Genomic DNA, 72,089 nt, shown 5'->3' on the forward strand with positions numbered 1-72,089 from the left:
CCAATAACTGGCTTTCAAAGCTGAAGCTCCTTAACGGCTACCCAGAGTCTCATCTGGCCAAATCACACGAACATTCTTCCAATGAGTGAGCCCCAAAGCAAATTGCTAACCTCAGAGTATATATACTGTTTCCAATCAAGGACTCTTGATTCAATCAAAGACTTGATTCAAACATAGGCAAGACTCAATCAAAGGCACTTGATTGCCTTAGCGCTGAGAAGCATTCCAAAAGAAAAAAACATCAAAAAGTCCCACTTTGCTTGCCATTACAGTCATAAAAACTTAAATTCTGAAATGTGGAAACCTGGATATGGGGACCTGTTAAAAACCATAACTTAGGTACTGAATCACAATTTAGACACTGAGTCAAAACTTATATACTATGACCTATGAAAGCCATAATAAGAATATCATGACCCAAATGTGATTAGTACTTGATCAATATACAAACTTACATTTGGACATAACATTAGCTTAAGGCCCACGCTCATTATTAGGCAGAAAACCAAAAATATCCACCAATCAGTAGTGATACACACTCTAGTTCCTCTTCCCTTTGTCTGTTTTCCATAATTATCACAGGGACTTTGGGGGTTCTTGGTCTGGGATCCATTGAACTGTCTGGCAGCTACCCCAGATCGCCCTTGTTTTGTAAGTAATTATAATGATTGATCAAACTCCTATAATTAAACTGGAACTCCTCGACCTCTTCCTTTGGTATCAAAAACACAGTTATGGGGGAGACACAGGGTTCCCTAGCCAGGGGAATTCTGGATCTTACAGTCTCCTTTGCTGGTTCATCATCCAGATCTTCTCCACTCCTCTACCCCCTCATCCCAACTTTGGATATATTCTAAGACTCTGCTCTGAGTCTTTTCTTTTCTCTACACTTTCTCACTTGACCTTATCAGCTTCCTTGGGCTTAACCATCATCTCTTTGCAGATTACTCCCAGATCTCTATATCTTTTCCCAGTCTTTTTATTGAGCTCTGCTCCCAAATCACCACATGCATACTGGACATTTCAAACTGGATGTCAGCAACTTCCTTGTTTCTGATAAATGTATCACTATCTTTTTAGTTTCCATGGTTCACAATATCAGAGTTATCCTTGACACTTTACTTTTCTTGATCTTACGTTTTCAATCAGTTACCAAACTTTGCCATTTCTATTTCTACAACATCTCTTGCACCATATTTTATCTCACTACTACTATAGCTACCATCTTAGCTTGGGCTCTAATTACCTCTTTCCTTGACTATTGCAATTTTCTCGTAATTGGTCTCTTTTCCTGAAGCCTCTCCCTTCTCCAATCCATTTTCTAGCTAGTGGTCAAAGTGATTTCCCCTAAATGCAAATCTGACCATGTTATTTCAAACTCCAGTGACTTGCTGTTGCCTCTAGACTAAGATATAATCTTTATTTTACTTTTAAAGCCATTTACAACCTGGGTCCAGTTTATATTTCTAGCTTATTATAAGCTTCCTTTCCTTTTCAAATTCTTTGGTCTCTATGTACTTACTACACGGGTCCTCTTGTCATTCCTCATGTGAAGCACCCCATCACCAGTCTCCATGCCTTTATACTGACCACTACAACATGCCTGGAATGTATTTCCTTCAGATCTCTGCCTCATAGATTCCCTTACTTTCTTCAAGACTGAACTTAGGCACTTCCTTCTGTAAAAAGCTTTTCCCTCACCCCTTCACTCCAGCTTCTAGAGATCTCCCTCCTTAAACTAACTCATATTCATTTTCTATAACTTCTGTATGTGCATACACACACACATATATAATATATATATATATTATATATGTGTGTGTGTGCATATACATATCTATATCCACACATATGTCTTCCCCAATAGAAAGTAAGCTCCTTGGAAGTAGGGACTTTTTCTTTTTGGGGGCTTTGTATGAAATGTGTCTGGCATACATTAGGTACCTAATAAATGTTTATTTATTGATGTTACAGGCAAGCCATTCTATTAGCTGCTTTACAAAGAAATAGAAAAGGCCCTCTAAAGGCCCTACCATACAGGAGCATATAATCCAGGGAATTAAGATTTTCCTGGGAAAATTTAAGTGGACAATGAGTGAGATGGACAATGAGTAAATAAATATTCTAGTACAGAAGAGAGAAACATCTTGGAGAAAGGAGGGCTTGAACTGGATCTTTTTTTTAATAATAAATTGATTTTTTATTTTTAGTTTATAACACTCAGTTCCACAAGTTTTTGGGTTCCAAATTCTCTCTCCCTCCCTCTCCCCACCAAGATGGCATGTAATCCAATGTAAGTTCTACATATACCTTCATATTGAACTTATTTACATAATAGTCCAGTTGTAAGGAAGAATTATAACCAATGGAATGAGTCATGAGAAAGGAGACATGAAACCAAAATAGAAGGGGAAAAAAAGAGAGCAAAAAGTTTGCCTCAATCTGCAATCAGACTCCATAATTTTTTCTCCGTATGTGCATGGCTTTTTCCATCATGAGTCTTTTGGAGCTGTCTTTGAACTTTGCATTGGTGAGAAGAGCCAAGTCTATGAAAGTTAGTCCTTACAGATATCGTGTGTCTGTAATTGTGTATAATGATCTCCTGGTTCTGCTTCCCTCACTCAGCATCAGATCATGTAAGTCTTTCCAGGTTGTAATGAAGTCCATCTGCTCCTCATTTCTTATAGCACAATAGTATTCCATTACATTCATATACCATAATTTGTTTAGCCATTCTCCAATTGATGGGCATCCCCTTGATTTCCAATTCTTTGCCAACGCAAAAAGAGCTACTATAAATATTTTTATACATATGGGTCCCTTTCCCACTTGTGTGATCTGTTTGGGATATAGCCCTAGAAGCGGTATTGCTGAGTCAAAGGGTATACACATTTTTACAGCTCTTTGGGCATATTGAATGGGATCATTAAACACTAGGTATATATACAGTCAGAGGGAAAGCTCTGGAGATGGGTAAGTAATCTAAGCCAGTGATGTGACACTCAAATAGAAGAGGATCCCTGCCAGTGGCATCTTAACTTAGAAAACCACACATTAGCATTATCTGTGTTGTACTATATTTTTATTAATTTTGTTAAACATTTCCCAATTACATTTTAATCTGGTCCTGGAGCTTTGTGGGCCTCCGGAGGCCCTTGGGTCCTTGGCTTGAGACCTCTGGTCTAAGCAAAGGCTTGGAGTATATTTAAAGGACAATGAACAGACTAAATCAGGAGTGTAATGATGAAATCTAAAATGGCTAAGAAAATTCCTTCTTAGAAAATATTATAAATAGCAATGAAACCACAGACAAATGGTATAATTTTGTTACTGCCTTCTTAAGGTTACTTTATTAAAATCTATGCATAATAGAAGTTTAAGGTCATGGGTACCGTTGTAATCATTTGTCACCCATGGGCTCACACAGATTAGGTTAAATCCTCAGGGCCTAACTCAAAGTGGGTCTTTTTCTCACTTTTTTTTCATTCTCTGGCCCCTCAGACATACATACACTCTGGAGTTCTATTCTAGGGAAATCTCCAAAATAAAACGTAGCTATAGCTCGTGCCTAGGATTTAACAAATATGGTTAACATCATCTGCAAGCTCAAAATGATTTTAGGTCTCCCTGCAAAGGACTCGGTGCTTTGTGAGCTGAGGAAAAGTTCATTACCAGAAGGCTATCTAATAGGTAGCTATTTTTCCCCTGTAGCCATCAAAACTAAAAGAAATAAGCTGAGATGTAAAGGATTTTTATTTGCAAAGATAAAGAATACTAGAATCAGTGGCACCCCGGGTCTTCGAAATACCGGTGTATTCCTAATCTACACGGTACAGTCGATTGTAATTTATTAACTTTGTGGTATGTATTTGGGGGAGGGGGGTGATACAATGTAGCGTTGGAAGGATGGGTCAGTATCAAGACTACTGGATCTGGAATCGAAAGACTTGAGTTCTAATTTCAGAACTGGATCACTTCATCTTGGTGAACCTCAGGTTTCCCCACTTGTAAAATTAAAAGAGTGGGTTAGACGACCTTAAAAAAACTACAGTGAAGTGGCTGCTGGGCAGAGAGGGGCTTCAGCACAAAACGCTCATTTTTGTAAATACAGATTCCCCCTCCCCCCGCCCTCCCCCCCCCCCCCGCACCGCGGCTCCCCTCTCCTCCCCTCCCCTCCCCCGCTTCCCAATGTGTATTTCCTGAATCTGCTGGGGAAAGTCGAAGAGCCTTTCATGGGGCTTTCAGTGAGGTTTTGTGGTTTTAGTCAGTTCTCGAGCAATGTGATGCTCTCTTACACTGGGCAGTACTAGGGGTAGTACTACTATTTCAGCTCGCAGATACATATAATAGGTTCTGGGGCTTCAGGGGCCAGGGAATTAAGTTTGGTTTTGGAGAAAAACCCTACTTCGACCCTTCCCCCAAGGCTGCTGGAACTCCCACAGCCTCAACTAGCTAGGCCCTGTGCGCATGCGTCGTCGGGGCAAGCGGCCTTTCCAGCTGTGGCCCTCCCCCACCATCCGGGTCCTCGCCGACCGCCGGGCCGGGATCGGGCGCAGTGTCTCCCGCAGCTGGGATCCTAATAAAGTTGCACTGAGCGGAAACCGGCCCGCGCCCGGCAAGAGCGCACGGAACACCGGCGGGGACACCCTCAGCCGCTCCCCTCCCCCCTCCCGCCTCACTCGGCTTGTAAGTGTATTCTACTAATGCGGGCTGGGGTGGGGAGCGGGGCGCGAGGGTATTCTCCGGAGGTCTGTGAAGGGTAGGCGGTGGCGGCTCCTTCCCAGGCCGCGGCAGCCCTCCCCACCTCCCCTGGTTCTGTCGCGTCGGCTTCCGGGACCCGCGGGGGTCGGGCCGTTAACGGGTGCAGGCGGCGGGAACGCGCGCGGGCCGAGCCCTTGTGCGGCCCGGCCTCAGCCCGATAGCCCAATTTACTCTTGTGCCACAGCGGAAAAAGTGCCTACTATGTGCGAGGCTCCTAGCGGGCCGCTTCAGTCCCGGCCGTCGGGGCAGCTCGGGGGCGGGGGAAATGGGACGGGTCCCTCGCCACCAAGGAGAAAGGGGGACTAGGTGGAGGACTTAGAGGTCAGCCGGAGTGGGGCCTGGAGGGGGTGTCGGATCAGGCCCCTCCGAGTGACCGAGGATAATAACGGCGCCCGGCCCGAAGGCGCCTGCCTCGCCCCCAGCCCGGAGAGAGGCAGGGCAGACAGTAGTATCCCCATCCCCAAGAAGAGGACGCGGGAGAGCCCTGTGATTGAGAAACTTGGGGAGATCCTGGAGCGGCCTACCAGGCCCATAGCCTCCCACGGCCCTTGGAAATCGTGGGTCCAGTGGCCGGTGCACACCGGGCCGTGGCGAGGGCGGGGAAGTCCCCGGCCTTGGGAATATTGCTGGGGGAGGGAGGGCAGGCTCGCAGCCTTTTCCGGTGTGAATAGGTGGACCTATAAAAACCCTGCTGCTTCGGGGTGCAAGGCCCAGAGGGGTGTTTTTGGATCGTACGGATCCGATGTTTAAAGCCGGTTCTCGTTTTCCCCCTTTTTGGAATCAGAGAATTAAAAAATAAATAAATAAAAGCTATCGACTTTATAGAGATGAACTAGTTAACCTTTATTTTACAGTTTGCTTTACCTACTTTGAGAGTGCTAAAATGACTTATACAATGTCATAGCTAATAATATATCTCTCCCCTTATAATTCTCCTCTCCTCCCCACAACTGATTGAGTTGTAGATTCTCTGGTGTCTTATATCCATTCAAAAGAATTTACATGGGTCGTTCTTTCAGTTAATGAAGTGTGATGAACTTACTCAGTTCATTTAACGTCTCAAAAATAGATATCAATCAATACTTAATAGTTTCACTTAACCAACTTGGGATTGATCCTCAAAAATTCTGAGATATGGTTCCTTCCCGTTCTACTGACATTTTTCTCTTAATTTCAGTTCCATCAGGAGCTTTTATTTCCAATCTCACCTTTTAAATCTAGGACATGCTTTAGCAAACCTCTTTGCTGGTTGTGATTCGGTGGATTTTTGGAGTGTAAACTTTGAAACTCCCATGTTGGTCCAGTTTTGGATTTGAGCATGCTCCATAGCCAAAAGAGGTTTTTGATTGCAGTTAATGAGGTGCAGTAAGTATAGCCAGGTATTTGGACATCACAAAATTTAGAGTTGTGAAGAGCTATCAAGTCTAACGTCTAACACAATATTGAATTTCACCATAGGAAAACATAAATGGAGACTGAAATAAAGTCTATTATTGAAAATACATCTCTTTTAAAGCAATATATAGGAGATAACTTTGGGGAGGGGAGTTGGGAAAACTAATCTGCTTCAACTGAAGGATAAGTTCCAATTCTGGACACATTGCAATAGTTGGACCAGGAGGTGAGGAATGCCTGGATAACTCTGGGCAAGATCTCTATCTTGATTGTTGAGGCTGTTTCCTGACCAGCTGGGGATCTGAAGGAAAAAAAAAAAGCATTCTTGGCTGCTTGTGCATATAAATGGGCGTGGTGCTAACTATATCTTGTTTACCATATCTTTCTTTGGAAAAAGTTTTGGAAATCAGTTTGGGGTGTCACATCTTGCCTGTTCCCCAGCGCTGAAGAGTGTTGTTATCTTGTAGCAAACACTAGCACACTCTTATCAATATGAGGCTGACAACATCCTTCACCTCACAGTACCTGGTTTATGACTATTTGAATGTTAGTTTTTCAGTTTATCCTTTAGAAAAAGTTATCTTTTGGCAAGTTCAGAAGTATTGTCCTTACTAAACTTGCTGCTGAGGAAGGTTTTAAATTCGTATCAGAATTTTCAGCAACAGATTTGGGAAGATCGGAATTTTTTTCCACATAAATTTGTCCAAACATGATTATAAAATTTAGAGAGGTAGTTGTATGTTTCAAGTTCATGAACTTAAAGGAAACTGTTTAAAAACTCAAAAGTGCCAGTGAATTTTTTTCCTTATAAGATCTCAAAGCATATGTTAATTCAAAGTTAAAGACTGCTGGTTAATTTTATTTGACACCAGTGCATAAAGGTGGCTTCATTAAAATGACTATATTTAGATTTGACTTATTTTTATCATTGGTTAATGACAACCTTTACCACTTCTGCTTGTATGCTATGTCTGCTCTCCATTCTTTTCCCCCCAAACATCATCTCTTTATGCACTTGACTCATTGTATGAAAAATCCTATTTAAATCTTCCTTCCCACAGCGTTGCAGGGCCATCTTCCCATTACTGCAAAGTGTATCCCACTTCTTCAACCTGTATCAGTCATAGTTGTTAGGTGATAAAGCCAGATGAGCACATAGAACTGACCTACTGATACATTAGGTAGATTCATTTAACATGATGTAGTCATTAGTGGGGAAAGTGGAGGCATGAATAAGAACATGGACAGGGGTTGTTTTTTTTTTGTGTGTGTTGGATAAGTATCCTATCTGATCTCCTCCTGCTCTTGTAGGCGCCATAGAAATGGGTAGATAGATACATGTTTCATTTCTTTTCCCTCTGGCAAAGTAAGCTATTAATTTGAGTGGGAGACAGTGGTAGAATGTGTTACTAATGATACTTGAGTCAGATTTTTTTTATCATTAGTTATGCAACACATTGCTGGGAAAATTATCAAAAGCTTCATTCTATAGTAAAGTAGAGACAAGTAAATTCTGCTTCCCTTCCTCCTGAATTTTAATTCTTGGCTAAACCTGAAGACATATTAAAGAAGGACCATAATTCTACCTAGGGAGCCCTATTTCCTATTTTTATTATGAACTCAAACCTCATAGTTTGTAGTAATCTTTTTTCCTTGCCATGGACAGTCTGTTGCTTTCTGTAACTTTATGTAGTCCAAGCTGCTGTTTTCTGGAGTTTTGAAAGTATTAATATTATATATGTTGTATATAATAAGTATTAAATGAAATATGATACAAAAATTAGTATTTGACTCTTAAATGGCTTGGTATTCAGAACTGCAATGAAACTTGAACTCTAATGTTTTAAAACATCTGATAAGTTTTACATAAGCTTTTAGTTTTCTAAAAGTGAACATTTTCACTATTGAAAGAGGAAAAAAATCCTGTGTTCATCATTAATAGTACTTGTTAGAACTTTCCCTGGCTTAAAGTTCAGTGGATTTGGGTATATTTCATATTGGGTTTGTATAATTGATCATATCAATAGGAAATTACAAAAATATTATACCCAATAGAAAATTATGAAGCCTGAGATAAATGTTAGAGCTAAGACTGAAACCCAGTTCTCTTGACTTCTAGGCCAGTGCTCTTAACTTTTAACACTGATGGCAGTTGGTACCTTTTTCTATAGAATCCCTTATGGTAGTTAATTGTTATACTTGATATTTACTGTACTTTATAGCTGCTGACATATTATTAAAGCAGAGAAATGGCATTTTCATGTCTGTGTAAGAAAGATTATTATGGATGAACTAAATTTGGAATAATTTATATTCAAAGGCCTCCACTGACTGGTGCTACCCAAATGTTAACTACTGTTAGGTATTTCGCGCCAGTAACATTGGACGCTATATTTTCTTGCCTCTACACCTTTGCTTATTTTGCGTGGGCCCTATGCCTTGAATGACTTCCTCTTCTTTCCAGTAGGCTTCTCCTGTTCACCTTTAGTATTGATCTTCTGTTTGTATTGATCTCACTTTGTACATTGTTTTGCAGTTTCATAATACTGTTCTGTAATTGTGTATTACAGCTGTCTATTGGTGTCTTATCCCTGCTGCCCACCCCCAAACTTTGGGTAAGTGAAGGTCTCTTCCTTCCTGAAATTTAAAGTCTGTTTCTTCTTGGAGTCCAGCATGTTACGTAGCACACACAATAGTTTACATTTGTATAGTTTTTTGAGGTTTGCTAAGATGCTTTATATATATTTTCTCATTTGATCTTCACAACGTTTGCTGCTTGATTGTTGCTTATCCTACGCTTTTACCTTATCTCTAACAATTAAGTTTCTATATCTGTGTTTAATAAAATAGAAGACTTAGACCTAAAAGTACTGATGAAGGATTATTGAAATTAGTGATTTCTTAAAAAGACTGGCTTGGTTTCTGATGTCAAAGCAGAGATTCAATTTTTCTTTGGCTGCTCCTGGGGTGCTCTTCCAGTTCTAAAAGAATGGATACCTAGAGTTCAATTTTTTTTTTCATGAGAGCAGACAGTTCTTGAATTTTACATTAGTTTTAACATTGCTTTGGATAGCTAAGTGGACTAAACTAAAATTGAGCCCTTGTTCTTATAGAGAGTTTCATTTTTTTTCCTATTTTGTTCAGCCTCATCTTGATGATGAAGAAAAACATTTTAATAAAATAACTTTTGTATCCAATATTGTAAATTGTAAGCAAATTTTATAAACTAGAGTATTTTCTCTCAGCAGGTTATTGACTTTGACTCTTTTTATACTGTTTTCTGTCCATCTCATTTTATATAATATTTTAAAATGATAAACTGATATGTTAACTTTTACCTTCCACTTTACCCCTGATACTATAACTTGGTTAGTGGAGGAGGGTTTATAATTTTCACATTTTGTTATGACTTCAGAATGTAGTTAGTTCTTTGTGCCATCTGCCTAGTAGCCTCTAATGCATACAAAGAGTTTTGCAAACCTCAAAGGGCTAGCTAGATATTTTGTTAGCTGTATTTGAGGAACAATTAAAAGTAAAATCTTGTATGAGGATCAATTGAAGGAAATAGTGTGATGCTTAGCCTGGAAAAGAAAAGATAAATAATTGTCTTCAGGTATTTGTAGAGTTGTCACCTGGAGGAGGAATTGGGTTTGTTTTCTTTGGATCCAAAACGCAAAGCTAGAAGCATTGGGTAAAAGTTGCAAAGAGACAAACATACATATTTAAGGGTTTCTTAAACTTTTTTGTGTCATGGACGTCTTTGGCATTATAGAGCCTATGAACTCTTTAGAATAATGTTTTTAAGTAAACTAAATAAAATATACATAATCACAAAGGAAACAAATTCTATTAAGATACAACTATCAAAATATATTTTTTTAAAAAATTCTTGAACCCCAGTTTAAAATCCTTTGCGTTAGAGAAATCCAGAAGTGGAATGGTTTGCCTCAGGAGGGTGGTGCATTTTCCCTTACTGGAGGCCTTCAAGCAGAGATTGAATGAGTACCTTTTGAGTATATTGTAGGAGGGAGACTTCTTTATTCTTTTCTTTTTTTGGAGGGTTTTTGTCATCATCATCACCATCATCATCATCATTATTATCATTATTATTTTGCTTAACACATGTAAAAAGAATGCAGATGCAAAAATGATACATGAGAAAAGTATTGGTTCAACATGAATGAATATGAGAATTAGAATTTTGGGAAGAACAAGATTCTCTAGATATTAAAAGAAATTGGAAACTGCAGATCAAGTTTTATGAGAAAATCCTTCTTAACCCTGGAGTCTTAAAATTATTTCCATGATTTTCATTAATATGAAAAGCCTCATCCTCTGGCTCTTGGGTTTCTCAGATGCAAAATACAGATAAAGGGGATTCCCCTAGCTGGTCCCTATTGTATCACATGTCACCCTTCCCCAAACTTCATAATGAAGTTGATTCTCTCTCCCGAGCTCTCTTGAAAGATAATCTGAATTATTCCATAGACCTTTTTTTTCTGCCAGCAACACTTCCCTCATCATTCTTAGAAATACGTGAGGTTTATCAGCTATGTTCTATGAACATAATATGGTATTAAAATGTGCATCTTGGCTCATCTCTTAGACTGGCCAGAAAATTAAAATGAGATTTTCTTTTTAAATTAAAAACTAAATAAACCCATCTAGTATGGTTCCAAAAGTACAGTGCTTTTCTTCACTTACTAGTGAATGAGACTTGAAGCTTGACCTCAAAAGTAATAATTTGCAAATGAATGAATGGAGAAAAGCATATATTAAGTGTTTACTGTTTTCAAAGCACTGTGCCAAGCATGCAGATGCAGAAGAAAGGTAAAATAGCCCCTGCTGTCAAGGAGCTTGTGTTCTAGGGGGTGAAAAGCATAGAGAAGCTTTTAGGTACAAGTCACATGGAAAGATCCCATGTCTGTAAGGTGCAGTGGCAAAGCAGATGATATTGCCTCTTCTTTCTTCTACTTATAAAATCTTCTATCAGTCTGATATTGGACCATTTGACAATGCCAAAGATTTTGGTGGCAAGGGCTTTGTTTTCTGGGTCTTGTAACTTCTGACTGTAGCACCAGACTGTAGGAACATTTGCTAGGATGCATCTCCACAGGGATTGCTCTTGTCCTAGGATGATGGCTGTGGGCACTGTGAGAGAAGCATTGCTATTCCCAAAAGTCTTAGGTTCAAAGTCCTGGGCAGTCTCCAGTGAGCTCTGAGTATAAATGATGGTCAAGGTGGTGGTGATGATTTGACTACTAAGAGGAAGCACATGCTTCCTACTCTTTCTCCCAAGGTTCCTCACTGTCTCATCTAGCCTAGCTTGCCTGACTTGCTGTGAGTAGCAGTTATTGGGAATGGCCAGCCCCCTCTCTACAGGAACTGCTTCCCTGAATGATGACTGTTAGGGCTGGGCTGGAAGTAGGACTAGTGATCTTGGTGGTGCAACTGCAGGGCTCCTGTTCTCGTCTGCCAGCTAGTGGTCATTGATCAACAGCTACTTTTCATGATGAGAAAAGTGGACCCCTTCTCTACAGTGATTTCTTCCCTCATTGATAACTGTGGAGCCTGGCCTGGAAGCAGGGCCAGTATTCTTGAGGAACATTGCTATTCCTAAGGCTCTTGGCCCCAGGGTTCTGGGCTATCTCCACCTGGATGTGAGGAGAAATGGTGATCAAGGTGTTGTGGTATTGGTTTGACTTGTCTGGCACATGAACCTCCTCAAAGTCATAGTCAAGATTATACTGCAACCCACAAGAGAAAAAAGGAGAGGGCAAGACATGTTTCACTCACTTATGGTAATTTCAGTCAACACTAGACCTACTTGATGTGGAAGAAAACGTTCAAAAAGGAGTGTAGGTTACTGAAGGGAGAAATTCACTATACTCCTTTCAAAAGAATACTAATAGGGAATATCTATTTTTCTGAACCAGATCTGGAAAGTAGAATACATTCTCTTCCTCCACCTTCCTCTACCTCTCACCCTCCAATTCCTCCCAGGATTGTCCAATTTAAAAAAAAAAATCCCTCCGCGCCCCCCCCGCTCCGCAATTGAAATTCCAGATTACTTGCTAGCTTAGCTACATGGAGCACCTTCAATAATTTGTGCCTAGAATTAGTCTGAGTCACCACAAACATGCCCTGTTTTTTGTTTTTGTTTTTTTAAACAAAAAAATTAGAAACTATAAATAAAAATAAACTAGTTCTGGTTACTTTTCTGGCATTAGGTAATTGCTCAAAATTAATTAGAATTTAAAACAAATTGAGAGGGAAACTGGAGGCTTCATTGAACCTTATGCTAGGAGTATGTGAACCTAGGGCTTTTTTTTGTTATTGTTATTGCAAAAAGTTTAATTTTTCATTAGTTTGATTGAAATGTTTCTTTTAGTATGATGCAGCCACAAGCTTTGCCGCTCTTTGGTTTTGGAAGCTCCAGTGCAGCCAGTCTCTCCCTGTCGGATACATTCTTGAAACCTTTATAGATGAGTACAGAATGCTCACATATTTGACACCCTTTAGGTCTTAGGCTAACTTTTCAATAACCCTTTTTGTTCTTCTCATGTCCTACTTTATAGCATCATGGTATTAGAGCTTCAGGGCACCTCAGAGGTCGTCTGGTCTATCCCCCTCGTTTTACGGACAAGGAAACAGTCCTAATGCATTAAAATTTTCTAGATGGGGTTTTAAAAGTTTCTTTTATCTTTATTGGGGAAAATTGTTTATGTACAGTTGTTGACTGGTATGGACTGAAACTGTTGTAAGTGGGTGGAACATTGGGAGAAATCAATGTCAACTGGAAAGACTCATAAAAAGGTTGCTTTTGAGTTTTTAAGTGGCTTTGTAGTATCTGTCACATATCTCCTGTCTCTCTCGTTCCCACCACCCTACTTTAAACTCTTGTTATTTCACGGATGTACTTGGCAAATCTTGTGATTGTTTCTCACCTTTCTGCTTTCCAACCGTAGATGCTGTTGCAGCCGCAGTGTTTGGCACAGTGCTTTGCACATAATCAGCGCTTTATAATGTTTATTGGTTGACTTAACCCAACTTTGAACAGAGTATAGACTTAGCAAATTTTGATAGCTGTTTCAATATAATTTGCTTTCTTTGTATTCCTAAGTATTTTATGCATTTAACAACATTATTCTAAGGAGTCCATAGGCTGCACCAGACTACCAAAAGAACCCCTGATCTATGAGATCCCTTCTAGTGCTAGTGATCTGTGGTCTTAAATGGGGAAAAAGAAAATGAGCATGGATGATACAGTTCTAAATATTGCATATTAGGGGATATCCTGTAGGCCCAGAGCAACTTGGTTGCATTAGGTTTTTCAGCATTGAGGATTTTCAAGCACAGGCTAGATGACTATTTGTCTCAGATGTTGTAGAGAGAATTTTTCTAGGTACATGTTAAAATAGTTGGCCATTTAACTTTGAAAAAATTCTGTCCTTCTTCTGGAAAAGTGTGTGCTTTGGTAGTTTTGTGATTATATTAATATTGGTACTTCTTCCTAGGTGTGTAGTGTGTTTCTGGTTTTTTTGTTGTTGAATTTTTATTTAAGTAATATTCTTTAATATTAATAGTTTATTGATCAGTAGAGGCTTAGGGGCTGGATATATCTAGGTTCAAATCCAGACTATTTGTAATATCCTGTCACATTATCCTGTGTGTGTATGGGCAAGTCATTTAATTCAGCAAACATTTATTAAGAGTAACATACTATAAAATGGAGCCAAGATGGTGGAGTAAAGGCAGGGATTTTCTAGAGCTTTCCCAAATTCCCTTCCAAACAACATTAATATAATGCCTCAAAATGAATTCTGACGTGGCAGAACCCAAAAAAGGATAGAATGAGACAATTTCACAGCCCAAGACAGTTTGGAAAGTTGACAGGAAATGCCTATCTCACTGGGGTGAAAGTGGAGCACACTGTGCCAGCATGGGCCTTGGGGGTGACTGAATTGATGTTGGTGGCTTCTGGGGCTTTCAGTTACATATGGTAAGGGGGTTGACCAACTGTTGGTCAGAAGGTGATTACAGGGGACCCTTTGCTGATACTGGGAGCTGGACTCTGTTGCATTCCATAAGTAGTTCAGGATCATAATTGAGGAGGATCACTATCAGGAGTGGGGACCTGGAAACAGTTCCAGGGTAGAAAAGAGTGCTTGTGGTCATTCACAGACAAGAGCACAGGCCAAGCCAGCAGTGACCACAGATTTCCTTATACCATACCATATTGTAAGAACTAAAAACTTACAGACCCCCTACAACTAGCTCTGAAAACAGGAGCATGAAAAACTTGAAGCTTGGGATTAGTGCCCCCTACACCCTGGAAGCAAGTCCAATATTAGCATAAAGTTAAAAGTCAAGAAAAAGACTGGAAAAAATGAACAAACCAAAAAAGAACCTGACTGTAGAAAGTTACTGTTGAGACTGGGAAAAGCAAAACATTCAGAAAACACAGAAGACAACGATGTCAAAACACCTGCATGTAAAACCTCAGAAAAAACGTAAATTGGTCTCGGGCTCCCCCAAAAAAGAATTACTAGAAGAGCTCAAACAGGATTTTAAAAATCAGAGAGGTAGAGGAAAAATTGGGAAAAGAAATGAGAATGAAACAAGAAAATCAGGAAAAAAGAGTCAACAGGTTGGTAAAGGAGGCACAAAAAAATACTGAAGAATGTAATACCTTAAAAAAAAAAAACAGGCCAAATGATAAGAGGCAGAAAAATCTACTAAAGAGAACTCCTTAAAAAGCAGAATTGGCCAAATGGAAAGAAAGGTACAAAAATATGCTGAAGAGAAGAACTCCTTAAAAAACAGAATTGGCCAAGTGGGAAAAGATATACAAAAATTCACTGAAGGGCAGAACTTAAAAAGTAGAATTGGCCAAATCAAAAAGAAGGTACAAAAACTCACTGAAGAAAATAATTCCTTAAAAATTAGAATTGGGCATATAGAAGCTAACGGCCCCGTGAGATATCAAGAAACAAAAGTGAAAAAATAGAAGAAATGTGAAATATCTCATTGGAAAAGCAACTGACATGGAAAATAGATTGAGGAGCGATAATTTAAGAATTATTGGACTACCTGAAAGCCATGATCAAAGAGCCTACACATCATATTTTAAGAAATTGCCAAGAAAAATTGACATCCTAGAGCCAGAGGGTTTGAAATTGAAAGAAGTTGAAAGAATCCACTGATTACCTCCTGAAAGAGATCTCCAAATGAAAATTCCCAGGAATATTATTAGCCAAATTCCAGAGGTCTCAAGTCAAGGAGAAAATATTGCAAGTATCCAGAAAGAAACAATTCAGATATTGTGGAGCCACAGTTAAGCTAACACAAGATTTAGCAGCTTCCACGTTAAAGAATCAGAGTTTGGCATGTGATTTTCCAGAAGGCAAAGGAGCTTGCATTACAACCAAGAATCATCTACCCTGCAAACCTGAGTATAATTTAAGGGGGAAAGTGGCTATTCATGAAATAGAGGACTTTCGAGTATTCCGTATGGAAAAAAGAATTTTTTTTTAACTTTTGGTCTGTTTCTTTCACAATGTAACTAATATGGAAATAGGTTTTACATGATTGCACATACATAGCCTATTTAATTTTTTTTACTTTGGGGGAAGTGGAGGGGAGGGAGTGAGAAAATTTGGAACTCAAAAATTTTTAAAAATGAATGTTAAAAATTATTTACATGTAATTGGGAAAAATATTGTTTTTAAAAGAAGTTTTTGCACAAACAAAACCAATACAGTTAAGATAGAAGGAAAGCTGAAACCTGGAACAATTTTTATAGCAGGTTTCTTTGACACAGGCCTCATTTCTCAAGCATATAGAGAACTAAGTCAAATTTATAAGAATATAAGTCCTTCCCCAGTTGCTAAATGGTCAGAGGATACAAACAAGTAGTTTTAAGATGAAGAAATCAAAGCTATATACAGTCATATGAAAAAATGGTCTCAATCACTGTAAATTAGAGAAATGCAAATGAAAACAACTCTAACAACTCTGTTGAAAACAACTACCTCACACCTAGCAGATGACTAATATGATAGAAAGGGAAAATGACAAATATTGGAGGGAATGTGGGAAGATTGGGACACTAATGCACTGTTGGTGGAATCGTGAACTTATCCATCCATTCTGGGAAACAACTTGGACTATGTACAAAGGGCTAGAATTGTGCATACCCTTTGATCCAGGAGTACTGCTATTAGATCTATATTCCCAAGAGGTTTTTTAGGAAAAAAAAAAAGGGAAAAAGACCTATATATACAAAAATACTTATAGCAGCTCTTTTTGTGGTAGCAAAGAATTGGTAATTGAAGGGCTGCCCATCAGTTGAGGAATTGCTGAATAAGTTGTGGTATATGATTGTGATACTTTTCAGAAAAACCCGGAAAAACTTACATGAAGTGATGCAAAGTGACGTAGCAGAACCAGAACAACATTGTACACAGTAACAGCAACATTATACAATGAGCAACTGTGAATGACTTAGCTCTGTTTTCAGCAGTACAATGACCTGAGTAGTTCTGAAGGAGTTATGATGAAAAATGCTATCAACCTCCGGAAAGAACTGATGGCATCTGAATGTAGATTGAAGTCTACTTTTTAAAAATTTTCTTTATTTTCACTTATTTATTTGTTTTGGGTCTGTATTTTCTTTTGCGACATAACTAATTGGAGATCCTGCCCTTAACAGTGCCAGTGTCTTTGGGTATTAATGATTTCTATTAAACAAATTCTTTATAACTTAAGAACTGGTTGGGAATTTGGGAAAAAAATAAAACTTCCTCACTTTTTTCATTTTGTGAATTGCAGAAGAAAAAAAATGAGATTTTGTTAAAATTATTATGATTATTAGAAAAAAATCCAGAATATGTAAATTTGCATTTTTTTAAAAAAGTTAAGCAAAACAATTTAAACGTATTTTTGTGTATGTACTGTGATTAATTTGCTAGTGTAACATAGTAAAAATATCATACAAATATCCATTGTACCTCTATGGAATTGTAGATTCATTTTGCTATTTTATTTTGTATATTTGTATTTTGGTTCTAGTTAAGATACAAAAGTGAGCATGGTTTGATTGTCTTTTTTAAAAAATAATTTTGTAGATGAAGAAAGATATTTATTGAGATGGAAAAGGGAAGATACAAAAATAAAAGACTAGTTGTTGGACCTCTTTCTAGAATTTCTCACTTTTACCTTTACAATTCAATCTGCCTACAGTTCTGCCTCACAATTCTGACCTGGTTTATCCCTCATCTCTTTCCCTTCCCTCCACCACCCTCCCTCCCTCCCTCCCCTCCCCCCCGCTCTCATTTATCCACATACCAGTACACAAATGGCATATATAAGATCAAATTTATGATCTGTGTGGGTTCAAGCTTTAAAATGTTACTAAGCATGCATTCTGCCAACTATACTTTGGCCAGGTTTTACTTTTTTCCCCTTGTTACCTCCTCTTCTCCCACTACTCCACCCCTAGGTAGTGCCGTTGGCGTCTGATGATTGACACTGATTTTAAAGCCAGTGGGACACCAGTCTACAAATTGGTTCACTTGTTCCTAAATGTGGCAGTTGTCATATTGACATCTCTTGATAACCAAGCCGCCACCATTTAGGTGGTGTGCCACAGGCTGTGTACTTGCCGTGATATGGGTCACATTTCATAGTATAATTGAAAGGATCAGAGCAGCTATTGGGAATCTCAGCCCAGGGAATTGTTTATGATGAGTCTTCTTGGCAGGCATTATAGGTGAATAGGTGTCTGCTGAGCCAGTTGAGGTTGGCTCAAGTCGGGCAATTGATGTCCATGTTTTATTTGCAGATGGCATGATTGGAAGGCTGGAAGGTAGATTACCAAACAACTCCCAAAGCCTTCCTTCATAGAGGGAGAAATTGGACTTTGAGTTCACTCCACTTTGCATCTGCTGTTCTGCCTGGTTTCAGCCCCATGCAAGCCTATTGGTGTCCTCACTTTCTTGCCTCCTTTTTGTATTGTTTTCCCCCATTAAGATTGTAAGCTCCTTGAAAACAGGGACTGTCTTTTTCTTATTTGTATCTTCAACACTCAGCACAGTCATTGGCACATAGTGGGTGCTTAATAAATATTTATTGAATTCCTTGCCAGTGCTAATGGAGCAACTCTCCATTGATTTGATTATGATGTGAATCCTGCATCTGTGCCTTCCTAAAGGTGTGAAATGTTAGGAAGCTTTAGAGCCCTGTGCACTGTTCTGGCTTATGGATATGTTCCAACACCAGATCAATGCTCTCTTTCCCAATACTGTAATGCCTCGGGCCTAATTACTGGCTGCATCATTCTTGCCTGAGATCAACTGCTCAGCCTCTAGATAAGGTCCTAATCTTATCCATTACAACAGACTGCTGATCTACAAAGACTATTCTGACCATATGTTTCTTGGCCTCTGTTTCACCATCTCATAAGGTCCTATCTCTGAACCACTGTGTCACTGGATATACTACCGCTGGGTTGGATACCATGCTTCAGGCAATATAGTTCCTTCAGGCAATCACCCATCTCACTCTGGCATGGCTGAAGTGCGTTAGAGTCCAATTCCTTATACATGGTTGCTCTAATATGTGAAGGTGGGAGACTTGTTGACTCAAACAGGTTATGTAATCTTTGTCGACACTGCAAATCCCTTGTTTGATAATTGTAAAACATATCTGTCTCAGTGTGGTATAATGAGGTCTCTGGGTTCTCAAAACTAGAACAGGATGAGCTCTGTTAGTTCTTATTACACTGGAGAAACTTTGAGCAGTCACCTAGCTATAGACATCGAAAAGTTACATATGCTTTCATGGAGGTGTAATGCAAATAAAGTTGACTACAATGTTTAGAGAATATAAGATCTCACTGTTGTCACTATTAAAAACGATTTTATTTAAGAGATCTGTCACCAAGTATTGTCGATTCATAATATTCATGATATCATATATAGGACCTCTTCTCTCCTCTGACCCTGCCAGCACCCAGGTGCAGACCCTTATCACTTCATCACCTTATTGTTGGTCTCCCACTTCAGTCTGTCCTCTACTCAACTATGAAATTGATCTGACCATTTCAGTCTTCTATTCAAAAATGACTGTCACTTCTAAGGTCAAATATAGAGTCTTCTGTTTGCCATTCAAAGCCATTCATAACTTGGTCCCTTCCTGCTTTTCTAGACTTTACTCTACCCCTCCATCTCTTTACCCTACCCCCATCATACTCTATAGTCCATTAACACTGGCTTCCTCATTGTTCCTCAAGCAAGATATTCTTTCTCCTGACTTGGGGCGTTTTCACTTGCTGTCCTCCATGTCTGGAATTATCTCCTTCCTCATCTTTGTCTCCTGATTTTTCTAGCTTCCTTCAAGTCCCACCTAAAGATCCTTAGTGAATTCCCTCAGAAATTGTCTCCAGTTTGTCCCTTGATAGATCTTGTTTGTACTCAGTTGTTTGTACATTGTCTCCCTCCTTAGACTGTCAGTTTGAGAGCACTGTTTTTTTTGTCTTTCTTTGTATCCTTATTGCTTAGCCCAGTGCTTGGCGCGTAGTAGCTGCTTAATAAATATTATTTGACTTGACGAGTGTTCTCTGATTTTATAAGAGTGAGAAAGTAGGTTCAATCATAGATTGTTCTCTAGATTGCCTTCTCCCCCCATTCTTTGGGGTAACCCTTTGGATATCTTGTAAAGCAGTACCACAGTAAATTTGTCACGTCCATCACAGATTTCTTTGGTGTATGCCTGGCCTTGTCCCTAAGTACCATTTCTACTTCCTATAGCTCATCGGGATCTGTGATGTTAGATTTCAGATATCTAGGGAGGTAGTTGATGATACATTATTGGAATTCAAGAGAGAGGATGTGCTGGTCGCACTAGAGTCAGAATTAGTTGTAGAGATGAAAGCTGAATCTAAATGTGATGATGCAATTTTCAAGAGAGGTGAGAAGAAAACCCAGGATTGTGCCCTAGGGAATAGCCATGAATGATAGTTCAGCAAAGAAAAAAAATGAAGAGATTGCTCAGAGAAGTAGAAGGAGAACCATGTGAGAACAGTGTTGGCCGTGGGAGGAGTGATTGATTGTCCAGGAGAAGGGAGAGGTATGATCAGTAGTACCCCAAAATACAGATAGTTCAAAGAGGGTATATTCTCAGAATAGTTAATAAGATTTAGCAGTTAGAAAAGTGGCTATTAGGGACCTTAGAGGCCATTTAGTTTAGCAGCTTCAGAGGTGGGGAACCTGTGGTCTTGAGGCCACACTTGACTTTATAGGTCCTCAAGTGCAGTCCTTTGACTGAATCCAGACTTCACAGAGCAAATCTCCTCAATAAAAGGATTTGTTCTGTAAAACTTGGATTAAGTCAAAAGGCTGTACCCTGGGGCCACATGTTGCCCTGAGGCTGCAGGTTCCCCATCCCTGGTTTAGCTTCCTTTCACAGGTGAGGACACTGAAACTCAGATTGAACTAAGATTAGACCAACAACTATAGATGGTTAATGGCAGAGCCAGGATTTAAACTCTGGGGACTCTTAGTCCACCTCTCTTTCTACCATACCATGATTCCTCCTTATTTAAGAGAACAGCTTCAGTTGGGTGGTAGGGTTGGAAGCCAGGTTGCAAGGGATCACAAGAAATTGGCTGGCAAACATCTTAGATATACTGTTCTTTCTAAGAGTACAGGAATGGTAGTTAATGGGAGAAGATGATGACTTGAGGGAGTGGCGGGGTCAAGTAAGGGTTTTTAAAGATGAATTAAACCGGGGGCACTAGTGCTTATACCAAGGCTCTAGTCCCTAGCATCCCCTCTGTTTTAGAATGTTTGCAAACACCTGACTTGAAAACTACAGAGCCTAGGGCCTCAGACTTGTATAGTTCTGATGGCTTGGACTGAATTCACTAACTCAGTAATTATATCCCAAGATTCTGGGGAATGAGGCATATCTGGAAGACATGAGGCACGTGCACTTGTTTTCTTTCTGTGTCAGCCCTGAGACCCAGATCTTTTGGGTGCTCAGTGTGTTGTATAAGGTCCTTTTTGAGCCGCTGTTAGGTCTTTGCCTGTGGTTCCAGTCTGTCTTGCTTCTGTTGAGTTGTCTGAGGTTCAGTTGGGGCAACACTTACTTGCTGTTTGAAATCCTTAGGTCATCAGATGCCCAGTGGTATATTGAGGTCTGGTCCCTCTTATAATTTATAAAATAGAAATTCATTCAGAATGGCTGAATGCATAATAGTATTTCTCATTATATTTTTCTCATCTATTGTATACTAATGAAAGAGCTTTTATCATGTGGAAGGGGTCCTTGTTGTTCCTTGTCCTTTTTCTTAGAGGACTAGTGACATCAACGGGTGATGTCTTGACTGGTGTGTGAATTGGATTTAAGTGAGGCAGGCTTGCACAAAGCCATCAGCCTCACTCTCTCTTCCAGAGTCATCGGGAGTCCAGTGGCAGGACGAAAGTCAGGATGACTGGAAAGTTGAATAATTTCAGATGTCATTGGAAAAGTAGATAGACTAATCATATGTCACAAATGAGAAAATTAGTGGACCTTTTGGATGCTGCAGTAGTAACTAAAAATTGTTAGAAGATAACAAACAGGGGTTCTTAACCACTATATTTCAGTATAATTGGTTTCCTTTGTAATCTTATGTATTTTATTTTATTCATTTAAAGGTGTCATTCTGAGAAGAGAGGTGCATAAGTTTCACCATATTAACAAAAGGGTCCATGAAATGCATAAAAAAGTTAAGAAACCCCAGTCTAGAGAAAGACCCTTCTAGCCTGTTTGTAGATCCTTTGCAGGAGAGTTAAAGGATGACTTTCATGTACTATTAAAGTATAAATTCTATGATTGTCATAAAACAGGATTTTTCTTTATTCTCTGTTGGTGTCCCCATTCTAAACTTGGTTTTTATAGTGTTTGTGTAGGCTACTTTTTCCTATGTTATTAGTTAATGATTTACTAGACTGATTATTAAACATGGAAAATGGCATATTGTAAATCATTTTAACTAGGGCAAAATGGCCTAATAAGAAAAGTGTAAAAGAGCCTGTTATCTAAAATCTGTGCATTGAATATTTCCCAGAATGCCTAATCTGTAGTAGTTCAACATTTTTCATTGTGCTATAAAGAATAAAATGGGAGGGTATAAAATTACAGGCAGTTTAAAAATTGGATTTCTTGGGATTTGTATCCGAGATAGCAAAATGCTGTTTTTTGGAGGAACATGAGTTAAAGCATTTGTATCTTTTGATACTAAAATGTGGGGTATGCATGGAGAAGCAACAAAACTGATCGAGTATAATGGTCAGAGTTAGTACTAGTGGCATACTATTTGTTAGGGGTGTTTGGATATGGAACAGTCTGTTGTGTTAAAACATTGAATTAAAAAATTAAAAGATTATAGCTTAAATGTATGTAATTTATGGTCTGAAGACCACTCTTTGCCTTAAAAAAAAATCCATCCATTTTGTCCTGAAGAAATTAAAAAAGTTTCAGAACATTTTAAGATTATGGTGACCCTAAGGAAGATGTAGATTTCCCTCATAGTATGTATTCTGACTAGCAGTTGGATGTGGCTCTTAATGTCAAGAATGCATATACAGCCAGTAAACCTGAGGAATCATGCTTAAGAACAAATGTAGAGGTGCTATCCACCTCCAGAGAAAGAATTGATGGAGTTTTGACTGCAAATTGAAGCATAATTTTTTAGCTTTATTTTTCTGGCTTTATTTTTCATGACTTATTTGGAAATATGTTTTACAGAATTTCACATGTATAATTGATATCACATTTCTTACCTTCACAATGGGTGGAGGAAGGATGGGAAGGAGCAAGAAAATTTGGAACTCAATTTTTTTAAAAAAATGAATGTTAAAAATAATTTTTAAGAGTAAAAAAATTGTATGGAATTAGGAAACTTCTTGGAGTTTTTAAAAAAATTTTAAAGAAAACCAATTATGGTTTCTGTGTTTTCACTCACCAAAAATAACATGTACTTGCAGATTTTTAAAGAAATTCTTTAAATATTTATCCTTTTTATTTTTTTCTTTAGGATACACCTGATGCAAGAAATGCTGAATCTTCCTGAAGATAAATCAGTGTTTTCCCATTATTGGTTAAGTGGTTCTTCTGTAGAAAGATAGTACATTGTTTATCACCTGTGATAATCTCTTCAAATATACATTGACATTTAGTAGTAAGAAAGTTTCTTGAAGATTCATATCAAATGACGTCAATGGCCAGTTTGTTCTCTTTTACTAGCCCAGCTGTAAAGCGATTATTGGGCTGGAAACAAGGTGATGAAGAGGAAAAATGGGCAGAAAAAGCAGTTGATGCTTTGGTAAAAAAATTAAAAAAGAAAAAAGGTGCTATGGAAGAACTAGAAAAAGCACTGAGTAGCCCTGGACAGCCCAGCAAGTGTGTTACTATTCCTAGATCTTTAGATGGAAGACTGCAGGTTTCTCACAGAAAAGGCCTCCCCCATGTTATTTACTGCCGAGTCTGGCGTTGGCCCGATTTACAGAGTCATCATGAACTGAAGCCATTGGATATTTGTGAATTTCCCTTTGGATCTAAGCAAAAGGAAGTTTGTATCAATCCATACCACTATAAGAGAGTGGAAAGTCCAGGTATGTTTTAGACTTTTTTTTCCTAAGGGGGGGAAATTAGCACAGAGGTACACTCGATTTTATTTAATGTAGTAAGGTCGTTAGAGATGCAGTGACTAATTAGTCCAGTATTATTTCTTTTATTTCTAGTTGTAAACCATCTCTTACTCTGTCTAGTTAATTATTTTCTAGTATTTTTCACTTAGCGTACTGTTAAATTCCTAATTTTCCATGATTCACATGGGGTAGGCAGGACCTTTAATGCTAAGATGAAGTCACGTCTTTGAAAAGAATAAGGTTAAAAATGGCAGATAGCAACAGTAAGTTAATAATAGCTGAAATGTATAGCCCTTACTTATAGTTTCCAAAGAACTGTTTCTGCCTTATCTCATTTGACTTTGACAACTCAGTCAGAGAGATATGATAGCTAAATATCATCTCCATTTTTAAAATAAGAAACTGAGCCTTAGATAAAGGGACTTATTATAGCCACTTAGATGATAATTGTTGGATGCTGGATTTGGCCCGGACTTGAATTAATTCTGTAAGGCATACCTTCTCAAAAGACGAGTTTTTAATGTACATATTTCTAAATTCTTAACCTTTAACTATATTTAATTAGTCACAATGTTAATGTGTTGAGTATTTTAGCATTTTTGACAACTGTCTTTTGTTCTATTCTAGTCTTACCTCCAGTATTAGTGCCTCGACATAGTGAATTCAATCCACAACACAGCCTTCTGGTTCAGTTCAGGAATCTAAGCCACAATGAACCACATATGCCACAGAATGCTACATTTCCAGATTCTTTCCCACAGCCCAACAACACTCCTTTCCCCTTATCACCAAATAGCCCTTATCCTCCTTCTCCCGCCAGTAGCACATACCCCAACTCTCCTGCCAGTTCTGGACCAGGAAGTCCATTTCAACTTCCAGGTAAGAATTTTATTTGATCTCTCCAAATCCCAAATCACCCTGCAAATAGAGTAGTTTGTTTTCTAGCCACTTGCCATTATGAGTACTTTAACCTAACTTAACCTAAGAATTAACTTTATTTTGTGAAATGATTTGTTTTCATTTAAGATTAAATTTGGCTCTTGCCTTTAAAAAAAAATCTGAATTAAAAAAACTCCTGGGGGGAGAGGAGAGGGTAGGGGTGTCTCAGAGAGAAATAGGCAGAATATTTCCAAAAACAAAGTAGAATAGAAAAAGAGTTTCATATGAAACTATGAATCTCTTACACCTTTCTTTTTCTTTAAGAATATTCCAGTATACATAATAAATTTAACATGCTATGCCTTTTAAGAAGTGGTCATAAAAATATTTGATCTTTTGTATCTCTATTAGGGGTTCTGAAGTACTTACGTTTTTATAATAGGCATTATCATAGAGTTCAATTTAGCAGCAATTTTTTTTTAGATAATTTGTAAGATAATTTGCTTTGAATAGTGAGACAATAATTAGTAGATTATTCGAAAGGTCATTTGCTTGTCGTTTGCTAGTTATAAGTTAATAGGCAGGTATATATTGACAGCAAAGTCAAATGACTAGAACGGGATGGGGAACCCTGCAGCCTTGAGGCCACATGTGGCCTGTTAGGTCCTCAAGTGTGGCCCTTTGACTGAATCCAAACTTCACAGAACAAATTCCCTTAATAAAAGGATTTGTTCTCTGAAACTTGGATTCAATCAAAAGGCTGCACCCGAGGACCTACAAGGTCACATGTTGCCTTGAGGCTATAGACTCCCCTCCCTGGACTAGAACCTTCATTTAGGTGAATTTTTTTGTCACTGCCTTCCATTCATGGGAGAAAACAGCGACAAACAAGAACAAACTCTCAAGTTGTTTTTTTTAATATAAATCCCTGATTATCTGTTTGAGTCAGGGTTGGTTAACCCTGTTTACATTTTGATCTGGTAAATAATATTTAAGAGGTTGGGCCTATGGGCAACAAGATAATTGACATAGCTCATATTTAGTATATACTCTAGTTGTCAAAGCAGGAAAGCAGAATAATAATGTATTATGAGAGGTTTTAGCAGCAAGAGTTGAAACTCAATATTCAATTAAGCATGACATCTTCATTTGTAAAGTGGAGATGATAGTGCTTAGCACAGTGCCTGGCACATTGTGTGTGTGAATATTATTATCATCCCATTACTCTAGGATTTCAGGAATTATACTGAACTTTCTACTTATGCTATAATGCTTCAATAATGAATTTATACCTTTTACTTAAAAGGTTTCAACAAGATATTAAGAGTTGGTAATAAATAATATATAAATTATTGTTTCACATTTTTTCTTTACGTAATTTAATATCTTGTAGCTTCTGAGGTGTTTCGCTTCTGATGTTCCCAGTATTCTTTTCTGTAGGGTCAGATTATGTTTAATGCCTGTGACATCTTAAACATTTGAGTACATATTAATAAAAATGACAAATTTAAAATCCATAGCCAGTTTTATGTATTGATATGGATAAACAGTGAGGAAAGTGTTGGAAATGTATTTTTGTGGCCCTAGGGAGATGTAGGATATACCAGGCAGAACTGTGACCTTAAAATTAAGAACAAGTATCATTTGGTTTCACATATTACGAATGTATGGGCAACTGTGTGGCTCAGTGGATAGAGCACCAGGACTGGAGTCAGGAAGATTTATCTTCCTGAGCTCAAACCTGGCCTCAGAGACTAGCTGTGTGACCCTGGGCAAGTCACTTAACCCTGTTTGTCCCAGTTTCCTCTTCTGTAAAATAAGCTAGAGAAGGAAATAGCAAACCACCCCAGTATCTCTCTGCCAAGAAAAGACCCAAATGGGGTTACAGAGAATTGGACACAACTGAAAAAATGATAGAAATAATTAAAACTGTGACCAAGAGACATTAAACAGAGGGAAGTAGGACATAACATTTTGAATTAGAGAAAGTAAAGAACAGCCGTGGGCTGGACCTAGCTCATGTGATTTGTCCAAAGTTATACAAGTAGTAAGTAAAAAAAAAAGCCTGTCTCATCTGACTGAGTCTGGTGTTTTTTCCAATTACTCCAAACTGTTTTGAATTCTGCAATGAGTATGAATACTATGTTCTAATTGAGAATACCATAGATAACAGAATGGTGGTAGTGTATCTGCAAAGCACTACACTTAAAGGGTATTTCTTGGCATGTAAAAGTTGGAGGAGGCTAGTTATAAATTTTGTTGTAGACAGGGTACAGTGGAGATACCAGTAACATAATAGCCAAAAAAGTAAAAAAGATTTTGGAAATAGAAAAAATTAAGATGCGGCCATCTCCCTGTCGCTGGCTAACGGCTGAGGTTTGTTTCCTTTAATTGTTAACATCTAACATATGCCTTCTCTTGAGATGAAAGATCTTTACCTTTCAGCATGAATACAGTGCTTGGATATTGAATCTGAATCATTTGTGAGAACTACTAACATTTTTCAAAGGAAGGTAAATGTTGGTTTAGTAAATATGACTAGTGTCTTCTATAGAGTAGGTGTGTGATAAATACTTCTGCTTGTTGCTTTTATAGCTATCATCCAAACCTTATCTTTTACTCTATACCTGAACCACCGTGAAAAGTGAGCCTTTCATCATTTCTGTAGATATTTTCTTAATTCTCTGTCACTCTAGGAGGAGTAAATCCTTTTTTACTTTGAGGATTATGTTATGTGGCTGTTCTCCTTAAAAACGTAAACCCCTCTACTTATGCCCTTGATCCTATCCCTCCTACCAGGAATTTGTCCATCAGTCATTTCTCTGTCCCTGAATTTCATGCTCTTTTATTTACTATCCCAAGGGTCTGCCTACAAATATGACTAGATCTCTCCCATTCTTCAAAAACCTTTGCTTGACCCTACCTATGGTGACTTTATCTCTCTTAAATGCTCCTTGATTGATAATGACTGACTTGATTCTAATCTCATAAGTCAGAAGGTATATATGTTGTATAGGTGGTCTTACATTTAAACTAAAATAATGGCACATCAAAATTACTGTGTTGTAATAAAATATCTTTAAAGTGTATACTTATTTTTGTGTTGCATAGAGGAGGATCCTAAATTCTTTTTCAACTTTTCATTACATAAATCCAAGTAGTTAGTGACCTTTATTTCTAAATTGGGGGAAGGTGGGGTGAGCAATTGAAGAATGAATGAATGATAACGTATTTATTGAGTACTTACTGTGTGGTAGGCACAATGCTAAGAGAGAACGGTTTGATGGTTCCAAAGCATTTTGAGATGTGAGTGAATAGCTTTTGATATTAATACAGAGATGGTAGCTGGGATGAGATTGTGGTCGTCAGATCCAAAGTGACAGATTTTATCTAAGAGCTTATGCCTTGTCATTGTAATGAGATATCAGATATGTAAGGGTTTGGTATGGGAAGCTAAGTGGTGCAGTGAATATAGTGTTGGGCCTGGAATCAGGAAGACTTATCTTCCTGAGCTCAAACCTGGCCTCAGACACTTAATATTTGTGTGACCCTGGGCAAGTCACTTAACCATGCCTGCCTCAGTTTTCTCATCTGTAAAATAAGCTGGAGAAGGAAATGGCAAACTACTCTAGTATCTTTGCCAAGAAAACCCCAGATGGGGCCATGAAGAGTTGGACATGAGAATGAAACGACTGAATAATAGCAAAAGTATGGATAAAGTGAAGGTAGGTATCGTGTCACTGAAATTAGGTATAAAGGATAATGTTCCTTGGCACAAGTCTAATCAATAGTTGAGCCCTGAAGTGATTCTTCTCCTATCCCTCAAATTATCTGTGCCTTTTGTGGTTGTGAGGGATATGTGTTAGGAATATTTAACATGTACAGGTTTTAAAATAAATTATTTTGCATGTAAACATAAAATTTTTGTTAAATTCCTAAATGGATTATGCTATTTGAAAACATTTAGTACAGTTTCTTCATCACATGAGCAAACTTGGTTTAAGATGCCATTGGTGTTAAATAGCTTTATTATGCTGATTTTCTCTAAACTGACTAACTTTAAAACTGAGATCTTTTACATTTTGACAACGATTTGGTTATTACTATAGGGAAGAAGTGAACCGTAACTGAACTTCCTTAGCATTGCTTCAGCTTTCTTACAGTGAAACATTTGAACTCCTGAGGGAATTGTGTTGGTAGCACAGTTTTATGGGCAAATTTGAATAATGCAAGTTTTAGTTGTTGAATGCTTTTTGATAGTCATTTTTAACATTTCAGCCTGTCTCTGCAGAAGTATATTTACAGTGGGGTGATCTCTATTCTTCAGATTAACTTGCAAAAGACTGTAGTTTTAAGTATTATGAATAAATAATTAGGAGAAGAACTTGCAAAATAAAAGAATCCTTTGCCCATGATCTTGTCTACGGCAAAGATTGTTATTGTTCAGTCATTCAGTTGTGCCTCACTCTTCATGACCCCACGGACCATTCGTTATCTCTTGAAGTCTGTTCAAATTCATGTTTATTGTTTCCGTGACATAATCTATCCATCTCATCCTCTGCTGTCCCCTTTTCCTTTTGTCTTCAGTCTTTCCCAACACTAGGGTTTTTTCCAGTGAATCCTGTCTTATAACGTGGCCAAAGTATTTAAGCTTCAGCTTCAGTATTTGACCTTCCAGTGAATACTCTGAACTAATTTTGATTTCCTTTTTTGTTTGTTTTCTTGTTTTGTTTTGTTTTTGGAGGGCAATTGGGGTTAAATGACTTGGCCAAGGTCACACAGCTAGTAAGTGTGTCAGGTGTCTGAGGCTGAATTTGAACTCAGGTCCTCCTGACTCCAGGGCTGCCCCCAATTTTAATTTCTTTAAGTATTGATTGATTGAATTTCCTTGTTGCTCAAGGGACTCTGAAAAGTCGTCTTCAGCACCCCGACTCGAAAGCATCAATTTTGCAGCGCTCAGCTTTCCTTATAGTCCAGATCTCACAGTCATATTTTGCCACTGGAAAAACCATATCTTTGACGATAGACCTTTGTTGACTAATTTTAAGTACACTGTCCAGGTTTCCCATAATTTTCCGTTCGAGGAGCAAGCATCTTTAAATTTCATGGCTACAGTTACTGTCTGCAGTAATCTTTGAGCCTAAGAATATACAGTCTTGATGCTGCTTCCATTTCTTCTCCCTCTGTTTGCCAGGAAATGATAGGATCAGTTGCCAAGATCTTAGTTTTTTGATGTTAAGTCTCAAGCCAGCTTTCACATTGTCCTCTTTCACCCTCAAGAGCCTTCTCGATTCCTCTTCACTTTCTGCCATCAAAGTGCTGTCAGCTGCACATCTGAGATTGTTGGTGTTTCTCCTGGCAACCTTAATTCTAGCCTGGCATTTCACCTGCTGCACTCTGTGTAGAAATTAAGTAAATAAGGTGACAGTATGCAGCCTCGTGCTCCTTTTCCAGCCTTGAAACAATCAGTTGTTCCATGTTCGATTCTAATTGTTGTTCCTTGGTTCTCATGAAACAAGTATGATGATCTGGTACTCTCATATCTTTGAGGACTTGCCACATTTTGTGGTGATACACTTAGTCAAAGGCTTTAGTGTAGTCAAGGAGGCTGAAATAGGTGCTTTCCTGCAACTTCCTTGCTTTCCTCTCAGTCCGTCTATTGTTGGCCATATGGGCTCTAGTTCTTCTTCATCTTTGAAAACCCGCCTACTATTCTGGTAATTCTCAGTTCACACATTGCTGAGGCCTAGCTTGCAGAATCTTAAGCATAACCTTGCTGGCATGTGAAATGAGCACAGTTGTTTGGTAATTTGAAGATTCTTTGGCATTGCCCTTTTTTTAAGATTGGGATATAAACTAATTTTTCCAATTCCGTGGCCACTGTTGAATTTTCCAAATTTGCTGGCATATTGAGTGTAGCACTTGAACAGCATCATTTTTTTGGATTTTAAATAGCTTTGCTGAAATTCCGTCTTCACTAGCCTCGTTAGCAGCACTTCCTAAGGGCCACTCGACTTCTTTGTTCTCCAGATGTGTAGCTCACAATCAGTAACCACACCATCATGATTATCAGTGATGTTAAGATCTTTTGTTTGCTGCTTTTGTATATTCTTGACACCTCTTCTGTTTCTGTTAAGTTTCTACCATTTTTGTTTTTTTCATGCCCATTTTTGTACCATGAAATGTTCCCTTTTTTCTAGGAATCCGTAGACGGATTCATTTATGATCTTATATCGCTTTTAATTCCTGATATTTGTTTAAAAATTATATATTTGATAAGATTTTCCTGTAAAAATAAACTGAGTATTTTTCATTAAGAATATTTTTTATATTTTTTTGATAACTTAGAGAAAACCCAAAACTGTAGCTGCCTTTGTTAATGGTTCATTAATTTTATTTTCTTTGCTTGTAGCTGATACTCCCCCTCCTGCTTATATGCCTCCTGATGATCAGATGGGTCAAGATAATTCTCAGTCTATGGATACAAGCAATAATATGATTCCTCAAATTATGCCAAATATATCCAATAGAGGTAAAAATAAATATATAGTTCCTTAATGTTCTTTTTTACTTTCATGTTTGTGTGTGTATGTGTATAATTCACTGCACTCTAGATTTGAATCCATAACAAGAACATATCAAACAAGCAGTGAGTGCCAGTAATACCTTCTTGAAGCTCCTGTCCATACTTTGGTGGCTTTAAGATGCAGCTGCCTGCTTCCTTCATTGTTTCTGAGGGTATGATATTACCTGTGTCTACCCTCTCCTTTCAGTTGCATAGGAGCTCTTACTGCATTCCTTCTTTGCTCAGTTTCTGCTTGCATTAACAGGAAGCTGACTGGATAGCACACTCTGGGACCCACTTAGAGCTCTCCCTGGTTTACTTGCTCCCATGGACTATCTCTGGTGACACACCATGGGTCTCAGTGCTTACTGTCTTTATCCAGTGAGAGTGGCCATGACAAGCCATCTGAGTTATCTGCTAGATGGGAGAGATGGTGGGCCGTGAAGAATGGCCAGCTGAGCAAAGAGAGGAATCAGAGCTGCTCTGCCCTTTGACCAGCATGCTCTCAGGTGCTTATTTTGGTTAGGTGGTCAACTTTAGTTGTCTCTTTTAAACTTTTACTTATATGTATAAAATTGGCATCAAGGCAAAAAAGTTAGGTACTAGAAAGTAGCTTAAAGAAAACTTTCAAATAATGAAATAATGGAGAGAAAATATTAAATTTGGTCAAAAGCTATTATGGAAGTGGCAAATATTTTCACAAAATATCCACATCTTAGTTTTGATACTCAACAGAGAATTTGTACTTGGCTCTTCTACAGAAGATATTAATTATAAATTATTCCCAGATATTTAGATACTTAGAAGTAAATTATTTGTACTATATATTTTCCTATATTTGTTTCTTTTATTTATATTTAATATTTGCTTGGTATTCAAGAAGTATGAGAAGCTTCTTTCTCGTGTTTTAAGTATACAATCATAGGGCTTTAGCATGCACCCCATTCAAAGTTTTGTACTTTTCTCTTGCTAATTTACAACCTGTTTAGATTAGGGAAAGTGTTTAAAAGTTTCCTTTTTTGAAATGGATTAATATTTATAAAAATATAAATTGCCCAGATTAACAGAAGAGGAAATAGAATATTTAAATAGCTCTATCTTAGGAAAAGAAATTGAACCAGATGTATTGACAAGGAAATTCTACCAGATATTTAAGGAAAAATTAATTCCAATACTATTAAACTCTTTGAAAAAAATAGCTAAAGGAGTCCTGCCAAATTCCTTCTATAACGGAAATATGGTTTTGATAATCTAAATCAGGGAAGGCAAAAGCAGAGGAAAAAAACTGTGGGCCAGTTTCCATAATGAATGTTGATGCAAAAACATTTAAATAAAATGCTAGCAAGGGGATTAAGCAATATATCACACAGATCATACACTAAGACCAGGCTGGATTTATACCAAGAATTTAGGGGTGGTTCAGTATTAGGAAAACTATAAGCCTAATTGACCACATCAATAACAAAAACAACCAAAGTTTTATATACATACATATGTGTCTGTGTGTGTGTGTATATATACATATATATATATGTATTTGTGTGTCTGCATATATGACTATATCAATAGATGCAGAAAATGTTTTTGATAAAGTACGATACTCATTCCTATTTAAAAAAAACACTACAAAGCATAGCATTCAGTGGAGCTTTCCTTAAAATATTTATCTAAAATCAAGAGCAAGCATTATTTGTAATGAGGATAAATTAGAAGCCTTTTCAGTGAGATCAAGGGTGAAACAAAGCTGTCCATTGTCAACATTATTATTCAGTACTGTGCTAGAAATGCTATCTATAGCATTAAGACAAGAAAAAATAATTGAAAGAGTAAGCATATGCAGTGAAGAAACATGACTGTCACTTTTTGCAAATGACATAATGATGTACATTACCAACAAAACCCAGCAGGAAGAGATAGAAAGAAAATTCCATTTAAAACAACTGCAGATAGCATAAACTGCTTGGGAGTCTGCCTGCCAGGATGAGCACAAGAACTGCATGAACACAATTAAAAAGCGCTCTTCACTTAAGGAGAGCTCTAAGTAATTGGAGAAATACTAATTGCTCGTGGGTAGACTCAGTCAGTATAATGACAGCACTACCTAAATACTTTATAGATCTAGGAAAAAATAATAGGAAGTGCATCTGGAGGAACCAAACATCAAGAATGTCAAGGGATTCAATGAAACAAAAAATGTGAAGGCAGGCGGCCTAGCAGGACCGAATCTCAGACTATAATATAAAGCTGTAATTGTCATAGTCTGGTACTGGATAGGAAGTAGAATGGAAAAGATTAGGTACACAATATACAGAAGCAAATGAACACAGTGACCTAGTGATCGATAAACAAAAAGGTCCCAGCTACTGGGCCAAGAACTCACTATTTCACAAAAACTGTTGGGAAAAGTAGTCTGACAGAAACCAGGCATAGACCAAAATTTCATGCCACGTACCAAGAAAAACTCAAAATGGGTACATGACTTAGACAGGAAGGGTTCATATCATAAGCAAACCAGATGAACTTGGAAATAATTACCCGGCAGATCTGTGGATAGGGGAAAGGTCATGACCATACAAAAGATACAGAGGTTTTTTTGATTACATTCTACAAACAAAACCAATGCAGCCAAAATTAGAAAGAAAAAAAAAGCAGGGAACTGGAGAATACATGTTTACAGCAAGTTTCTCTGATAAAGGTCTCATCCTCAATTGGTAAATGAACAAAGGATATGAATACGAAATTTTCAGAGGAAGAAATCCAAGCTATCACTAGCTTGATAAAAATTCTCTAAATCACTACTACTTAGAAGAAATGCAGATGAAAATAAGTGAGGTGGGGGGCAGCTAGGTGGCGCAGTGAGTAGATCACCGGCCCTGGAGTCAGAAGGACCTGAGCTCAAATCCGGCCTCAGACACTTGACACATGTACTAGCTGTGTGACCTTGGGCAAGTCACTTAACCCCAATTGCCCTGCCTTCCCCCCTGCAAACAAACAAAAAAAAAATAAGTGAGGTACCACCTTGTGCCCATCAGATTGGCTAAGATGACAGGAAAGAAAAATGGCAAAGATAGTGGCGATGTGGGACAATAGGGGCACTAATGTACTGTTAGTGGAGTTGTGAACTGGTCCAACCATTCTGGGGAACAATTTAAAACTATGCCCAAAGAGCTATTAAATTAATAGACCTATACCCCAAAAGGATAAAAGGAAAAGGATGCTTACATACAGAAATATTTTAACAGCTCTTTTTGTGGTGGCAGAGAATTGGAAATTGAGTGCATGCCCATCAGTTGGGTATTGGTTGAACAAGTTATAGAATATTGAAGTGATAGAATACCGTTGTGATAAATGGTGAGGGGGATAATTCCAGAAAAACCTGGGAAGATTTATATGAACTAATGTAAAGTGATGTGAGCAGAAGCAGAACAGTTTACATAATTACAGCCATATTGTAAAGATAATCAACTATGAAAGACTTAGCAACTCTGATCAATTCAGTAATCCAAACTATTCCAAAGGACTTATGATGAGAAATGTTATCCCTCCCCAGAGAGAGAATTGATGGACTCAGATTGAAGCATATTTTTTTCTCTTGATTTTCCTTTTTTCATCTAATACGTATCATATATCTTGCCTTCTTGAGAGAGTGGAGGCAAAAAGAATTTAGAAATTTGGAGCTGATATTAAAACTAAAGTTTAAAAAAGTTTCATTTTTATGTATTGAAACCACCGTAAAAATGACAGAAGAATTGGTACTGTCAGATCCTGATTATTTCCTTACATGTGATTCATTTACAGATGTCCAACCTGTTGCTTATGAAGAGCCCAAGCACTGGTGTTCAATTGTTTATTATGAATTAAACAATCGAGTTGGAGAAGCTTTTCATGCCTCTTCGACAAGTGTTTTAGTTGATGGATTTACAGATCCTTCCAACAACAAAAGTAGATTCTGCTTAGGGCTGTTGTCAAATGTTAATCGTAATTCAACGATTGAAAACACTAGGCGGCATATTGGAAAAGGTAATACGACGTGCGACTTTTGTGATCATCTAGTTTGGACCTTTTATTTTTTACAGTGGAAGAAATTGAAGTCCAGAGAGTAGAAATAACTTGCCTAGAATCATGTGACAGCCAGGATTTGGACCCAGATCATTCAATGTGAGATCCAAACTGCCTCCATAATAGTTCACAGGTCATAGTTTTGGAGCTAGAAGTGGCTTTAGAAGTCATAGAATCTAATCCTTTCATTTTTTTAAAGGAAAAAACTGAGGACTAGAGTAGTTAAGTGACCATAGTCACAAAGCTTTTCTAGCCTTTTATTTTTTTACTTAATGTATCAAGTAGAATTTGAATCCTGGTCTTCCAGAATTGAGACCTGCGTTCTTATCTTACAAGTAAGTTTTTATTTATATTCAGAGCTTTTGAGTGTTCTGGGTTGAGGTAGCTGATTTTAAAGTTCCTGTTGTCTGAGAGGAGTTGGAAGAACATATAGTAGAATATCAAGCATAGGTTTCCCTGAGTCTATGCCCCTTCTGGGTTTTTTCTTTTTTAGCAGATTTTTCTTACTGCTCATGATAGAAAGATATGTATATATGTCCAGTTTCTTTGACCAATGAAAATAAATTTTTTTTTCAAATTTTAGCTATGATAATGAACCCAGTGATATAGAACAAATTCTTTACTCTGTTGAAACAGTTGTGGGAGAAAAATCAATTTCATAATAAAAATCAATTTCAAACACTTTTGTTTCTATCTCTACTACTTATTCACTCCAACATTAGAAAACACTCAATGCATCATTTTCTTCTCCTGCCTAATAAGGGCAATAAACCTAGTTTTTATAGAATGAAACTTGGAATCAGCTTAAGATAATTCTCATGTGAATTATATGCAATTTCTTAAATGTTGTGCCAGCATTGCCCTATGAAACATACCCTTTCATCCGTGTTTAATTCAGGTACCTTTGGGGAATGAAGTAATTTTGACATACATCTACCCCAAAATAAATTAGGATAAATGTTCAATTAAATTATATAAGTGTTTCCTAAAATTATTGAACTTACATAACATTTTTTCCCATTAGAGAAAAATAATTGGGAAATGCTTTGATAAATTCCATTTTAAAGGTAGTTTATTTAGCATCTAACATTAAGGACTCAGCTGAAGGCTTTCTTTTCCATCTTTCCAAAAAGATGACAAATGATTATTGAGGGTGAGAAGAAGGAAGTACCAGAAACAAAAATATCAGGATACAAACTTGACTCATTTAGGAGAGCACATCCTGTTATATAAATGGTAAAAGATTGCCATCTAGGGGTTGCCTGGAGCACATGTTATATAAACCTTGCAAAGATAAAAAATATATCATGTTTGTGATCTTAGTAATTGAAATGTATTTAAATATTTATTTTTAATGAATTTCTTTTTAAGGGGTTCACCTTTATTATGTTGGAGGGGAAGTCTATGCTGAGTGCCTGAGTGACAGCAGCATATTTGTACAGAGTAGAAATTGCAACTTTCATCATGGCTTCCATCCTACCACTGTCTGTAAGATTCCTAGTGGCTGCAGCCTAAAAATTTTTAACAATCAAGAGTTTGCTCAGCTTTTGGCACAGTCTGTCAACCACGGATTTGAGGCAGTCTATGAACTCACTAAAATGTGTACAATTCGAATGAGTTTTGTCAAGGTGAGTAGATTCTGTTTTGATCTGATTTGATTCATTACCTGATGCTATAATCCTCAATATTTGGTTTTCAGCAAGTTCTAATGGGGGGAAAAATTACAAATTCAATTATTCTATGAATGCAGTTGAGACACTGAGTGCTACTTTTTATGTGACTTAATGTCTCTAAAATGTCAGCAGAAGATACTCCCAAATTTGTTGCCATGCTCCAGATTATAAAATATAAAGAGAAAATGCTGAGTTTTAACTACTGAGGAGGCCAGGTATAGTTGGGACCTCTATGGGAAAATGACCATCTTGCTGTCAGTAATTTTAATATTAATGTATCATCTAAGTGGACTTTTGTCTTAAGAATTGTTTTGTGTAGCTGAGAGCTGCTTCCTTAAGAGAGAGACAGTTCTGAGAGCTTTCAAATGAGTATGTAAGCTTTTCAAAATTTGTGTTATTTCATGAGTAAAACTAAGAACAGTGCTCTCATTTCATATTACCACATAAATACCTTAATGCTGCTGTTATATCACACTGAGGACAAGGTCAGAGAAGAATTGCCAGATACTTTCATTCTTCTTTGGGCTTCCTTTTTCTGAAATCTGATTGGACCATTGTTCCTTCGCTATATATGACTGGGATTATTCTGTTAATAATAGCATATTAGTTAAGATGTTTTCCATTTTTATAGGAAGACAGAAGATAACTAGGAGAATGATTTTAATATGCCTGCTTATTTTCTGTGCCCTCTCACTTCCAGTTTACCTGTGTCATTACTTCTGTATGCACAAAGAGAAGTGGTTAGATCCAGACAACGTGGGGGAAGTTAGGAAGTGCTAGGGTCTTGACCAGCAAGTTGCCCTATCTCAGTACGCAATGATGAGGCGGGAGCAATGATGGTTATAACTCCGATTTATTGGCAGACATTATCCAGTTTTTTAGGGTTTTGCACTACATAAGCAGAAGCAGGTGTTCAAGGGGCAAGGGGATGAGAGCATGGGAAGATCGATATCTGGTGGGAAGAATCTGGATTGTTGTAAACTATGTTTCCTACAAGCATATGGGAAAAACTAGGGCTGTGGTAAGGTGGTTTCCATAGGATTATGGGAACAGGACAGGGTGCTGTCCTACAGTATCTATGAAGGCTCGGGCAGGATACAGGCTGGCATCAGTACTGTATGAGCTATGTGAGGCATGGGGCAGGATGCCCTTGTGAAGTATCAAAGAAGTTCCCATTAATTAAAGCATATTTGTGTTAGGCACTGGTTCAAGAGCATTAGGTAGTGGCCAGCTGTGTTCCTCCTACTGGGCTTGTGAGTCCTTGGTGAATGGACTCTGCCTGCATGAGAAAGGATGGCTATCAGAGCAAGAGCGGGGTGCTGTTAGGGGGGCTGCTAGGGACGGAAGTCTTTCCTCTGGGCGCCTACCATTCCAACTCCTACTAAGCCTGTCTGGTATTACCCAGGAAACAGGCCAAGTGCTAGGGTCTGAGCAGCTCCGGGGTCGGCACTAACTCCCTACAAGGAAGAAAACATTTTCTTTCAATTAGCTAGTTTTTCTGGTTAAAATATTCTGAATTTGAATTAAGTAAATAGCTTCTTTCACCCTTAAAGGGCAGCGATCATCTTTTAGTGAGTCATAGTTCCACCCGTAGTTGTTTATTGAAGGCTTAAATGCTAGTCTTTAATAATATCTTATAACTCTCTTAAGATTTTAAATTGCAAAGTGTTGCTGATCTGCATTAGTGAGGAGGATTTGCTCATTATGAGTACCCTACATCAATGAAATTATAAGTCTCACCCCCCAAAAATCAATTACATGTATAAACAGCACATTGATTTATTTATTATAACTGCTACTTGTTTAGATTCATAATTGATAATTTTTATCACTCCTACAGTGGAGGGTCTTTTAAAAGTACATCTTTTATATCAGAAAGTTAGAATTACATCTTAACAAAAATATACTATGTTGTAACAGTCTGAGGAGGAATTTAATGTAAAAATTTCTTGATCTTTATAGGGCTGGGGAGCTGAATATCACCGGCAAGATGTTACCAGTACTCCATGCTGGATTGAAATTCATCTTCATGGACCTCTACAATGGCTGGATAAAGTACTTACTCAGATGGGCTCCCCTCTTAATCCCATATCTTCTGTTTCATAGTTCTGAAGTCTTATCTTCAGTTACTATATTAGTGACCTTCTTTTAATTTTAGAGAAACCTTCAGTATGGATACTGTGAGCTTACATGGAGAACAGATATTACAGCTTACTTTTTTCTACCTACTTGTGACCAATACATTTGTATTTTGTAATGGATTTCTGTTTTTATTCATGGTTGTGTTATAAAAGTGGTAGTTGAAGTCTCAAATAGATGGCCTGAAAGATGCAGAGCAAGTATTGTGACCCTTCATATATATAAAGTTAATTACTTGATTTCGCATTTATCTTAAACTGGAAAATGCGTTTACTTCAATGTCACACCAATTTTTAAATGAACAAAAAATATCTCAGTGTGAGAACTTCAGAGGACATGTGTTTCTTTTTTAAAAAAAAAATTATTAAAGAGTGTTTTAGTTAAAGAAATGCTATTCACTGTTCTAGCTTTCAGATAGTAGTAAAGCAAAACTGTACTTTTATAGATGAAACATCATAAAATTTACATTTACTTCCTCTAAATATTTGCCTTACACAATAATGTGACTTCAATGTATATTTTGAAATACGCTTAAAAAATTTTTACAGACAAGTGGTATCAGATATGTGACAATATTCTAGTTCTGTCATGAACACTACTGTATATAGCTGGATGACAGGTCACAGGTTTGGTCCACTTTGATTATGTTGCCTTTAGCCACCATTGTAAGGATTGTAATTTAGTTAAGAATAACCTTTTTATTTTGCACTTTTATGGGTGAATATTTTTAGTGTAGCCTTTGACAAAGCGCCCAAACAACTTGGATGTAGTTGTTAATCATTAGCTTGTTTGCTACCCCTTCTTGTTTCTTAATATAAACGCTTCAATTTGTAAATGACAGCACATACTTAAGTTGCAAGAAGGTTTTTTCTTCTAGTTTTTGTTTTATTTTCAACCAAAATTGTGAGATTTTTGTTTCCTAGCTTTAACTTGAGATGCCTTTTCACCCACAATTGTAATTGATGGCATTAATTTTTTTTTCAATTTAATGTTTTGTTTTTCCCTAATTACATGTAAAAAGTTTTCAACATTAGTTTTTAAAATTGAGTTCCAAATTCTCTTCCTTCTTCCCCAACCCCTCATTGAGAAGGCAAGCAATTTGATATAGGTTATACCTGTGTAGTCATAGCATTAGTGTTAAGAGCCTGATTTCAGCCCCGAGAATGATTCAGGTCAGGCCTTTTCTCAGAAACATGTACCTTAGGGCAAGTAAGCAGTCGTTTCATGTCCCATAAATAAGAAAAGTGAATCTCCAGTGGTTTCCAAGGTTCTTCTTTTTTGAAGAGTTTATGCATTAAAGAATACAAATTGTACTGTTAGCAGTTGTGCAATAGCTCTTCTAATTCACTTAATTCACTGCCTGGATAAATGGCAGTTTAGCACCCCCAAATACAGTTTTTGAGGAGGGATTAAAACTTTAAACCTTCAGTGTTGATTAACCAAGCTTCTTGTGAGCTGCTCTGATTTTCAGGTTAAAAGAATAGTCACCTTCTCATGGGTGGAATAACTGGGGAAAGGAAAGGATGCTTTTGAAGCAACATGTTTAGTTACCTATCCTCAGAAACTTTGTTGTTGAATGCCTTTACAAAAGTATATGAAAATTGACATTGTATAGTTAGGAAGGATGCAGGTATACTATTTTGGGGTTTTAAAATAGTGCATTTACTTGATTTCATAATTTACTGATCTTAAAAAAGAAATGTGCCTTTTTGATGGAGAATGTGATTCCTTTTGGCATCTATACAAATATTTATTTGCTTTTTGTGAAATAGAATTTGTAGATAGATGATGTTTGTAATTTGGTTGAAATAAGAAACCACACAAATTTGCATGTTACCCTAGAGATGAACCCTTGGCTAAATGAAAGGAATGCTTAACAGTCATACCTGAGTCCTACATGTAAATATTATTTGATATCTGGATCCTGAGTCTTCTAAATTCAGTAAATAATGTGTTTTTTGACTCTGCTTAGGAAATAGTCCTAGCTTTTTTTTTTTTCATTGTACTCTTAGAGAACCAACTTGAGAAAACTTTGGTAAGTAGAAGTCAATAAAGCTTAGTTAATAACAGAAAAGAGCCAGTGGATCATTTTCATGATGATGTAAATGCTTTTTACAGTTTTAATATCAGATTAGGGGAGACATTGAGTTTTGGTGGTTTGAATAAATAGATGTTTGAACTGATTAAAAGTTAATCAGGGGGTAATTTAACTTTTCACAGACTTCAATGCTGGATATTAATACCCTTCTGAATTTGAATTTAGTTTACATATGGCCCAGGAACCCCTTTGCTTCTTTCTTCCACCCCCAAGGAAAATTTTAAATGGTTATATAGATAGCAAGCATCATATGTATATTGCAACCCAGGATATTAAAACTTTGATTACTTGGCCAGCTTGAATTTCCTCTTTTCGAGCTGAGATAAAATGCTATCTCTTTGGTAGGAATGTAGTTGAGTATTGTCACCATAATTATCAGTTAATTGAATTTGGAGGATCACAGTTTTAAAATCAGAAATGGTCCATGATAGATGGGAATGGTTTATCTATGCGAGACAAATTTTCCTGGTATTACAGCAACTTTTTTCTTTGAGTGCAAATTTCTCTCCTGTTAATCTAGAGATTTTTTTTTAGGTGAATATAGATAGGGCATAGGGCTACAATCTTTTTATCACCAGGTAAGAGAACTTTGAAAAAGTTTTAGCATCTAAGGTACTGTTTCTCTCCTCTTCAGCTCCAGCTCTGGGGTACCATTTGATCCTCTCGATGTCACTGTTCGCTACATGCTTCTCTCTACTGCCAAAACCCAGTAGCTCACCAGAATGAGTTATATGAATTGAGCTGCTATTGATAAGACAATTAATGAGGGATATCATAAGTACACTGTTACATTGGGTCAGAAACAAAGCTTGACTTTTGCATGGTAAATGTACAGATTAGAGAGAATAGGCATCGGGATCTCCCCGTGTGGAGTCTTTGGATTATACTGTTTTAAAGCAGCGGTAAACGAAGTTGGTTCCTCACAAATTATCCTTGGAAATGAAAATTTGAAAATAATTGTGTCCAAGTTATGAGGGCCCCTTTCTGTTATAATAGTGAGTCCTTTTCTCAAAACAAAAACAAAACCCAACAGTTGTGTTTCCTGGGCTAGTCTCATGTAGAAGGATGTGTGTATGTTTTTCTCTCCAAGGGCCAGCCTCACTTTTCCAATTTTCTTCAGCAACCCTACAATAACAATTTAAAGAGAAAGAGACAAAACAATCAAGACCATGTCCTCTGCTTCTCTGTCCACAGTCATCTGCCATTACCTATAAGTAAGGCTGAAGAATGAGGTTTTGCCAGGAATGGCCAGTGTTAACGTATTTATTTAGCTGTGCTATACAAAATAAGGCTCAGGATCTGGGCCCAGCTTAGTCCAAGGTGCAAGTTTTTCATAATGAAAATTAGCCCTCAAAATGTAGCTATGTTACTACAGAGAAAATCATGATAATAAAGTCCTTCTGTTGGAGACCATCATTATAACAGGTTTTCATGTGGTGCTTTCATTACAGGATCTCTGCCAAATGCAGTTAATGTGATACAGTCTCCCTCCTGCCCTCTTCCCCGCCATACCCTCACTGAATCATAAATGGTATTTAGAGGTTTTTGTGGGGAATGGGGGTGTTGACATAGGAGGAGATAGAGCTCCAAAGAAGCCTTCTAAATTTTAGTCAACAAGAAAAGGTCAGGAAGAAAAGTTTTGTGTTGTTGATTTCAGCATAACATTTTGAGTGATAAAAAGGCAGAGATAACGATATGTGATGACACATTGACATCCCAAAGAAATTGGCTTAGAAAACTGAACTCATTTGAGTTGATACAAGCCTTACCAGTGCTTCATTATGGTCAAGACTCTGATTTGGCCCAATCAGTTATTTGTTTAAGTGTTCTCGAAGGGCTGTTCTCTCTAAAATTATATTGAAAATTTTTAAAGTCATCTCAAATTTGCAACTTATATGTCTCCTAGTTGAATTATAGCCTTAATTACTAATTTGTAGAACTTTTTTTTTCAAAGCAGATTAAATGCCATTAAGATGAGTAATACAAAACAGTGGTTTTGAGAGTGATTTCATAGCCCCAGATAGTGCAAATAACATTGACAAGCAAGATTATAAAAATCCAGGCAGGACAAAAAAACTAGTATTCCACATTGGCTACCTTTTAAAGGAAAAAAAAATGGCATTAAGTTTTCCCCTTTGAATACCCTTTGAGATGATGTGCTTTGATCTAATCATATGGATTCTTCATAGAGAACTTTTTAGTTATAGCAACTGTTAGTGGGTAACAATTTTGCAGATATGTTTTTAAAAAACACATTCAGTAAATGACATTTTGAAAAGGATTGTTTCACTTTTATCCGATTCTCTTGCCATCATGAAGTTTGGGACTTTCTGTATGTGTATGCCTATGCTTTTCTAAAAAAGAAATTTGATATGCAAATGATAGACCAAATTATTTGATTATACCATCAGTCTGCATCTCATTTGTAATGCTAGCATTATCATGCTTTTGTTTACATTATTGAAATTGCGATTCTACCAACAAGTTTTAATTTTCTTCTCTTTTTGTTAATTTGTAAAATGTATTAGTTTTTATTGCGCTTTACAGGTCCATAATGCTTATGAATTTTTGCATATTGCTCGTAAATACTCCGTATTTCAATAAACCTCGTTCTTTTCTCTTGTTTTTAATTTTTTTTTTGTTTTAAGCTTAAACACCAGAAAAAAAATGAACATTTCCCTGTACATAGTAGAACATAAGATTGTACATAAGATCAGGAATCTTCCCATTTTGTGATGCTTTTTTAAAGTATATGATAAATTCAACTTGTTACTTTCAAAATTGCCCTTCTGTACTTCCTTCAGAACTGTCTTCAGTTCTCCTCTGTGCATTTTAAAAAATGTTTCAGTGACCCTTTTTTGGCATCACTATTGCTAATTTACTCTCCTTTCCAGCCATCCACCCAAATTAAAAACAAAGCAAAACCTTTATAGCAATTAAGCCTAGTCAGGCGAAACAAATCCACACAATTACTGTATCCAAAAATGTATGTCTTTTTGTGCTTTGACCCCATCACCTCTTTGTAAGGAGGTAGGGAATATGCTTCATCATAGGTCCTTCAAGGATGAAATTAATCATTGCTTTGATCAGGAGTTTTTAAAAGTCCTTAAAAGTTGTTGTTTACATTTTTGTCCTTGTAGAAATCGTTACTTGGTTTTGTTCCTTTCATTCTACAACAAATCATTACCCAGATTCTCTGAAGTGTAATAATACTACATTCATATACCACAATTTATTCATTCCCTAATTGATGGACACCCCTTGGTTTTCAGTTTCTTTTTATTTTACTTTTAATGCCCTTCCTCCTTACTCCCATCCATTTTCCTGTTGTGTTTGATGTATCTCACATTTGTTGTTCAGCCTTCAGTAGAGTTGAGTGGGGTTCATCTGTTGCTTTTTCTGGGTTTTTTTTGGCCATTACATTTCTGGGGCTTTTCCTTTTGGGGTTTCTTTTAGGAGGTGGTCAGTGGATTCTTGTTATCATCACTTGTCTTCTGCTTCTAATAGATGTAAGCAATTTTAATTTATGATTTCTTGAAATAATGGTGTCCAAGCCTTTTTAAATTTTTTAATTTTTTAAATCATAGTTTTCAGGGAGTACAGTGATTCTGAAATTCTCTCTTGGCCTGTTTTCTAGATTCATTGGATAATGAAGATTTTATATATATATATGTATGTCTTTTAATATGTTTTGCTTTTCAATAGTAGTATTTTACCCCCCCCCAAAATGAGGGTTAAGTAGCTCATTTTACAAGTATTTATCATATGCCTAGGTCTTGGACAAGGTGAGGAAGTTGTTATGGTCTATTTTATTTTTTCTCTATATCTGGCAGAAAAGGGTGAATTCCACTGAAGACTTTGTTAATGAAAGTCTCTACTGAAAATCGAAGAAATGAAATAATTTAGCATAATAAATATGGCAGTGTCTTCTGTTCAGAGAAAATGTTCAAAAAATCACTTATTCGATTTCTTTTGTATCAAATTTTGTTACTGGTATTTTATAAACACCTTTTTCATATATTTATTGACATTTTAAAATAGAAAAATCAGTGAAATACAGCAGCTTTTAACTTCAATCGTAACTGGTGACATCTTCAATTATCTTTCAACAACAAAGATGGTCAATAAGGAATGTGTTTCACCAGCACAGCAATTATAGTGTGGTTCATAGTGTATAAATACGTGAACTGAGTGATAATTGTCACAGTATTTGTTTAGAAATATGAGCCATATCCGTGGTTGAGCAGGGAATGTTAAAATTCAACTATTGGTTTACTTAGGTATTACTATGGTTTTGCTTTTAAAGTTTGCAAGATTTCAACACATGAGTAAGTTGACTTTTGAAAAAAGGAAATTGATCTGTTCTACCAGGATTATGTATTATTGTTCTACCAGGATTATGTATTATTGGCTGGAAGAAAAGGCATACATTAGTTATAACAGTATAACTCCCCAAACTGGCCATTTAGCAGCTTCTACTTAAGGAGTTTGCTTTGAGGCCAAGGATTCATTTAGAAACTATTTCCTAACAAGTTAGATTTATAAGTGTATTTTTGCACATTTGGGGTGGGGTATGCACAGGATTTTGGTTTTTAAAGTAAGGTTTTCAAAGCTGAGTATTTGTGAAATATTTAAACTTAAATTTCTCAGGACTTTTTCCTTATCACCAGTCCATAAAAGCATCAAAAACACTTTAAATGTTTAAGAAAAGTAATAAAACTTACCTCTATGTGAATAATAATCAGTTGTAGAATTGTGTGGGGTAGGTGCCATCTTTGGCCCCTTTCCTCTAAGAAGTAACTAGTTTTAGTCATCTGGATTTATTACTGATCATCAGAGAATGAGAGTAGAGTCAAAACATCCTTCAGGTTCTATCTCCCCCCAGTATAGCTAAGTCACATCTCAACTGCCTCCTTTGCTTGGTGATACTAATTTGTTTTCTGATACAGTCTAAGCAAATATCCCCATCTATTTATAGTGGAGGTTAGAGAGAACTGGGGACCTTAACACAAGAAGATTGGCACTCAATAGCTCTTGCTTGAGATTGTAAGGGTAATGCCATTGGACCAAATTTTTTAGACAGTATATTTTTGTTCAGATAATAGAACTACTCTTGTGTGTCCGAAACTACCAGAACTGCTTCCAAGTCACCCCCCCAACACAACCATGATTGAGGGGAAAATAATTTTGGAGAGAGAGGCCACTTTCTTTGTCACCACCAGCAACAACAGTTGACCAGCTGCTTCCTGTCTAGCTCTCAAAGCCACCAGCGAAGCCACTCCTTTGGAGAAGGTATTAGCCTTTGCCAACCAACTGCCACATACACACGAAAGACAAGCCAGCCTACATGAAGCAGCCTTGACAGGAAGGCAATGTACCAGGCAAGCCAAACCACTACCACCTGGACCACCATCTCCCCTCAGACCACAATGAAGACAATGCCGTGATCCTGGGCCAGAGAGTCTTGGTAACAGCAGTGCTTCCAGCTCAGTGCCCTCAGCTATCATTCTGAGGATGCAACCTGCTAGAATCACAGCTACTGAAATCTAGAAAAGACAGTTCTTTACTTTAGGACTCTCAAATGGCTCATCAGAAATTGGTGTTTTATCGGTGGAAATGCCATTAAAGAGTAGGCATTCCCATCTGCTTTGTGATTGCCGCTTAAGAATCATGAGCCTTTTCCATCTGACTTGCAGCTTAAACCTTTAATGTTTTGTCTCCCCCGTTAGAATATGGGCTCCTTGAGATGAGGCATTGTCTTTTCTGTTTGTATCCCCAGCACTCAGCACTGAGCTTTGAGCATAGTAAGTGCTCTTTCTTTCATTCAAACCTTTCTTTTACTTTCCTATTCACTTATATCTTCAGCTGAATAAACTTTAAAACTGCTTTCATGAGACTTTTAAATTGTTGTTCTTTGCTTAAATACGGCACTACTAAATGCTGTCTGAACCAAACGAGGAACCCTAAACTGGAATGAACTCCACTAATTCATTGAATACCTAATTGAACTAAACCCAAATAATTTTTTTAACAAGCATGAAAATAAAGGGTAACTATCAATACTTCTCTCGAAGACCTGAAACTCTGCCGTGTGATACATGACTTAGAAATGTACTGAGTATGTAGTATGGGTTCCCCTGCCCCCCCACTGGTGGAACCCTTTGCTGCGCTAGCTTCACTGTGGGATGTTTAAGATAATGTATGCAAATTAGGCTCACTGCTATTCGACACATTCACTGCCAACAGAAGTCAGTCAACAAAGCATCTATTAAGTGCTTACTATGTGCTAGACACTATTAAGTACTGAAGATAGAAAGAAAAATTGGTTCCTCTTCTAAAGGAATTCAAATTCTAGTGGTGCTAACATGCAAATAACTTGTAGATGAATAAAATATTCACTATAAATGCAAGTTAACCTCAGAAGAAAGGTACTGGAGGGATACAGGAAAGGCTTTTTATAGAAGTTGGGATCTGACCTGAATCGTGAAGGATACAAGGGAAGCTATGAGTCAGAAGTGAGGAAGGGAAGGAAGCATTCTAGGTATGGGAAGAAGCCAGTGGAAGGTAATAGGAGATGTGTGAGGAACAGCAAGTCAGCCAATGTAGCTGGATTGTATAGTTCATGGAGTGGAATAAAAGGTATGAGATTGAAAAGGTTGGAAGGAACAAGGTTGTAAAGCTTTAAATGCCAACAGGAATTTTTTTTTTTTAATATTTGATCCTGGAGGTAGTAGGAAGCCACTGGACTGAGTAAGGGTAATGTGGTCAGACCTATAATTTGGGGAAATCACTTGCAGCTCAGTGAGATGTTGGTGGCAGGCAGCCCAATTAGAAGTCTATTGTAATAGGCCAGATGAGAGGTGATAAGGGTTTGTACTGGGGTAGTACCTTTAAGAATGGAGAGAAGAGGATGTATATGAGAGATGTCAAGAAATTAGAAATGATAAGGTTGGACAACAGATTGAATATGTGGGATGAGTGTGAATGAAGAGTCATGGATCATGGGTTGTATGACATAGGTGATTGGGAAGTGGGGACAGGCTAGGGGTAAGGGGGGAATAGGGAAGATGAGTTCTGTTTTGGACATGTTGAGTTTGAGAGGACTGGAGCTTAGTAGATTAGAGTTAGAAACACTGATCAGGAAATGATTACCATAGAGATAATTGGACCCTTAAGACCTGATAACCGAGTGAGACAGAAGGCCCAGGACAGAGTCTTCATGGTGAATGGACTTGACCTGAGCAAAGATCTGGCAAAGAAAGTTGAGGAGTGGTCAGACGGAGAGATAGCGGAGAACAATGCCATGAATATCCAGAAAGAGTACCTTGGAGGAGAGGGTAATCAATAGTATCAAGGCTTGCAGAGAAGGCCATTAGATTTGGTAATTAACGGATGAGAAGTGACTTCCAAGAGAGCAGTTGTTAGGAACCATAAATCAAATTGCAAAGCTTTTAACAGATATTTTAGCAAGGCAAATGAAGAGGTAGTCAACATTAGGAAGACCTGATACTTAATGTGATACCTGTCAGTGCCCAAGTTGACATAAATTGTAGAAGAGTTCATCTACATTGGTAGAGGGTGTTTTCCTCTTCAAGAGTCCTCTTAAAAAAAAAAAAAGAAGAAAAGAAAAAAGCAAAGGAACAAGGTGGGGCAGGGAATCAAACAACAGACTCGGCCCCGTACTGAGAAAAGGTATCATCTCAGATTTCTATGCTAGGAGAAAAGACTCATGCTCTGAATTTGGTCAACACTCATTTATAGATGAAGAAACTGAGGCACACAGAAGTTAAGTGCCCAGGGTCACAGAATTATTAAGTGTTGGTCTAATTAGGACCAACCAGGTCTCCCTGACTCCAAATTTAGCTCCCTGTCTACTACACTATGCTTCCTTAGGCACTTCCTCAGAGAAAAGATTTGTGTACAGAAAAAAAAATGTCTTCAACATTGGCAAAGGTCTACTATGATTAATTTTATTAAAAGTGTCAGCAGAGCTGGAATTGAAATCCACCTACTCAGGGCCAGTGGTAAAATCCCTCATTCCAGACCTCAGTTCTTTAGGTAGGAAATAAGGGTTGAAAAAGTTGAAAAATAAGGTTGAAAAAATGCTAAATATCCTTCCAAGCCTGAAACTGGACTAAGTATTGACTTCTTTAAGATAGAGATTTGGATAAGAAACACAGAAGACTATTCAGAGGGAGGGGAAGGTAGCAGGGGATTTGTTCTGTGAAGTTTGGATTCAGTCAAAGGGCCACACTTGAGGACTTATAGGGTCACATGGTCTCAGGCACATGTTCTTCACCCCTTCTCAAGGCCATAAACAATTGGCTCAGGGAAATGAATCAATAAACATTAAGTGCCTACCCTATGCTAGGCACTGTGCTAGGTGCTGGGGTTGTAAAGAAATGAAGCACTCCCTGCCCTTGAGGAATTTATCTTCTCTTCTATCTTCTACATAGCCAAATACAAGGCAATAGCAGGGAGGCATTAGCAGTTTTTGGAGATTGAGAAATGTCGGAAGTAGTGTTTGAGCTGAGATTTTAAGGAAATTAAGGAATTCTAGGAGAGGTGAGAAGCGGGTGCATTTCAGGCATGGGAGAGTACAAAAGAACAAAAGCAGAGGAGATGGAATATCCTTTAAGGCAAGTTTGGCTGGAACATAGGAAGTAATGTATAATAACACTGGAAAGCTAGATCGGAACTAAACTGAAAGGCTTTAAATGACAAACGAGTTCATTTGTGAACCTAGAGGTAATAGGAGGAGGACCCCACTGGAGTTTAACAAGCATTGGGAGTGATGGAAGCTCAGGAATTCACTTTGGTAGCTGTGTGGAGGATGGATCGAAGAGGGGAGACTAGAGAAAGGGAGTTATAGGGTGTTTCAATAGTCTAGTAAAAGGTTATGAATGCTTCTACCACGAAGTGGCTGTGTAAATAGAAGGGTGACAGATCCGAGATATGATGGAGGAAGAATTTACAACTTGAAATCAGCAATCCTATGCTGTAATCAATGTGTAAAAGCCCCATGAGAATTGTCACCTGATGCTTAGAGATGCTTTAGCAATTAAAGAGAATTAAGGGTTATGAGAGCTAAAGGTATGTTTTCCAACAAAGAGAATGGTTTGGTTAAAATAATGTGTCTAATTTTTGTGGGGTGAAGGAGTGAACTCGGGATATGAAAAGTTGGAGGTTAAGAGAGAGTGTATTGTAGCCATGTACAAAAAACACAGCCTGGAAGACTGCATTCTTAGTTTGGGGTAGAATAAGTATGCCAGCTTTACTGAAACTTCACATGCATAAAGGAACCACTACTCAATAAAGTAGGGACTAGAGCCAAATTTTGGTCATGGATCTGAATATGGCAGTGATTTATTCCTTTTCAAGCAAAATCCAAAGGAACACAAGCAACTGTATATAGATATGTTTCTTTCCATAAGAAAAGGAAGAAAATCTTGGAGAAAGAGTCCCAAACTAGAAAATTTTATAATTCCTGCCTTTGTCCTTCTGTAAGACAGACAGCCTTTGCCATAAGCCTGTGACCACAACTCATGTCTTCACATAGAAAAGCTGACCGTGCGATTGGATTGTCTCATCCATGCTTCCATTTGGTCAAATATGAAGCATATTTTCTCATCTAGCTTTGAGCATATTTTAACTTGGGTCTCAGGCAAATAAAAGCTAAAATTCTCAGATGGCAGCTTTTATATTTTCCTGAGACTCCAGCTGTCCTCAGCCCTCAAAAATAGATTATGGCATATTCCGTGGCATACAATGGGCAATGGATTTCTTTGTCATTATCTTTGTGTTGGAATCATAGCACTGCTTGCCTTCATACCTATGTGACTAGAAGGAGTTATAAGTGGCAAGAGAAACATGCTGGGTGAGAGGTAGCAGAACCTGTCAGGGAAGTAGGAAGGACACAGGCCACAAGGTGAGAGACTTCAGTTCTGATCTTTGCTCTGCAATCTTGGGTAAGTGCCAGCTCCCCTTGGGGACTCAGTTTCCTTCTCTGCTCATTGAGGGAGTTGAGAAAGGTGATCTCTAGAGTAACTTCCGGCTCTTATTTTCTAGAATTCTTGGCTAGATTATAAGCTTCTTGAGTTTGGGGAATTTTGCCTCATAGCCCCAGTGCCTATCATAATGCCTGGCATATAGTAGGTTCTTAATAAGTGCTGATTGATTGATTGAATCTGGGGGATTTTGTCTCACAGTAGTGTCAGTGAGGTCTTTATCTCAGAGAGACACTGACAGAAGGAGAGGGTGGTAATTATAATTATATTATTATAATTAATAACCCATGTGCCAGGGCAGGAGGCCCTCTTGTTTGGATAATTTGTATCATTTCCCCTCCTGTCATGTCTAAAAATCACATACCCAAGGCCAGATCCTTGTTTATACTCCCCCCTGTAGAGATCTAATTGTGTGCTTGTCTCTAGGTGATTGCAATCATCTCCTTTCCCCTCCTTCTGGCTTAACCCCTCTCTTCATCCTTCCCCTCTAAAATTGTATCTTCCCTTGTGCGGGGTAAAATCCACTTATAATAAAAGCCTATTGCTTTTAGCATTACTGGCTGGTTTGTTCCTTTCGTGGAAATTTCCAAGAACTGCCCAAAGATTATCATTATAAATACTCTAGCTCACATTTTTATAATACTTTAATTTGCAAAATTCTTGCATCTCATCAGTCCTATAAAGCAGGTATTTCAAGGATTATCATCGTCCCCATTTTATAGACGGGGGAGCTGAGACTCAGAAGAGAGGGTTGTCCAAGGTAACACGCCTAAGTAGATGTCAGGGCCAGGTCTCAGACCTGCTTGACAGCTCCAAGTCCAAAGCTTGCTTTCTATTACACCACGGCTGACTCTAATCTGGTCCTTGGCACATCTAAGGCTTAAGCAGAGGAGGAAGCATGAAGAGAAAGTCAGGAGAAAACATGAAGAGAAAGTCGGTCCTAGATCATAGATCTAGCTCTGAAAGATACCCTAGAGACCATCTAGTCCAAAGCCAGTCATTTTACAGAGAAGGAAACTGAAACCCAGGGAGGGAAGTGACTTGCCCCAGGAATTAACCACCTGCCTTAGGGTGAGCTAAGCCTTAGCGTCTTTATTGGTTTTCAGTCTCTACAATAGAACTTGTTGAACTCAGCCTTTGTGGCCAGGAACCTAGTAAAAGAGCTTTCTTTCCCGGTCACAGACATTACCCCTTTTTTGAAGGATTGTAAATTTAGAACCGAAAGGACGCTTAGAGGTCATCCAGTCTGAGTTCTTCATTTCACAGATGAAGAAACTGAGACCTGGAGAGGTTGTAACGTGCCTGGGCTCACACAGCTATGGATCTGAGGCAGGATTCTTTGATGTGTAAAAACTTTGGTTCATAGATCATGGGATTTGGAGCTAAAAGGGAAACTGAGGCTGATAGTGGGGAAGGGACCTGTCAAGATGACTCAGTGAACCCTGACTCCCAATCCGGTATTCCTTCTACTACTCCGTTTCGCCTCTTTAAAATTAAGGTAGGCCTGAAAAATGCCCATGGCCATTTTTGGCAAACTTACTAGTGGGCTCCATTATGGTTTCAATAACGGCAACTTAGGGCAAAAATAGTCTGTAAACGTTCATAAGCAAATGTTAGTGCTGGGGTCCAGGAAAAACAAAACAAAACAAAAACCTGGGATTAGTTTTTTGTTTGTTTTTCCTAACAGACCAAATCTGCCTTAGCTTTCCCCACTTCTCTTCCCTGGTACCTCAGTCATCTTCTGGAACCTCCAGTAATAGAAACTTCAGTTTCCTGTATAACCTCAGTGATTGTCTTCTTCCCTTCCTGTGGCAATAAGATGGACCTGAGTGAAAGCCCAATCCTTCTCTGTAAAACACCTGGCCTCTCTCCTGTATCGCTTTCTGTTCCATACCAAAGAACCGAAGGAGTGACCTAAAGCCTGGCATAATCTAGATATCAGGACCGGAAGGCATTTTTGCTTGTTTCTCTTCCTAGCTAGGCAGCTTAAAGACTAGGACCATATATAACTTTCCCCCTCCAACGATCCATTTGTATCTTTGCCTCCTCCCAATTTAACTGTGATTACAGGTATGTCCTTGTCGACCTTTCTTTGCCCACCTTCTCATGCTTTCCTAAAGGTCTAAAGTTAAGATCTTCCTTTGTGTGGGGTGAAATGTTCCCCTGATAAAACCTATTGCTTCTAGCTGCATTGGCCAATTCGCTTTTTTTTTTGGTGGAAATATCAAAGTCCCAGAAAAACAACTGCAATGAATTGCAACAGTATGAAAAGTTGACTGTGTAACATGTTTGCCAGTGTATTGTTCCAGTTTCAGGTCCCTTGGCAAAGAGGAAGAGACCTCTGCAAAGGGGGAAGGATTATTGTGTTCTGGGCCTGCCAGAAAAGAAGGTAACACCAACATCAAATGTGAGAAGAAAATTCATGACTGGTTATTAATAATTATAATAGCATTTATTTAGTGCCTCTGTGCTAGGCACCTTGCAAATATTATCCAATTTGATCCTCACAACAACCTTGGGAGGTCGGTGCTATTGCGATTTCTACTTTACAGTTGAGGAAACTGAGGCAAACAGCAGTTAAGTGACTTGTCCAGGGTCACCTGACTAGCATCTGAGTCTGGATGTGAACTCAGGTCTTCTTGACTCTAGGCCCAGCCTTCTATCCACTGTTCTAACTAGCTGCCTCTAGGTCGTTAGGGGAAAGATCAGATCATTTCCCTCATACCTACCAGTGAAGAATAGAGAGGATTAAAAACAGTGCAAGGACTTTGTGAAGACCTACAGATGTGAGTTGAAGGGGAGTGCTGAGGTCATCCAGGCCAACTCATACCTTGTTGGGATTACTTCCATGTAGATTGTGAAACCATCTAAATAGATGAAACACACAGTAGGATTGTCCATGAAAAAGGGAGGGAGCCCATGGTTTATAGTAGGTTTGGCTTCTCCCCACTTCCTCAGTGGTTGTGAAAATAGATGAGGTTGCAGGTCAGGGAGGAAATCCAGACTCAAAGCCTCAGGCCTCTTTGCTATCAGGCACTCCAACAACCCAGTGTTTTTGACACAGTTCAACTGTAATATTGGGTCAGAGGGACCCAAGGGTTCTAGACAAGCTAGTTAACTGCAGGAATTACTCTATTAAGATTGGTTATTGTGGTTAAGGTGTGAAGTGCTAATGAAGTAATGGTAACAGACTCGGTCTACGCATAGGTCCGTTGGTCCCCAGCCACCCAAATATCCCATAAATTTGAGCCTTTTGCTCAATACCTCTGGAGACTGCTGCCTTCTTGAAGGAGAGAGCCATCCCCTATCACTATGACAATAATTCAAAGTCATGCTCATTTGACTCATTGGGTTCTTCCTAAATACCGAACTTTCCAGCAGTGAAATGAGTTTGTTGTTCAGTTGTTTCAGACCCTTCATGACCCCACTGGGGGTTTTCTTGGCAAAGATACTGGAGTGGTTTGCCCTTTTCTTCTCTAGCTCATTTTATAGATAATGAAGCTGAGGCAAATAGGGTTAAGTGACTTGCCCAGGGTCACACAGCAAGTAAGTATCTGAGGCCAGTTTTGAACTCAGGTTTATCCTGACTAGGCCCAGCACTCCATCCACTGCACCACCCAGCTGCCCTGGCAGCAAATGAGTTCTCCATCACTAGTAGAGGCCAGACGACCTCTAGTCAGGGACATGGTGGAGAAATTTCATGCCTAGGTGCTGTTGGACTAGATGACCTTGGAGGGCCTTTCTCATTCTAGGGTTCTTAGATAAATACATTTATTTCCTAGGTTTTTCAAACCTCTCTTACTCTAAACTCATTTTCTGACTTCAAGGTAACACAGTTCTGGTAAGCCACTAGGGATGACTTTTTTTGCATTTTTTCTATTTTGAAATGGAGAAAGATATGCCTGGCTTAAGACACTCATATCAAACAGATAAATCAGGTTGACCTCTTTCAACCATGAGAAATATTTCAATGTTACTTTAATTGGGGAGAGGAAACAAGCAGCTCTAGCAGAAATAATGGGTGCACTTTGTAGATGGCTACTTTTAAAACTCTGGTTTAACTCTCTAAGAGGTAATGACCTGAGTGACCTTTCTTAGACTTGCCTTTTGAGAAATTCTAGGAGTCTAAACTAGACTCACCTCAGTTTTGCTTCTGGAGAAGGGAACATGCACATATTCTGGTGTGCGTGAGGATGTCTTATGCTAATGAGCGTACAGGATAGATACTAAAGGGATGCCTGTACCATTCAGGGGGAAATAGTCCGCATACGGTGAGAACCGATATCCAGTGAGAGCACTGTCCCTCGCGGGCAGAGTAATAATATTCTGATTTTTTTTATAGCACTAAAAAGCTCTTTCTTCACAATAGGTATATAGTCCATCAACAAGCACTTATTAAGCTCTTATTATATGGCAAGCAGTGTAAATGTTCTTGTTCTCCATTTCTAGATAGGAAAGCTGACACTCAGTGGGGTGAAGTGGTTTATCCAGAATCAAGTAATCCTGGCTAATTGTTTGGAGCTAAGCCTTGAACCCAGGTTTTCTTATTCAAAGATCAATGATCTTTTACAATCTAACAGATTTTAGACCAAACCTTATCTCATATAGCAAGATAAAGCTCCAAGTATATAAAAGGTCACATCATAAATAAATTAGAGGAACCGGGGGAAAAAATTAGGTTTGAAATAAATGGATGATAGAGATGATAACATAAGGTGAAATGGATAGTTTTTATTACATAAAATTATTTTTTAATCAAACAAATCAAATGTAGTTAAAAATTAGAAGGGAAACAGTACCTGGGGAAAAAATCTTTGTAGCAACTTTATTATGATAAAGGTCTCTTATCCAAGTTATATATGGAATTGATTCAAATTTAAAAGACGAAGGGGCCATTTCCCAATAGATAAATGGGCAAAAGATATGAACAAGTAGTTTGGAAGGAAATAAATCCAAATAATCACCAGTCATACAAAAAAATACTCCAAGTCACTAATGATTAAAGAAATTCAAATTAAAGCAACTTTGTGGTTCTACCTCACATCCATCAGATTGATAAAGATGACAAAAATGGAAAATGAAATGTTGAAGGGGCAGGGGCAGTGGTGGGATTCAAATGAATTAACAACTGGTTCTCCGTAGAACCGAGCCGAGGCCCTGCCCCTGCTAACAATCAGTTTGCTGAACCCAATCTTAAATTAGGTACTGGTTCTACTGAACTGGTGTGAACTGGCTGAATCCCACCACTGGGCAGGGGACTCTACCAGTAGCTCACACTAGTGCACCATTAGTAGAGATAGGAATTAGAGCAGCCATTTTAGAAAGCAATTTGGAATTATACCCCAATTAACCAAGCGTGATACTCTTTGACCCATAAATACCATGAGTAGTCCTATATCCCAAAGAGGTCAAAGAAAGAGGAAAGGAATCATACATATAGACTCATACATATAGAATCATACATATAGGCAACGTGGTGGTGTAATGGATAGAGCACCAGGCGTGGAGTCAGGAAGAGGAGTTGAAATCCATACTTAGAAACTTGGGCAAGTCGCTTAACCTCTATTCTCCTCAGTAAAATAGGGAAGATTACAGCAGCTACTTCCCAGGGCTGTTGTGAGGATCATACAAGATAGTATTTGAAAGCACTTAGTGCTTGGCACATAGTGGGCACTATATAAATGCTAACTATCATTATTTACAAAATATTTTTAGCAGCTCCAAATTGTAGCCCCAAATTAGAAAGTAAGGAAACATCCTCCTATTAGGGAATAATTAAACAAATTGTGGTACATGAGTATAACGAAATATTGTGTCGTAAGATGATGAAATGGAGTTTCATAGAAAATTGAGATGTCTATGAACTGACAGAGTGAATAGAGCTAGAAGAAAAATTTATACAGTAACAAAATAATAAGGAATAACAACGCTGAAAGTCTTTAAACTTTGAGTAATGCAGTAATAAACCATCAGTCCAAAAGACTGAAGGTGAAACAAACCATTCCCCTCCTGCCAGAGAGGTGATAAACTTAAAACACAGAAAAAGACCTACATTTTCAGATATGGTGAATATGGGATTTTTTTTTTGTTTCTGAGATATGCATATTTGTAGGGAAGTTTTTCTTTTGTTTGCTTTTCTTTTTATTTTTATTTTCTCAATAGTGAAGTGGCAGGAACAGTGTAAAGACAGATTATTAAGGAAAAAAAAACCACCCAAAGAACAATGTTCTTTCCTCTAGCTAGGCTGCCTCCTTAAAATAAGGTAGGCATGACAATACAGTCAAATTATGGGGTCAGAAATCAACTTCATAAGGCTATGGATGCTGCTGGCAACCTTTCCTATGCTAGGTTCTAGAGTTCTTTTAGTTGAGGGATATTTATTAGAGCTAGTTTTCTCAGGATCATAGATTCAGGGCTGGAAGGAACTTCTAGTCCAGACTGCTCATTTTACAAACGAGCAAAATGAGTTCCGTAGAGGTCAAATGACTTGCTTGAATTCTCTCAGGTAGGGGATGGCAGGTCCATAATTTAAACCCACGTCCTCTTGGTCTACATATAGCACGCTTTTCACTATACCAAAAGCTGTCTAACTCACTGACTTCTAAACTTAAATCTTAAAGTCAATATAAATATAAATCATTACCTTTATTAACATTTTCTTGGTCTTTAAGTATAAGCTAGAACTCCCTCTGTAATTTAGATGCCTGTGTGTCCCACAGAAGAAAGCAATACCATTTCTATCAATTCCTATATGATGAATAAGAACTACAAGCGGTGACAGTGGCAGCTGGGAGAAGGGGAGTCAATATCCAGCCTGTACCTTGAAATCAGAAATCAAACCTTGTTCTTTCAAGCTGAATTGCTAGAGATCATGAGAAACCCTGAAAGATGAAGAATGGACAGAGGGCTTTGTCATTTCGGTGAGCAAGTAATACTCAAGGTTTTGTTCACAATTGCTAGCAGGGAATGTTTTGGAAGGGGTTCATACCTGGGGCAGCACTGGAGAGATGAGCCAAAAAATCATCACAGACCAGCAAAAATCCCTTAGGTCCAACATGTAAGGTCCCTTCCAGATCTGAGATTCTAGGGTTCTGTGGTAATGATATAATCTTTTGGTAAATTTGTTTAACATTGCAAAGTCATACATACTTTTTCCAAAGGAAGAGAGCCAAGGACTTGTGTGAAAAGGGAAAGTGCCAGCATTGAGGGTTGGCGGGGAAGTGAGGGAACATAAGGAGAGTGCACCACATTTCCACTCAGGTGGGGACTATGATTATTCAGCATATTTACACAGCAAGGAAAAACCAAATGATTAAAAATGTTTTTCCAACTCTTCAAACACAAAGCAATGGAGTATGAGGAGAGAGAAGGAGCCAGGTATGACTTTCATTAAAAGGAGGCAGTGAAGCTGCCCAGTTCTGTAATCCTCAAACATTTCTGATCCATGTGTTTGTACGTCCTACTGGGTTTTGACTACTCCATGCCCTGTGTGTATTTCCAAAAGTTTTAACTGTTTTAGTGCATTTCACACTCCTCTGGAGTTTAGACGCTCACCGTGGAGTCTGTGATGATTTCTTGTCTCGGGCTCAGTAAAGGCTACATACCTGACAGACCAAAACCACTCCCTTGTCTCCAGGGCATGCCAGGATGGGGCTAGGGACAATTGCTAGACAGGTGTGATACATATTTGCCCTAAAAATAAAAATCATATAGGAAGCATGGGGATGCTTTCTGGGTCAAAGATTTCTGTGAGACATTACTTATCTTCCTCCACTCCAGGTGAGGACAGCTGCCTGATCATCTCCTTGGCTACTCCTGCCACCGTAGAGTTTTGCCTTTAATGTGGAGGCCCATGTAAATACTGTAGCTTGGGAACTGCCTCCTCCATTTCAAGCTGAGAAAACTAAAACTCTCCCTATCCCCTCTAGGTTAATTTTATTAATTGGAGGTTTCGGGTTTTTTCCCCCACCAGAAAATTTGTCAATTCAGAGATCATTGAGTATACTTTCTTTGTTTAATAATTTGTAGTGTTGGTTTGGTCAAGCTGTTGATTGGCCCACTCTTCTTAGGCATCCAGATGCAACTCACATTTATTAAGTGCCTACTATGTGCTAAGGGTCTCTTTAAGCACTCAGGATAAAAAGATGAACTTGCCTTCAAGGAAGGTAACTGGGGGATATAACATGTCTTTGTATCCTTGGCAGCCACCTATCATAGCACTCTTGAATCTAGTAGGTAAATGCTTATTCAATTTGATTGAATTGGCTTCTCTTCAGCTTTTGATGCTGTTAACTAACCTCTCTCCTGCACTTTACTCCTCGTCCTTTCCTGACACCGCTCTCTACTGGTTTTCCTCATCACTCCTCACTGTCCTTTGTTGGATTTACTTCTCCAGCTGGGAATTTCATCAACTTCCACAAGCTTAATTATCATCTCTCTATTGATAAATCCCAAGCCTAGTTGCCCCATAGTGATCTCGAACTCATAATGTCCAAACAGAACTGGTTATCTTTCATCCAAAACCAACCTCTCTTCCTTATCTTATTTTTATAAAAGGGACCAATATCCTCCCCTTATTTAGGTTTACAGCCTCAGGATTACTCTCAGCTATTAACATTGTCTCACTTCTCTTATCCAATCAGTTCCCAAATCCAGTCAGTTCTACCTCCATTTATTCCCTATACTCCTCCAACACAATTATCCCCCAATTCTTGTTAACACTCTCTTACTGTAATAGTTAACACTCTTCCTGTTAACACTTTTATTGCAATAGTTTTCCTGCATCTAGCCGTCTTCCACATATTTGCTAAAAATCTTTCTAAAACATAAATCTGGCCTATGCCCTTCCCCTATGGCTTTGCAGGTACAGGATATTTGGTTAGATGGCAGTTTGTTTGAAAAGTGGAATGCAAGCTCTATCGATCACCAGTGTGATATGCGAGCCAAAAAAGTAATTATCTTGGGATGAATTAAGAGAGACATAACTTCTAGGGATATAGGAGTAATAGACTGACTCTCTGTACCCTGCCCTATTCAGATCCAGGTGGATATTGTGTTCATTTCTGGGTTCCACAATTTAAGAAGCAGGAGAGTGTCCAGAGAAGGATAATCAGGATGCTGAAGATCCTTGATTCCATGTCATATGACAATCAGTTAAAAGAACTGTGTATCTTTAGACTGAAGAGGAGAAGACTCAGTGGGGCCTAAATAACTGTCTTCAAATACTCGAAAGGCTGTCATATAGGAACATAATAGGCTTGTTCTGTTTGGTTCCATTGGGCAGAACCAAGGAGAAACATATGGAAATTGCAGAAGCAAATTTGGGCTTGCTGTCTGGAAAAAAGCTTCCTAACAACTTTCCAAGTGAAATGGACTGTTTGGGGAGGTGATGGGTTCCCTCTCACTAGACACCTTTGAGCAGAGCCTGGATGTTCACTTGTCAGGCATTTTAAGTGATGATAATTTAGGACACAGGTTGGATTAGATGACCACTGGGTTCTTGTCCAACTGTAACTGTAACAGGGTTGGATTAGTACAGGTTCCATGGAGCACAGGTAGAGATGAGCTGATCTCCCCCTAGTCACTTCCAAAGAATGTATGGTCTGTGTTGAAGTATCTGGGGATGAAAGAAGTGGTCATTGGAAGCTGGTCATAGGGCAGCCCCATGTGTGTACCACATGGTAGCCCCTGTAAGCCCATCCCAATGTGTGTTCAAATCCAACCCTTACTACATTTAAAATTCTGTGTCTGTGGGAGAAAATCAGAAATCTGACACTATAGCATTTATGGGGGAACTTGCTGGGTGTATTATAGAGGCTGTTCACATTTAAGAGTGTTTTGGACTAGATGGCACTTCCAGGTCTGAGAGTCAGTTTACCCGATTCCACCAATAACCATTAAGCACCTACCACAGAGATGTATAAAAGGAGAGTGGGAAGAACACTATGCTGGCTGGATTCAGAGGACCTGGGTTCAGACACCTTCTATGTTACTTAATGTTCATATGACCTTTGGCCAGTCACTTTTTGACCTGTCATTTCACCTCTCAGTATCCTCATCTGTATGTAAGATGAAGGTTTTGGGTCATACAGCTCCTCATCTCTTCTGCTTCTGATTACTACAATCCTATGTGCCAGATACTGTGCTCAGAGCTAAGAACACAAAAACAAATGCAAAATATCCCTAAGGAGTTTACATTCTATCAGTTGGAAACAATGTGCACAGATAGTAAAATCCAAATAATAATGATAACAAAAGAATTTCTATTTTATTCAGAAAACATCAGGAAGCCTTGAAGTTTTTAGAACAGTGATATAACCAGACCTCTGTATTATGAATGCCAACTTGGCAGTTGTATTGAGCATAGGTTGGAGAGGGAATGTAGTGGAGACTACCAGGAGACTAATTGGAAGGCAATAACCTATGTGAGAGGCAATGAGCCCTGAGGGGCAGCCAGGTGGTAAAGTGGATAAAGAGCCAGACCTGGAGTCAGGAAGACCTGAGCTCAAATCAGACCTCAGACTCTTACTAGCTGTGTGACTCTGGGCAAGTCATTTAACATTGTTTGCCTCAGTTTCTTCATCTGTCAAATGAGCTGGAGAAGGAAATAGCAAACCACTCTAGTGTCTTTGCTAAGAAAATCCCCAATGGGGTCATGAAGAGTCTGAAATGACTGAAAAACAACAAGAATCCCTTTCCAGAGATAAACAATAAAATTTTTGGCAGCTAGATGGCAGCACTGGGACACTAGACTTTAAATCTGGCCTTAGACACTAGCTGTGTGACCCTGGGCAAGTCACTTAACCTCCGCTTGGCTTAATTCACTGGAGAAGGAAATGGCGAACTACTCCAGTACCTTTGCCACTCCATGGACCAGTGGCTCATGAAGAGGCCTGAACGGGGGTGGTGGCATGTTGAGTAGAGAGAAGGGGATGGTTATGAAAGATGTCCTAGAGGCAAAACTGATAAGACTTGTCAGCTAATTGACCTGGGTAAGAGGTAGAACCAAAGGTGATTGTGAGGTTTCAAACCTGGACGCACTGGCGAAGGTGGTGATCTTGAGGAGCCCTAACAGGGAACTTGGGAGGAGGGAAATGCAATGAACTCTGTTTCACACATACTGAGTTCTGAAAGTTTATAGGACTTCTAGGTGGAGATATCCGGGGAGCAGCTGGTGATTTGGGACTGGAACTCAGGAGAGATGAGGAATGGGTGAGAGATGAGGCATGGATTTGTTGATTTTGAAGTCAGCTGCAGACATATGATAGTCGTATCCATGGAAAGGTCTGTGATTTATTAGCCATGTGACTGGGCCTCAGTCTCCTGTCTCTGGGCCTCAGTTTCCTAGTCTACAACATTAGGAGAATGTCTGATTTCTGTCTTTTTATCTTAGTGGGCTATTGTGAGGCTTAACTGAAATAATATATATGGAAGTTGATTTGTAAATCACAAGGTGTTCTATACTATACATGGGGAGAAGTATGATTCTATCTTTATTGTAATTATTATAAATGACAGCCAAGAGTGCAAGTCAACTCAACTCTGTGGGCCTCATCTATAATGAGAGTGTTGGACAAGACATCTTTTAAGGTCTTTTCCAGTTCTCAGTCTCTTATCTTTTGATCCTATGTACAAAGGAAATGGAGTTGGAATCTTTTTTACCATTAAAAGCCCAAACACTTTCTAATTATTTGGCCTGTGGTGCCACATGTCACCCACTGGTACCTGAGCAAGTCTGAACATTGAGTATTTGCAGACTTGGGTGTGACTGGCCCCAAAGTATAACCTGAAGGGATAGCAGCCTCCCTAGGCCACTCCTTTAAAAAGTTATCTAAAACTCTTTATAATTAGAGTTCTGTGTGGCGCCTCCCCTATCCACCCTGATCCCTTAAAGTGTGTAATCTAAATGATGGTAGAGAGTTGCCTGTGATGTTTCTAAGGTTGTGTGGAAGATTAACAGGTGGCATATTAGGGAACTTGTAGCTTTCAACATGGCATTTTTAACCAAAGATACTTTGATTTTCACTGCTTCTTGCTGGAGAAACATATTAACTTACTGAGAAAGAAGTCAGGGTCAGAATCAGCTTTGAGCTAACAAGTCTGATAGAACATAGTAGAAACTTTTATTCTGTGTAATTAGGTACACAGAGAACTGTGATTCCTCTTGGAGTCTGTGACATAACCAGGGTACAAAGCTTTTGTGTTTTGGTTAACAGTGTTCTAATCTAGTTGCATTCTAATAATAACATCTAGTGTTCTAAATAATCAACTCACACAAAGGAAAGCAGAGAAAATGGTACGGCATCTTTCAAAGGAAGACACTGGGGCCAGGAATAATTGAGTATGCTTCATTGTGAAATATGACTTTGTCATAGATTTAAGTCCTTACTACAGGAACAAACGATATGTCTTCTTTTAATGGCTATTGAAGAGAGAAGAACAAAGAGGTTGGGTGAGCTTGTGTGGGGTGTGTAGGGTCTGGTCCCAGAGTAGGAAGTATGAGGTTGCCCGATCTCCAGGTGGACACTGGTCTTTGGGGTTTCTTCAACAGGTTTTATGTTCCCTGAGTGGATTTTCTTATCTTAGAGATGATCTAGTCCAAGAGACATTCTCACTGGACTAGGTCCTGCTGTTGGATAGGAACTTGGCACCACACAAGTCAGCAGCACAGACTAGGCAAATACTAATGAAGCTGACGCACATCAAGTTGAGTAGCCCTTGGCATGGAAGTCTCCTTTATCCCACCTTGAGCGTCAAGACAACACCATCTGCAAAGTCTCCAAACTCAAAACTGAGGAAGGCAGAGATAGAGAGCCAAGTTGTTAGACAAGACTTACCTGGACCCATGATTTTTTGGTCGTGCTGATCTCATCTTTTATTTTGCTTATTTACATTAAATGTTACCAATGGACCATGGGGTGATTCGTGATAGGCAGCTTCTAATGAGTAATGATGTCAAAGAGTGAAAGGAATGGGCAACACATAACCCACTTGGGATGCTGATGTGCCTGGCCACTTCTCTGGCCATATTGGTGGATTAGTGTCTCTTAAGTTCCTGAATAAGCACCTAGATAGAAAAAAAAATTGGACAGAAAATATTCTTGGCTTTAAGCTTTATGAAAATAACAACACATAAAGGATCCTTTTTTATTGTGATAAAGACTCTTGTAGCATCCCTGTGAAACATTTTAAAATAAAGTACAGGCAAACCAATTCATCTCCCCCACCAAAGTACTATTTTCAAGAATTCTGGGTGCCAGGGGAGGTCAGTAGTCTCGTCTGTCTCAGGAACTCTAAGCCCCATTGGTTATGGTTTCTGAAAGGTGAGAGGGCTAAAGTGTAATAGAGAAAACATCAACTCTGCAGATAAGATGCTTAACTATTTTTGATCTTAATTTAATTAACCATTGTATGTGAAAGGAAATTGAATTGGAAAATGGCTGGCAAAGAGGTTTTAAGAGATATCCTCTGTGTATTTACATTTCATCTAATATTTATCAGTTTTAAAAGCAGCCTGAAATACTTAGGTGGTGGAAGAAAAGTTCCTTATCAACACATTTAGTCTAGGCCTCTCCAGGTATTATGTGTGATGTGTGAAATGAGGCATGTGCTTGCTGAGGTGGGCCCCAGCTATTTTAGGGCTCTAGAACAGGGGTCAGCAAAGTGTGGTCTGTAGCTAAATTCTGTTTACCTAAGAGCTAAGAAAGTTTTCTACATTTGTAACAAACTTACTTACAAATGTAAAAACCATTCTTATCTCAACAAAAACAGGCAGGGAAGGTCAGGTGCACAGTTTGCTGATTAGGTCGACCTCTGGTGGAGGACACTTGTGGTGTCTTATCCTAGGGGAAAGGCCTAGACTCTAGTGTCAGAGCTGGAAGAAACCTTAAACACCATTTAGCCCGAGCCTATTAATTTACAGATGAGGAAACAAAAGTCCCAAAGCCCCAAAATGACTTTCTCAAGGTCGCAAGATTACTCATTGACAGACTAAGGGCATGGACCTCTTAGCAGATCCTGTGCCACTGATGGATCAAATTCTCACGGATTCCAAATTTATGACAGTGTGTCATAGTTACCTAGGCAATTCAAGGTGCTCTGGTGTAGCGACCGAAGTCATTTAACTCCCAGATTTTTTAACCTCAGTTTCCTCAATAGCACACAATTCACAGGGCTGTTGTGAGGATCAAATATGTAAAGACGTGTATAAATGTTGTTCGCTTGTGTCCGAGTCACCGTGGACTGCAGCACACCATTGCTGCCCATGGGGTTTTCTTGGCAAAGATACTGGAGTGGTATTCTTCTCTCTAGGCCCCGAGTTCTATCCACTGAGGCACCTAGCTGCCGTATAAACGTTAGCTATGATTATTTTAGGCAGTTCAACTCTAGAGAGTGTGTTTGACCCTGATGGTTTGAGTAATGACTGTCATCAGAGCAGACTGAGAACTTTTTTGAGCAATTTTTTTAATGCTTTGCTTTGGGAATGCCTACTACTAATACTTACTACTGTCCCCTCTAAAAAAAAAAAGAAAAATTATACCTTCCCTATTCACTGCCTTCCTGTGAAGCCTGGCAAGAGACCACTTCAAGGCCTGGATCTGGGTCATTTCTCTCAGGCTGATGGTTTGTCTGTTGGTTTCATCTGGTGAGATACCTGCTTATTACCTCTCCCCACATATGGCTTGCCAGAGGTTCGTATTTATATCTGTCAACCTCCCTCCCTTCACACAATCTATTTCACTTTTGTCTTTCTACCCCCACAGTGCACAGTGCCTGGCACATGTTAAGTACTTAATAAATATTTATTGTAAAGTCCTGGAAAGGTAGAGATTATTTCCTTCTATTTGTATCCCCAGCACAGGGATTGACATGGCAGTTGCTTAATAAATGTTTATTGATTGAGTATTAATTTCCCAGAGTGGTTAATTGAGGGACACTAGTGGGGAGAGGTGTATTCAATCTTTTGGGTTTAATACCAGGGTATGAATGGCTCATACGCCATCAATCAGGAAGATAGATACCCTTTGGAAGGGCTATAGCACCCTCTCCTTTTGCCACCATTGAGGCTAGGCACACTGTGTTGATAAGAGACATTTCTAGATGTTCTAATGTCTGGCCATGTTGCTTGGCTGACTATAAGCATGTGAAAGCTAATCTCACATTATCGGTGATTTACGTCTTTAGGTTTAAATCATATGCCACTTGCACAGATGTGGAGGGAACTGGAATGGAATGGGTTAGTTGTACAAGGGAAACAGCTCCTTGGTTAATCTGTACCACGGGCTACAGAGAGACCTGGGGAGGTAAAGATGAAAGAATGAGCAGCATGGCCATTGGAAGCTCTGCAAGTGAGTCGCGACCCCTGTCTAAGCTCAGTGAATAAATATATCCTATCTGGGTCCTCCACAAATTTGAATACTGTGCACTCATCTCTGGTGAATGGTACACAAGTTGGTTAGCTGTATCACCTTGGATAAGCTATTTTGTCTGCCTAGTCCTCAGTTTCCCTATCTATAAAGTGATAATTGACATTTGTTTTACCTAACATATATGTGTGTGTATTTCTTTGCAAACCTTAAAATGCTATATAATTTGACCTTTACAATAACTTTGTGACATTGGTACTATGGATTACTATTACCCCTATTTTTTAGGTGAGGAAACATCACTCTCAAAGAAGTATAATAACTTGCTCATGGTCACATAGGTAATGAATGTCAGAGGGGACAGCTAGGTGGCATGGTGGATAGAGGGGCAGTCCTGGAGTCAAGAAGACCTGAGTTCAAATCTGGCCTCAGACACTTACTAGTTGTGTGACCCTGGGTAAGTCACGTAATTCTGTTTGCCTCAGTTTCCTCATATGCAAAATGAGCTGGAAGAGGAAATGGCAAACCACTCCAGTATCTCTGCAAAGAAAACCCCAAATGGAGTTGTGAAGAGTCGGACAGGACTGAACAACAAAAACAGGATTAATCCCAGGTAGTTCAAGACTCTATTTATGATGCCTTTTCTAATGAGGGGATTAGATTAGATCACCTCTGAGGTCTCTTTCAGCTGTAACATTCTTTGATTTGAAGTTCTACATATATACAGGAATAAGGAGATTATGATCTATGTATCTCAAGGAACCCCCTTGGCTGTGTTTTAAAATATCCTTCAAGAACTGACTGTCATAGAATGAGATAAATATTGAAAGACACAGGATAAGGGCAGAAACATAATTTTCTTTTCAATTTTTATGAATTCATCTAATTCATACAAATCCTTGCAATCTGGCATCCAATCCCATCGTTATATACTAAAGCTGTTCTCTCATTGGTTATCAGTGATCTCTTAACTGTTAAATCAATTTTTTTTCTCTTTGGTCCTTTAACTTTTCTGCACTTTTTGATATTGTTGACTCTCTTCTCTTTGGGTTTCTGTGATATCACACTCCTCTGGTTCTTCTCCTAGCTTTTCCTGGATCATCATCGACTTCCTGTCCCCGAGCATGGTTATCTCTTAGGGATCTATTCTGCCTTCTCTTCTTTCTCTACCCTCTCTCCCTTAAGGATCTCAACTACTTTTAGGGGTTCGATGATCTCTGCAGATGATTTCAAAATTTATACGTTCAGCTCTAATTGTTTGCCAAAACTTTTATGTTTTACGAGTTCCAAATCACCAACTGATCAACAGAATATCTCCATCTGTATGTCAAGTTCGCATTACAAGCTCAATGGGTCTAAAACAGAATCTCCCCACCAAACCTATGACCTCCCTTCTCCGATCTCCCCTGTTTCTGTTTATGGTACCAGCATGCTCCCAGTCACTCAGGTTCATTATCACAGAGCCATCCTAGATTCTTTCCTTTTTGTCTTAAAATTCTGAATCAGTAGCCACCTAGTACTCATTACCTCACTTACATCTCTTGAACCTGTCCTGCTTTCTCCTATCTTGTGGCCAGCCCCCTCATTCAATCATTCATTGTGTTTTGTTTAGACTACTGAAATAGTGTCCCAGTTGGTTTCCTTGTTTCTATACTCTCCTTTCATAAATCAATCCTCCACTCAGCTGCCAAAATAATCTTCCACAATTGTGGCGATATAACCTCCCCAGCTCAAAAACCTTTAGTGGCTCCCTATTATTGCCACTAGAATAAAATACAAATTTATTAATCTGGCACTTAAGGCATGCTATAATCTATTTCCCCTGCCCCAGCCTTGCTCCCTTTCACAATACAACATTCTAGTTAAACTAGATTGTTAATTATTTTCTGAACTAATCATTCTATCTCTGCCCCTCTGCATTTGAACAGGTAAATCCCCCATTACTGTGATGAATTCCTTTCCCAGCTCCACCTCTCTGAATCATCCTTTTTCAAGGCTAAGCTCAAGTCATCCCCCCATGAAACAGATCTTCCCAGTTGTTAGTGACTTCTCCTTCCTAAAATAACCCTGTATTTACTTACTTGTGCACGTTTGTATTCTCACAATAGAATACCCCTCCTTGAGGGTAAGATTGATTTCATTTTCATGCTTGTATCCCCACTCCAGTCTTATGTATAGTTTAAAAAGAAATGCCTATTCAATTGAATTATGGAAATCACCTACCTGGCAAAGTTTAAGGTGCTCCAAGTAGAAATATCTTATCTAATACTAGTGTTTCCTAAAAACGTTGTTCTGGCAATAGACTGGGTTAAATTCTTCTAATTCAGGAATTCCTTTGGGTATTCATAGGAAGGAAGGACTTGTGCCAGGCACCTGATCTAGTGCCCCTATGACCACCTGGATTATTGGGTAAAACTTTAAGTTGTCTGAAGTGTTGCAAATTGGTTTTTACCTCTGAGTTTTCTTGGAGCTGGGAGTGGGGAATGATTAGGGGGATCTTAATGCTTCTCCCCATGAATCATATGGCACTATTATGTGACAGTAGGACTGGGTGCAAGGAGGTCCCATCATGATTTAAAGCAATGATTATGGGGACTAGCAGAGAGGGGTATGCCACTTTCACCAGTATTTATTGAATTGCTTGGTCCTTCACTTTTTAGAGTTCACACACTAAAATGTCAAAAAGATCCTGACAGGTTAGTCCCAGGTTGATTTCTAGAATATATACATACATATACACATAGATATATACATATGTATATATATGTGTGTGTGTGTCTGTATTTATGCGTATATATGTATATGCATATATATGAACATATTTAATCCAAACCTTTCATCTGATAGCAGAAAATAGAGATTTAGTGACATGAAAGGATTTGTCTAAGACAAGTTGATAAATTCAACTAGATAATAACAGATCTGGCATTAGAGCCCAGATTGCCTGTCTCCCAGTCTGACACATGCTTCCTCTGCTATAATACACTGCCTCTGCCTAATGTATATACTCTGTGTCGAGGCAAAGTCTCACTAATGTTCGTCATCTGGGGAAGGGGTGAGCATAGGCCAGACATATTCATATTGAAGCAATGTTGTGACATTTTTTCAGTTGATTCAGCCACTGGAAAGGTAATGAGAGATAACCAAGCACATAGTAGTTAGGGGCTTGCTGGCCCACAATGTCCCAAAGTACTCTAGTCTAGCCCAAAGATCACAGATTTCATGTCAGTCGGGTCCCAATTAGTGAAGTTTTATTGTATAAATGGCTAGTTTAAGCAATACGAAGCAGGAAGGAAGCTTTCTCTCCCCAGAACTCTGTCCCACTGATACCCAAATCTCACATCCCTTTATGTGAAATTATGTGTGATACATATACACAACACATATACACTTATGTATATGTCTTGGCAGCTCTGAACAGCTTGGTGTGCAGATCTTTTATGGACCACAGGTGACACGCTTACATCTTCACTATGGCAGGACATCATATATAGTGGTTTCTTTGTGAGGAATACTCCCCTAGCATGGCCTTTATTTGTACTGGCAGTACATACAACCCCCAAGCAGATACAACCTTTACTCATTACAATTTTTGGTTTGATTTGCTAATCTGACCTCCTCTGGGTTTATTTGGTTGTTTTTTTGGTTTTGTGTTTCTGATACCTTTTCTAATGTGCCTCATTGCTTTGGGTTGTTGTTGTCGTGGCTTGTCCTTCGTTCTTGAAGAGGGCTATGACATCAGGAAGGTGATACATGTCTCGGGAATCAATTGCATTTAGGTGAGGGAGAGCTGTGCAAAGTCACCAGCCTCACTTTCTCCTCTGGAGCCATGAGGGCCCAGTAGCAAGATGCAGATCAAGATGGCTAAGCAAAAATGCAAATTCACAGGTCTACACAGTCTTTCCAGTTATGAAAATCATTTAGCATCCAAGTCCAGGCTGAGTGAAAAGTACCCCGAGTCCTGTCTTTCATTGTGTCCCACCAGGAGACGGCAAATGTGCTTTTCTGAAGAATTCTCAGCCCCACATTGGACTCTGGGTGATACTGTCTCTGGGAAGACAGAAATGATGTTTTGAGCACTTCAAACCCAATTCATTACAACTTGAAACCGATAGACTTTCACCATTCTACTATTTGGAGTAGTGTCAGGCCACACACTTACCCCCATCTGCATCTATCCAAACAATTTACTCACTTGCATAGAGTCTATAAGCTATAACAAAGAAAACGCCAACCAAAGAAAAATATTAGGGATTTTTTTCCTAGATGATGCGATAAAGACCGGTCCTTCCGGGACCAGCTTGGGGACATTAATTTATGTCCATTTGGTTCCCTCTAGAACAGGCCTCCTCTTCTGCATCCACATCGTAGTCAAAGAAAAAAGGGGGCATTTCATGACACAGGTTTCCTCCTCCCAGAGCAGGCTCCAGCAGCACAAAGAATTTTCAAGTCTATGGAGCAGACGGGGTCTATTATTCCAGCTGCTGCCCGCCTGCGGTGTTAGACAGCCTGCGTTTTCCACGGAGTCCGAGCCTCCCTCAGAGATCGATCGTAAGGTAAAGTGGCAAAGAAGGAGTTTTTCAGCTGACAGTTAATGAAGAGCACGATGATAGCCACGGACAAGAGTAGGAAGAAAAACAAGGCGAGGTAAGTCAGCAGGTCTGGCTTGCTTATCTCGCCCTCCTTGAGCGCCCGGGCTGTGGACACGTAGAGCGCAGAGGAGCTCACGGGCTTCGGGGTCCCGCTCCCATACAGCGTGCTGGTGTGCACCGGGAGCGGGACTTCGGCGGCACTGGTGGAATTGAAGAGTTCGCCATACATGTTCCCGCGTGGGCGCCCGCGCGCTGGGGGGGTCAGGGCAGGGCAGAGCTGCCGGCCGCCTAGCTAGGACAGCACCTGCTCCCGTAGGGGACTCCCAACACGGCTCCCGCCTAACCTACGGAAAGCCAGCCCTTCTTGGGATCCAATCACATCCACCTCCCGCCGCGTCTTGTCAATTGCCCGCAGCAGATCCGCTGGAAGGAAAGGGGAAGCGAAGCCCTCCCAAGGCCGGCGTCCAGTGTCCCCACAGTCTCTCCCGGCGCCGCCTCGGCAGAGGCAGGCGAAGAGGCGCAAGGCGCTAGGCGGCCGGTGCAGAGGTGACAGCGGAGAGGTGCGCCATTGTCCGGTCCGGCCCAGGGAGCCGGCAGCCTCTGGGGCCCAGGAAGAGACACTCACCTGGGTGACGAGTCCCTAGGGCTCCCAGTACAGCCGTTGAGCCCTTCGGAGCGGCGGCAGTAGAGCGGCTGAGCGCAGCGTTCAAGGCTCTAGGCGCCCACACCAAAGATGGCACGCTTCCCGTCGGCTGCCCAGAGGAAGGAGTCCCGAAATCCGCATGGTTGGACGGAGAAGCGACTGCTCCCTAAGCTGAAGGCTGGCAGCCGAGACCGATCCGTTCCTGCAGGGTTTGCAT

At 38.9% G+C, this 72,089-nt stretch overlaps 2 protein-coding genes across 3 annotated transcripts in view; one reads left to right on the plus strand and one right to left on the minus strand.

Annotated features, from left to right (window-relative positions):
- The first annotated feature begins 4,519 nt into the window (after nt 1-4,519).
- On the plus strand, nt 4,520-43,895 carry SMAD5 (SMAD family member 5). Of its 2 annotated transcripts, XM_036749575.1 has the most exons (8): nt 4,520-4,686; nt 8,727-8,771; nt 23,240-23,816; nt 24,480-24,731; nt 31,144-31,263; nt 35,095-35,316; nt 36,727-36,983; nt 38,991-43,895. In XM_036749575.1, the coding sequence occupies exons 3-8, from the start codon at nt 23,414-23,416 to the stop codon at nt 39,132-39,134; spliced, it is 1,398 nt and encodes a 465-aa protein (XP_036605470.1). In that variant the 5' UTR covers nt 4,520-4,686; nt 8,727-8,771; nt 23,240-23,413; the 3' UTR covers nt 39,135-43,895. The 2 variants fall into 2 exon arrangements, with proteins under 2 accessions (XP_036605470.1, XP_036605471.1); XM_036749576.1 differs by lacking the exon at nt 8,727-8,771 and having other exon boundaries at nt 4,538-4,686.
- Nucleotides 43,896-69,871: 25,976 nt separating this feature from the next.
- SMIM32 (small integral membrane protein 32) overlaps nt 69,872-72,089 on the minus strand; it is a 2,317-nt gene continuing 99 nt past the window's right edge. The window contains exon 1 of the mRNA XM_036751219.1: nt 69,872-72,089. This exon is cut by the window's right edge and continues 99 nt beyond it. Within this exon, the coding sequence (XP_036607114.1) occupies nt 71,138-71,458 (321 nt within the window). The 5' untranslated portion in view covers nt 71,459-72,089 and the 3' untranslated portion in view covers nt 69,872-71,137.

Source organism: Trichosurus vulpecula, chromosome 3 (genome assembly GCF_011100635.1).
Source record: "Trichosurus vulpecula isolate mTriVul1 chromosome 3, mTriVul1.pri, whole genome shotgun sequence".
Classification (NCBI taxonomy): Eukaryota; Metazoa; Chordata; class Mammalia; order Diprotodontia; family Phalangeridae; genus Trichosurus; species Trichosurus vulpecula.

Coding starts and splice junctions, on each gene's coding strand:
- SMAD5 (XM_036749575.1), top strand. CDS start 23,414: ATGACGTCAATGGCCAGTTTGTTCTCTTTTACTAGCCCAGCTGTAAAG. Junction 23,817..24,479: donor TAAGAGAGTGGAAAGTCCAG/GTATGTTTTAGA, acceptor GTTCTATTCTAG/TCTTACCTCCAGTATTAGTG. Junction 31,264..35,094: donor GCCAAATATATCCAATAGAG/GTAAAAATAAAT, acceptor ATTCATTTACAG/ATGTCCAACCTGTTGCTTAT.